Source organism: Centropristis striata, chromosome 22, assembly GCF_030273125.1.
Source record: "Centropristis striata isolate RG_2023a ecotype Rhode Island chromosome 22, C.striata_1.0, whole genome shotgun sequence".
In the NCBI taxonomy this organism is placed as follows: domain Eukaryota; kingdom Metazoa; phylum Chordata; class Actinopteri; order Perciformes; family Serranidae; genus Centropristis; species Centropristis striata.
Genome location: NC_081538.1, coordinates 5,211,822 through 5,282,990, shown reverse-complemented (window position 1 = coordinate 5,282,990; position 71,169 = coordinate 5,211,822). Strand labels below are relative to the sequence as shown.

The 71,169-nt window shown below is 40.0% G+C and overlaps 7 protein-coding genes, 1 long non-coding RNA gene and 1 pseudogene across 13 annotated transcripts in view; all 9 read right to left on the bottom strand.

The window, feature by feature from the left end:
* Positions 1 to 2,354: 2,354 nt before the first annotated feature.
* On the bottom strand, positions 2,355 to 6,421 carry LOC131960296 (E3 ubiquitin-protein ligase TRIM39-like). 2 transcript variants are annotated; one of them, XM_059325466.1, is made up of 3 exons: positions 6,333 to 6,401; positions 5,829 to 5,889; positions 2,355 to 5,534 (listed from the first exon to the last, which is right to left on the bottom strand). In XM_059325466.1, exon 3 carries the CDS (start codon positions 5,530 to 5,532, stop codon positions 3,742 to 3,744), a length of 1,791 nt encoding a protein of 596 aa, XP_059181449.1. In that variant the 5' UTR covers positions 5,533 to 5,534; positions 5,829 to 5,889; positions 6,333 to 6,401; the 3' UTR covers positions 2,355 to 3,741. The 2 variants fall into 2 exon arrangements, with proteins under 2 accessions (XP_059181449.1, XP_059181450.1); XM_059325467.1 differs by lacking the exon at positions 5,829 to 5,889 and having other exon boundaries at positions 6,333 to 6,421.
* An 8,546-nt stretch (positions 6,422 to 14,967) lies between these two features.
* On the bottom strand, positions 14,968 to 17,719 carry LOC131960663 (uncharacterized). Its single transcript, XR_009389725.1, has 3 exons — positions 17,585 to 17,719; positions 17,077 to 17,137; positions 14,968 to 15,879 (listed from the first exon to the last, which is right to left on the bottom strand). It is a non-coding gene; the product is annotated as an uncharacterized LOC131960663 (long non-coding RNA).
* A 501-nt stretch (positions 17,720 to 18,220) lies between these two features.
* Positions 18,221 to 21,685, bottom strand: LOC131960662 (E3 ubiquitin/ISG15 ligase TRIM25-like). The gene is made up of 2 exons (XM_059325924.1): positions 21,677 to 21,685; positions 18,221 to 21,073 (listed from the first exon to the last, which is right to left on the bottom strand). The coding sequence occupies exon 2, from the start codon at positions 21,069 to 21,071 to the stop codon at positions 19,098 to 19,100; it is 1,974 nt and encodes a 657-aa protein (XP_059181907.1). The 5' UTR covers positions 21,072 to 21,073; positions 21,677 to 21,685; the 3' UTR covers positions 18,221 to 19,097.
* Positions 21,686 to 22,951: 1,266 nt separating this feature from the next.
* On the bottom strand, positions 22,952 to 26,472 carry LOC131960803 (E3 ubiquitin-protein ligase TRIM21-like). The gene is made up of 2 exons (XM_059326073.1): positions 26,405 to 26,472; positions 22,952 to 25,459 (listed from the first exon to the last, which is right to left on the bottom strand). Exon 2 carries the CDS (start codon positions 25,455 to 25,457, stop codon positions 23,694 to 23,696), a length of 1,764 nt encoding a protein of 587 aa, XP_059182056.1. The 5' UTR covers positions 25,458 to 25,459; positions 26,405 to 26,472; the 3' UTR covers positions 22,952 to 23,693.
* A 1,114-nt stretch (positions 26,473 to 27,586) lies between these two features.
* On the bottom strand, positions 27,587 to 29,450 carry LOC131960926 (E3 ubiquitin-protein ligase TRIM39-like). The gene has a single exon (XM_059326188.1). It carries the CDS (start codon positions 29,447 to 29,449, stop codon positions 27,659 to 27,661), a length of 1,791 nt encoding a protein of 596 aa, XP_059182171.1. The 5' UTR covers position 29,450; the 3' UTR covers positions 27,587 to 27,658.
* A 1,461-nt stretch (positions 29,451 to 30,911) lies between these two features.
* LOC131960793 (E3 ubiquitin-protein ligase TRIM39-like) lies at positions 30,912 to 34,472 on the bottom strand. Its single transcript, XM_059326065.1, has one exon. The coding sequence runs from the start codon at positions 34,469 to 34,471 to the stop codon at positions 32,672 to 32,674; it is 1,800 nt and encodes a 599-aa protein (XP_059182048.1). The 5' UTR covers position 34,472; the 3' UTR covers positions 30,912 to 32,671.
* A 2,915-nt stretch (positions 34,473 to 37,387) lies between these two features.
* LOC131961000 (E3 ubiquitin/ISG15 ligase TRIM25-like) lies at positions 37,388 to 39,169 on the bottom strand (annotated as a pseudogene).
* A 6,037-nt stretch (positions 39,170 to 45,206) lies between these two features.
* Positions 45,207 to 47,063, bottom strand: LOC131961085 (E3 ubiquitin-protein ligase TRIM39-like). Its single transcript, XM_059326358.1, has one exon. The coding sequence runs from the start codon at positions 47,061 to 47,063 to the stop codon at positions 45,207 to 45,209; it is 1,857 nt and encodes a 618-aa protein (XP_059182341.1).
* Positions 47,064 to 52,002: 4,939 nt separating this feature from the next.
* The window catches only part of LOC131961108 (ninjurin-2-like), a 36,539-nt gene continuing 17,372 nt past the window's right edge, over positions 52,003 to 71,169 (bottom strand). The window contains exons 2-5 of one of the 5 annotated variants that reach the window (XM_059326380.1): positions 55,689 to 55,825; positions 55,510 to 55,589; positions 55,073 to 55,236; positions 53,195 to 53,333 (exon numbers count right to left, since the gene is read on the bottom strand). In XM_059326380.1, coding sequence (XP_059182363.1) covers positions 55,082 to 55,236; positions 55,510 to 55,589; positions 55,689 to 55,825 — 372 coding nt within the window. In that variant the 3' untranslated portion in view covers positions 53,195 to 53,333; positions 55,073 to 55,081. Of the gene's footprint in view, positions 52,536 to 52,674; positions 53,334 to 54,589; positions 54,789 to 55,072; positions 55,237 to 55,509; positions 55,590 to 55,688; positions 55,826 to 71,169 lie in introns of those variants that run through there. The other 4 variants (XM_059326376.1, XM_059326381.1, XM_059326379.1 and 1 more) reach the window with 4 other exon arrangements.

The window sequence follows — 71,169 nt, the reverse complement described above, 5'->3', positions numbered from 1 at the left end:
TACATCTTATATTACACTGATTTTTATTGTCCTTTTGTAATATGTGATGCAACTACCATTACTTCATGGTCGAAGTTACACATTAGTTTCCCCTGATTAATGTGGAACTTGATGTGGTTGTGCGGGCTACCGGAGTGATTTTGAGCATGTTGAAAGGATCATCTACAGGTGTCAAGAAACCAAAGAAAGGGTAGAGCTTCGGTCTGCTACTAAAAAAGCCATCAGTCAGGAAATGGAATAAAGATGGTGTAGTTTCCATGAAGTTTAATCCTCTGTAGGAGCGGATCAGAGTCCTGGTACCCACGTCATAGAAGGAGACCTCTCCCTTCTCATAATCAACAAACACACCGACTGTTTGGGGTCTTTGGATCAGGTATTGTTGAAAAGAGACATTATTTAAATATGCCTCTCCCTCGTGATTGATGTACATATGAACTGCCCAGACGCCTTCATCAGGGCAGATGAAGTTTATCTTCCTGTTAACGGACCCTTTGGCCACTCCCAAGACCCAGCCTGTACTCCTACCGACCCGAACCTCGTAGTAGAACCTGCCAGAGGAAAACCCCTCTTTCCCAAGGACAAAGGGTAGCTTTTGAAATCCTTTTCCAAATAAATAATAAAGAAATGAACAACCATATGGATTAAAGTGCAGCTGTTTCCCATCCTCAGACACCTCAAGTCTGTAATGGGCTGTGGAGGGGTCCAGAGTCACATTAACCGCATCATTCTGCTGGATCCTCATCAGCCTGTCTCGAGGTGGAGGCAGAGTTTCTTGAACATACTGGCCTGTCATCATCAGTTCTTCATCTGTATCAGACTGTTCTGCGTGTCTACATGAGAGAAAAAGATCTGATGATTAGGGTTTTCAATTAAAAAATCCACAGATGTGCAAATCAATTGGATAATTTACATTTCCGACAACTGCTTCCCTTGTATATATGCATGTTGGAGCATGAAGGCAACTCATCTTTACAGTCTCACACATTTTCACTGACTCTGACTCACAATACATGGATAACTCCTTGTAGAAAATCACCAACTGAAATGGGTGTGGTTTAACCCATTGAAGCCTGGAAAGCGGATACGTCGTTTTGTAGTATTTGTATAAGCTCTCAAATACCTTTTTGAATTTCATTTCTATCTGCTACAGAGGCTGAAAAATCTATTATTTAGTAGAAGAATTGACACTTTTTTTTCCAGAATTTTTCCAGAATTTCCAGAAAATTAGAGGCTTATTTTTCAGGCCTCAATGGGTTAATAGTCTTAACAGGCATGTCATGGCACAGAGCTTCAGTGTGGTGATCTATGGCAGCAGCCAATATGATGCAATCAGCATGGATTCTTCTTCTTACTCAGCATAAATATATCTCAGGTTATATTTACACTAGCACTACGATTGTGAATTGGTCTTCAAAACTGTTGACAGCTGACTTTTATAGCTCAAAGCATGCAACAAAATATGCAGATCAGAGTATAAAGGAAACTCATCTTTACGGTCTCACACATTTTCACTAACTGATAACACTGGGATCACCAACTGAAATGGGTTCAAAGTTCAGACTGCATAAACAAATATCAGGTTATATTGACACTAGCACTCATGTGATCACGAAAACGAAAGCTTTGTGAATTGCACGTATGTTGGCAATGCACCAGTGTCAGAGTGTCAGATCACTTTGAAGAAAAAAACATTTGATTTCAACAGCAGATTTATGCATTTAAAATAGAAATTACCCATAAAACTAATCATTAAATGTATAATTAGACGACTTAATTAAACACAGGAGATACTACAGATCCTGCCAGTATCAAACACGGCACAAAGAGTTCAGCATCAGGATGTTTCGTAGACTATAGTAAACCTATTGTAACTGTAATATTTTTCACCTGGACACAAGCTGTTAAATTCTTTCAAGGTATATTTAAGATTTAAATATCAGAGCACTTCAACTTTACCTGCAGAGAAGTCTTATCTGTGTCGTGTGCGGAAGCTGATTGTAGCTCCTGAATTGACTGACTACTCCAGTATGAGTGTGTGCTCCTCCCACTAAAGGACTTGCTGGTTAAACCCGTCTGACACAGGTATTGTAATAAAGAAAAATAGGCTGTAACAGAAGCTGGTTCATTTGATTTGCTGTCATGTAAACTTCTAAAATGCCTCTGCTCATCTGATCAGTGAAAACTTTTGCTGATAGATTTTTTTTGCATTTTATTATTGCACAGAAAGACTAAGAGGGCCCACTTTTTTAATTATAATAGAACACGTGACCTATGAGCAACCTACCTGACATAGCAACAGAACTCAATGAATTTAATCTGAGGAAACAGAAGGAACAAACACCTGAGAAGCTAAGAAACTGACCTTTATTAAGCAGTATAATATATAACAGTTACATATTACACACATATCAAACACCTAGTTTTGAAGATAATTTATCAGATTTGTTCAGAGGTGGGAGGTAAAATCCATACAGCATAGAATCGCGATATTTTGCGTGGCAGTATTATATCAGATATATCAGTATTTTGGCCGTTTTTTTCCCCACAGGCCGTAGTGGGCTCACTTTTAGGAATGTACTGGAGATACTGGTATCATATGAAAATAGAAGATCTAAGCAATCTAAAGGGACTATGTGCATCAGGATATCATGTCGAAATAACGCTGCAAAGCTAGGCTTTTTTTATGTTTCATGGTGATTTTCAAAGCGGTCATATGACCTATGATGTCATGCTTTCTCAATGAAAACAGGCTCTTTGGGCTCCCACAAGTTGACTCTTATTGTGGAGAAATAAAAAGACTGAAGTGAGAAAAATAGACTGAGAATTTTCTCTTATTTGACAAAACAAATCTTGATTGAATTAAAAAAAAAATTGACACAAAATGCAGTTAAACAGTTAAATCACAATATAAAAAAGAGAGTAATATAGGCTCTGTAGTCACATAAAGGAATACAAACATAAACATATTCATATCATTTGCTCACAGGTGTAAACTGACATTCAAAGAAGTCACAATATCATTGATACTTAGCACTAAGCAGGTGGTTAGTGATGTCCGCTGTAAATATAGCACATTTATGCAGACTATGTAAACCCAGTTGATTTATAGTTTTGTCTATAAAATGACAGAAAAGCTTAAAACTACCCAACAGAACTTCATTAAGCCAAAATTAAGTTGTCTCTAGGTGGTTTGTTGGTCTAACCAACAGAACAAAGCCGAAAGTTTTACTCTAAAACAGGCAAATATTCACATCAGAAAAACTATAAAGAGAGAATATTTGGCAACTTTCCATTTTAAAAAGTGAGTTAAATGATAATTCTTAGATGGATTACGGATCAAAAGCATTCTTGAAAGTACTAAATATTAAATTGGGTTCCCTGTAATGCAGCTGTGCACTTCATATTGTTCCCAACAACAGTGATGTTTCTGAGAATAAGAATCTGGTTCAACAATGGAGCCATCTCATATTGCAATGTGTATATAAATATGATATATGACTGATCCCTTCCACCTTTTTCTACAATTTAAAATAAACTCATCACTGTCTGTCAGGTAAATAATTTTAACTGCTTTGTTTAGTTTAAATTTTGCCGTATTTTTGCAATATGATTGGAAAAACAAACACTTACGCATTCAATCTAAGAATATACAGCATATATTACAGTTTCATTGTCCTTCTGTAATGTGTGGTGTGACTTTTGTTACCTCATGGTAGAAGTTACACACTAGTTTCCACTGATTTATGTGAAACTTGTCCCGGCTACAGGAGTGATTTCCAGCATATTGTCAGGATCATCTACAGCTGTCAAGAAACCAAAGAAAGGGTAAAGCTTTGGTCTGCTTTCAACATATGCGCCAGGAGCAAAGAGATATGATTGTGTAATTTCTTTGAAGGTACATCCTGTGTAGGAGTGGATCAGAGTCCTGGCACCCACGTCATAGAAGGAGACCTCTCCCTTCTCATAATCGACAAACACACCGACTGTCTGGGGCTTTTGCCTCACGTACCGGTGACCAGAGATGTCAGTAAAACATGCCTCTCCCTCATGGTTGATGTACATATCAACTGCCCAGACTCCCACCTCAGGGCAGATGGAGTTTATCTTTTTGTTAATGGACTCTTTGGCCACTCCCAAGACCCAGCCTTTACTGTCACTGACCCGAACCTCGTAGTAGAACCTGCCAAAGGAAAACCCCTCTTTCCCGAGGACAAAGGGTTGATTTCGAAATCTTATCCAAAAGAAAAAACTTAGAGATGGTACACCTTCAAAAAATCTCAGCTGTTTCCCATCCTCAGACACTGCAAGTGTGGAATGGGCTGTGTAGCCGTCCAGCGTCACATCCACCGATTCGTTCTGCTGGATCATCATCAGCTTGTCTAGAGGTGGAGTCCACTCTTCTTCTGTATCAGACTGTTCATCAGCCTCAAAGCCATCAGATAACCTGACCTTATTAACAAGCATCATTAGCTCATAACCGAGTATCTTTTCCATTTTATCCACAGCTTTTTTCACTATCCTCACATAACTCGGCTGATTGATATCAGAGAGGTCTACTGGCTCGCTGGACTGACTCAGAGCTTTACCTATGACACTGTGTTCAGGGAAAGGGAGAACTGGACAGCTCTGCAGGAAGTGGAAGTGGTCCTCTGTTTGCAAAAGTTTCTCCATTTCTAATCTTTTTTCCCTCAGCTCAGCCACTTCTTGCTCCAGAGGTGTTGCACGGTCTTCAGCCTCCTTCTCTGCTGCTTTCTGCTTCTCCTGGATCACCTGGATCAGCTCAGCCTGGCTGCTTTGAAGAGAGACCACCGGAGCAGTGAAAACCTCAGTGATGTATGCTATCTCATTCTCTGAATCTTTCCTGCTTTGTTTGACAAAATGTTTGATATCACTTAGATTCCCAGATTTAGCGTTTTCCATTATTTTTACCTGTGACATCACAGAGTCCAGCTGGGCTTTCCTCTTTCTGAACTCCTGCTCTAATGGGACAGCTTCATGTGTTACATGTTCTTCTTTCAAGCACATGACACAAATGTACATCTGGTCTTCGTGGCAGAAGAACTCAAACATCCTATCATGCTTCTTACACACTCTGTCCTCCAGGTTTGACACAGGCTCGATCAGCTGGTGCTTCTTCAGGGTTTTGACTCTCTGATGAGGCTCCAGGTGAAGCTGGCAGTACGAGGTTAAACACACCAGACACGTCTTCTGGGCCCTGAGCTTCGGCTCAAGGCAGATGTCACAGGTCACCTCCCCTGGTGTGGCAGGTGTCTCATCTTCCCCCCTCACCCTCATGTTGTTGAAATGCTCCACCATATCTCTGAACCCTGTGTTGACCTGAAGCTGTGGTCTACTGCGGAACTTCTTGTTACAGAGGGGACACTGTATCAGGTCACTGTTGGACCAGTACCTTGTGATACAAGTCTTGCAGTAGTTGTGTCCACATGGAGTAGAGACAGGCTCAGTGAACATGTTCAGACAGATGGAACACAGGAGCTGTTCTTCACACGGGAGGCTGCTGGCTGAGGCCATGTCTACATGAGAGAAGAGGAACTGAAGATCAGATAAATGTTGAGTGAGAGTAGAGGGAGATAGAAGATGATACATCAGAAAAGTCCACAGTCTTAACCTCTGGGCCACCAGATTGTACCCCTTAAACTTATTATGTTATCATATCAACTCCATTGTAATTCTCCTAAAATGAAAACATGTACCTAGATCCAAACTAAAAGGTGATTCCTGCACTAACGGAAGTGCACACAAGCTCCAGTAAAGGCAGTGTTATGTCCTGAAATTAGATTTAAATAAATAAATCTTTTCAGGCTCACCAATTCCCACTGATGAAATGGCTGTAGTCTGTTCGACAACGCAGAACTTCAGTGTGATGATCTGTGAAGCAGCCAATATGAGTTTGGATTATTTACTCTTAAAATTAATAATGAAAGGGGAAAAGGTTTAAAGTTCATAGACAAACCATACATGTGTTTCAGTGTAATCGGCAAAAAAAACGTAGGAAGTTGTATCCGCTGGCAGTGTATCAATGTCGGAGAGGAAATAAACATAGCAGTAACACTCGCGGAAATTTAAGTTCAACAACCAACTTTATGCATGGAAAATAGAAATTATCAGTAAAATAAGGACATTTTTATGAAGTCGACGTGATTAAAAACAGGAAATACTGCAGCTGATGCCAGCGTGAATCACTGCGCAGATAGTTTAATATTGGGTCCGATCGTGAATTTATCGTTGCTTATTGTTTTTCATCTGGACACAGGCTATTAGATTATTTACATGCGATTACATATGTCAGTATCAAAGCACATGATTATTACCTGCCGAGAAGTCTGTGTTGTTTGTGGAAAGTAGTTGGCGTGCAAGGAGAAAGTTCAGTTTGGGCGTTTACTTTAATTTCTTGGGAAATGGTCACTGATGTTGCTGGATGGTAACCCCAGTTCTATGAGTACGCGCTACGCCTCTTAAAGGGGCTTCACTAGTAACCTAGAGAGACAAGGCTCCACGCCACTAAAGGTTTGCTGTTGCTAAAAACAAAAAAAGCTGCAGTTTTAAGCAACAAAATCACTGATCAAGGTTTAGGGCAAGTTTTAGGCTATAAAAGAAAAAAAAATGCTTTTGCTTAACTTATGTTGTTAGCCTAAAACTGAATTTGAATGCATGACTTGATGACAAGATGCACCTTATATGTAAGTTTGCGTTTAATATAGGCTACTGAATTTCTGGATTGCTCATTTTTCCACATTGTAACTGCTGATGTCTCACGTCTATTTGTCTGTATTCACTTTTGTCCACTTAAGAGTTCAGTTTTTCAGTATATCAGATTTGAAAACTTAGTTATGGGCTCTCCACCCTGTTGTTAGTCCATTTCAAGGCACACCAATAAGCAAAAAATGTATATATATGCAAAAATTGAGTGTTATTTCTATATTTATTACATATATTTATTATTTATTTAGATATTTCTGTATTTATTTATTCATACATTTTCATTGATTATTTAGTTATTTCCACATTTACTTTTAAATTTCCACATTTATTAATATATTTATTCATTTCGACATTTCTTCCTTTTAAAAAAAAAAAAGTATTCTTTCATATATTTCAACTTTCAAACTCCATTTTTCATCCTCCCAACATGCCACTGTCCACTCCTTCTTGAACACTGGCACCATCTCCTGGTTTGAAATATGTATTGCATCATATATATATATATATACATAATTACAGTGAACTCGGACATGTACTTCTACATTTTAGTCATAAAAAGGAGACAGAGCACTTAAACTTTACCTGACCAGATGTCTGTGTTGTCTGTTGAAATTAACGGCTAGTAAAAAATCTCCTTTTGGGCATGGATTCTCATTTCTTGAGAATGACACATGATCCCTTCCCCCCTCTTCCTGGGAAAAAGTTACTAAAGCTGATGTCAACACTTTCTTGCTTTTCCCTCAGATTTTTGCTGAAAACTATGACAACAAACAGCCAAATAAGCCAGTGTTACGGCTGCTGCCGTCATTTCATTTGCACTGCAGGTGCATGTTTGTTTTTTCTTCTATGCAGAGTGAGTGCTCCTGTCCTGATCCAAAGATCGTGTGGCTCCCGCGTCTCATTGGCTCTGCATCCCTGGCGTGGCAGCGAGTGATTGGCATTAGCGGAGGCGGGGACTACAAAAGCCGGTGACTCCAGAGGACGGGTGGAACTGCTGTCACTTACGCGCTACTTCGTTTGAGAGTGTAACATTATTCGGTGAAAGATTGGTGTTAATATTGTTAGAGTGTGTTTGTTGGCCTGCGTGCTAGAGTGTTTGTGAGAGTGCTTGTGCTCTGGGTAACCAGAGCAAGAGTGCCTGTGTTTAAGGAAGCAGTAGGGGTGAGCTGCCTTTTTCTTTAATACTGTTTTCTCCTGTTTTTGACTTAGGTTAGGGAGTTAGGATCAGTACTTGTATTTTTGTTTCTTTTCTTTTCAGTAGGGATTAGAAAGTTTCGGACCCTTGAGTTTAGATCGGTGTTTTGTTTGTTATTTTAGGCCTGGGCTCACCCTGAAGCCACGCTTCATCACCTGTAGATACCGCACCAATTCACTGTATATAATTGCACTTTTTGGTTGTTGTTAAATAAAACTGTCTTATTTTCTAAACTTATACCTTGTTTGGGTGTGGGTTATTTATGTTAGGTTCTGCTCCCTAGACGGAGCGTAACATAAATTGGGGGCTCGTCCGGGATATTCTTTGTTCCCATTTTGTCCACTGCTTGGCTGGCAGTTTTTGGTGTCCGCTAACATTAAAATGCTTTTTGACATGGACGAGTTTGCGCAATATCCTACTTTGGAGAAACTGGATCGGTGCACAAAGGCCGACTTGTTACTGGTGGCAGGATTATTTGATGTATTTGTCCCGCTAAATGCTCGTAAAGCGGAGATAAAGCAGTGTCTGTCAAAAAAACTGATGGAGAAGGGGGTGCTTACTACCGCCAAGCCTAACACGGGCAGTGCAGTGGAAAGCTCAGACGAGGAAGTGGGAGCGGAGGCTGCCACATCCACGCAGGCTTCCAGAGGCCAGGGGAAGGTAGGGACGGAGGTCCCTGCTCTCACTTCAGCCTCCGGCGCTGACCCGCTGGCGCTGCTACAGGCGGGGGTAGATCCTGAGGATCTTAAACTGGCTCTCCGCCTTAGAGAGGTAGAGCTCGAAACAAAAACCCGTGAGGTGGAGCTAATGCACTTGCGCATAAGAGCCATGGAGCTAGATCAGCCGAGGCACCCGGCTGCTTCCACCCCCGTGAGTATGCGGCTTCCCTCCACCTCTCCAGAGCAGTTTGACGTGAGTAGACACATTGCCTTAGTCCCACCTTTCAGAGAGAGTGAGGTGGATTCGTACTTTAAAGCGTTTGAACGCATTGCAGCAACATTAAAATGGCCAAAGGAAGTGTGGAGTCTGTTGTTACAATGTAAGCTGACGGGAAAAGCCCAAGAAGTATGTGCAAGCTTATCCATTGATGAAAGTTTGGATTATTACATAGTAAAGGCCACGGTATTACGTGCTTATGAATTGGTTCCGGAGGCATATCGCCAAAAGTTCCGTTCGTGTGAGAAATCTGCTAACCAAACATATGTAGAGTTTGCGAGAGAGAAATCTGTGTTATTTGATAAGTGGTGCGCCGCAAGCGAGGTGAAAACGTTCACTGAACTCCGCGAGCTGATGTTGTTGGAGGAGTTTAAAACTACCCTACCCGAGAAAATCGTGTTGTACTTGAATGAGCAGAAAGTGGAGTCTCTGTCTAAAGCTGCCGTGCTGGCAGATGAGTTTGTGTTGACTCACCGGGTTGCTTTCTCCTCTGCGCGTCGTGAAAATATTCCAGCTGGTCCTGTGGTGAGAAGTCCGAAAGTCCACTCCCTGCGTCCTCCCGCAGCTTCCACTGACAGTCGGGAATGTTTTTACTGCCATGAGAGAGGGCACCGTATCGCCGCCTGCCCAGCGCTGCAGCGCAAAGAGCACAGCCAGAGCTCCCGAAAGCCGAAAAGTGTGGGTTTTGTCCAGTCTGCTCCTGTGCCGTCTCCTGCCGATCCCCGTGAAAAAGTAACCGAGGAAGTTGATGAGGGTTACAAACCTTTCATTTTACGAGGCTCAGTCTCTCTGACAGGAGAAGATGTGGATCAGGTACCGATCACGATTCTGCGTGATACGGGAGCCAATCAGTCTCTGATGTTGCAAAATGTGTTGCCTTTCTCCGTCAATTCATTCTGTGGTTCTGATGCCCTTGTGTGGGGGGTGAAAATGTGTACGTTGCGAGCTCCGCTGCACACTGTATTTCTGCGTTCTTCACTTGTGTCGGGTCCTGTGAAAATTGGCATACGTGCGCGTTTGCCAGTGTCGGGTGTGACTCTTATCCTCGGGAACGATCTAGCAGGAAAAAGAGTTTTCCCCACACCTGAGGTTGTTGAAAATCCTGAGCCTGAGTCAAGCCCGACTGTGTCCGCTGCTGTCTGTCCTGTGTTTCCGGCCTGTGTTGTGACGCGCGCCCAGTCGCGCAAATTTGAGGATGTGTTGAATCTGGCAGATTCATTTTTGACCGCACCGGAGGAGTCTGTGAAGGCAGAGTGTGGTGACGTTAAATCCGAATCCACCACTAAGGATAGTTTGTTGCCTACCACAGCGGAGATGAATGTTGTGGTCGACCGAAGTGCGTTCATTAAGGCCCAGCAGAGTGACCCGACTCTGGCTGTGTGTCGTGCCGCGGCACTTAAAACAGACGCTGACTCCGGTGTGTACAGTATTATGGATGGCATCCTGGTGCGCAAGTGGCATCCCTCTGCCGCTGGGGATTTAGGGTGGAATTCTCTCCAGCAGGTAGTGGTGCCTCAGAGTTTTCGCTCTCAAGTTTTCAGCGTAGCGCATGACAATGTGTCTGGTCATTTAGGAGTCAGGAAAACGTACCACCGCATCCTGCGATATTTCTTTTGGCCAGGGCTGAAGGCTGATGTGCGCCGTTTTTGCCGCTCCTGTCATGTGTGTCAAATCAGTGGAAAACCGAACCAGGTTATTCCTCCCGCTCCGCTGCATCCCATTCCGGTGCTCGGAGAACCTTTTGAGCATGTTATCCTAGACTGTGTGGGTCCCCTTCCTAAGACAAAGTCTGGCCACCAGTATTTGCTGACGCTGATGTGCACAGCCACCCGTTATCCTGAGGCTATCCCGCTGCGCACGTTGAAAGCGAAAGCAGTGGTTAAAGCCCTCGTTAATTTCTTTTCCACTTTTGGTTTGCCCAAGTGCATCCAGACCGATCAGGGTTCAAATTTCATGTCCAAACTGTTCACCCAGGTACTGGCGACACTGTCCATCTCTCATAGAAAGGCCAGCGCGTACCATCCTCAGTCTCAGGGCGCGCTGGAGCGCTTTCATCAGACCTTAAAATCCATGCTAAAGAAATACTGCCTGGAAAGTGGAAAGGATTGGGACGAGGGTCTGCCTTTCCTGATGTTAGCAGTGAGAGAAAGCGTGCAGGAATCCACTGGTTTCAGCCCGGCTGAGCTAGTGTTTGGACACACCGTGCGCGGTCCTCTTCGGCTGCTCCGGGAGCAGTTTCTGTCCGAGACCGTGAGTCCAGTTACCAATGTACTCGATTATGTGAGCAGTTTCAGAGAGAGGCTGCATAACGCTCGTGAGATGGCCCGCAGCACGCTGGCTGCATCTCAGAAAAAAATGAAAACTATGTTCGATAAAAAGTCTGTTAAGAGAGAGTTTCAGGTGGGTGATCACGTGCTCGTGCTCCTCCCACTGCCCAGTTCCTCTCTTCAGGCGAAATTTTGTGGTCCGTATGTGATACAGAAAAAACTGAGTCAGACTGATTACGTTGTTGGTACCCCTGAACGCAGACGTAAAAACAGAGTATGTCATGTGAACATGTTGAAGCCATATTTCACCCGCAGTGATGGCAATATTCATCCAGCTGTCAGACCTGCTACTGTAGCTGCTGTCACCGCGGTCACTCCTGTGATGTACTCCCCGGAGAATGATGGTTTGAGTGTCGGTAATTCTCCCTGCCCATGACTGAAAAACTCGCAAATTCTTGCAGATCTGCCAGGCCATCTGCAGCATCTGAATGTTGCAGAGAAAAATGATATCACTCAGCTGATTAATACCCATCTCACTCTGTTTAATGACACCCCATCCCGCACCACTGTCCTCGCCCATGACATTGATGTGGGTGATCACCTGCCCATTAAGCAACATGCCTACCGTGTGAACCCGACCAAGCGCACCCTATGTAAAACAGAAGTTGATTACATGCTTGAAAATGGATTGGCTGTTCGAAGCTCCAGCCCCTGGAGTTCTCCTTGCTTGCTGGTGCCCAAGCAAGACCAGACCCCACGTTTCTGCACTGACTTCAGAAAGGTGAATAATGTCACAAAGCCTGATTCCTACCCGCTACCCAGAATGGAGGATTGCGTGGACCGGGTAGGATCAGCTACATTTGTCACAAAACTTGATTTGTTGAAAGGTTATTGGCAGGTCCCATTAACTCCTCGTGCCTCTGAAATTTCTGCTTTTGTCACCCCTGATAGTTTCCTGCAGTATACTGTCATGCCTTTTGGTCTCCGAAATGCACCCGCCACTTTCCAGCGGTTGATGCACCTGGTTTTAGCCGAGGTCGAAAATTGTGAAGTCTACCTCGATGACGTCGTTGCCTACACAGATACTTGGTCCCAGCATCTGAAAACTCTGAAAAAAATATTCGAGAGGTTAAAGGAGGCCAACCTCACCCTGAATCTGGCCAAGTGTGAGTTTGGTAGAGCCACTGTCACATACCTTGGTAAACAAGTAGGCCAGGGTCAGGTGCGTCCAGTCCAAGCAAAAGTCCAGGCCATAGTCGACTATCCTGTGCCCCGTACCCGACGTGAGCTCCGCCGTTTTCTGGGGATGGCGGGGTATTACCGCGGTTTCTGCCGCAATTTTGCTGATGTGGTTGCTCCCCTCACCAGCCTCACCAGTGAGAAGACTCTTTTCTCCTGGTCCCATGTCTGCCAGAAAGCCTTTGAATCATGCAAAGCGCTGCTCTGCAGTACACCGGTCCTAGCGGCTCCTGACTTTGCTCGTCCATTCAAAATGGAGGTGGATGCCAGCGCAAGTGGGGCAGGTGCGGTGTTACTGCAAGTGGACAGTCAGGGTATCGACCACCCAGTCAGTTACTTTTCAAAAAAGTTCATTGCCGCCCAGAAAAATTACAGCACCATTGAGCAGGAAACGTTAGCCCTTTTGTTAGCACTGCAACACTTCGAGGTGTACATTGGTTCTAGTCCATTACCTGTGATAATCTACACTGATCATAATCCTCTTGTTTTTTTGCATCAGATGCAGAACGCCAACCAGCGTCTCATGCGGTGGTCCTTGCTGGTGCAGGATTTCAACCTAGAGGTGCGACATAAAAAAGGCACTGACAACGTGATGGCAGACGCACTTTCCCGCGTGTCAGGCCCAGGTTGAGGACAAGCATTTATGAGATATGCTTGTTTTTAAGGGGGAGGGTGTTACGGCTGCTGCCGTCATTTCATTTGCACTGCAGGTGCATGTTTGTTTTTTCTTCTATGCAGAGTGAGTGCTCCTGTCCTGATCCAAAGATCGTGTGGCTCCCGCGTCTCATTGGCTCTGCATCCCTGGCGTGGCAGCGAGTGATTGGCATTAGCGGAGGCGGGGACTACAAAAGCCGGTGACTCCAGAGGACGGGTGGAACTGCTGTCACTTACGCGCTACTTCGTTTGAGAGTGTAACATTATTCGGTGAAAGATTGGTGTTAATATTGTTAGAGTGTGTTTGTTGGCCTGCGTGCTAGAGTGTTTGTGAGAGTGCTTGTGCTCTGGGTAACCAGAGCAAGAGTGCCTGTGTTTAAGGAAGCAGTAGGGGTGAGCTGCCTTTTTCTTTAATACTGTTTTCTCCTGTTTTTGACTTAGGTTAGGGAGTTAGGATCAGTACTTGTATTTTTGTTTCTTTTCTTTTCAGTAGGGATTAGAAAGTTTCGGACCCTTGAGTTTAGATCGGTGTTTTGTTTGTTATTTTAGGCCTGGGCTCACCCTGAAGCCACGCTTCATCACCTGTAGATACCGCACCAATTCACTGTATATAATTGCACTTTTTGGTTGTTGTTAAATAAAACTGTCTTATTTTCTAAACTTATACCTTGTTTGGGTGTGGGTTATTTATGTTAGGTTCTGCTCCCTAGACGGAGCGTAACACCAGTCCCAAGCTTTTCTTTTTATGTGCTACCATGAGGTAATGTGAATGTAAAAAAAAACATCTTAAACAATGATTTATTTATTTTTATAAAACTAAACTAGAGGCTAAGAGACTAATTCTGCAACTTTACAATCCAGTTAATTCTTAAGAGGATGCTTCTTTGAAGGCAGAAAATCCTTCACAATGGCTGCAAAAGCAAAAGATTTTGGTTTACTGAAACAGACACATACATGCTTTTTTCACAAATTTGGCAAAAAAAAAAAACCAGGCAAACTCTTACTACGATGTCTATCTACTACCGCTGTAACATTAAGTCAAACATTAACATTGGCTGCCGTCTTGTATATATTTTCCCTTCCCCAGCCGATCCATATGAACCATTAATATGAGCTCTTGTGATGCTTTAATCATTTTGATCAGTTTCCAGACATTTCCCAGATCTTGTCTTCTTCCTTCATATAGTCTGTCTCTGATTACCTCAATGTGGAAAATGTCATCTACTAAATATAAGAGGGTTTAAGGAATTGTGCATATTAGGGATATATTCAATAATCTTATTAATAGTATTGTATTATCTGATAGATACATCTACCTGCTTTTCTTTGCTCTAAAGTTAGCCAATATAGAGTCATAAGCACACCATTACAACTGATCTAAAACAATAGGCTTTTCTAGAGCTTGACCTCTGACCTTACTACGATGGGGCAAGTGAATAAAAACTTTCTCTATCTGGATTAAGAAGTACGAAACATTCAGAATAATGCAGTGATAATAATCAACACTCTCTTCTATTTTTAGAAACTTCTGTTTTATTTGTTGATCTGTTTGCTGAAGTGAGCACCTGTTAGATGGAGCTGATGTTACCTAACAGAAAGTGTGGGAAAGGAGGAATATACAGTATAGAAGAAGAGTTATCATATTACAGTTTACTATATAAGTACTTTACACAGTTTTCAAAAGCAAATGTGTTGCTCATTGTGGAATAAACTGAGAGGAAATGTATTTTATTATTTCAACTTCTAATAATGTGATATAATATGAAATCATATTAACATTCAAGACATTTACAGCAGTTATGTTAAAGGATATACATCAAATATCATAAGCATAAGCGTAAAAGTTCACTTTATGCATTCTTGTTTGTTATGAGCTGTGTAGAAGTGCAGTCTAAAGATGTAACACATGTGTGTGTGTGTGTGTGTGTGTGTGTGTGTGTGTGTGTGTGTGTGTGTGTGTGTGTGTGTGTGTGTGTGTGTGTGTGTGTGTGTGTGACACTGAATCATGGGAAATGTCCAGTGCGCTGCATGCCGAAGGTGCTGACAAAGAAGTTGAGGACTGTGTTGGTGGTTACGTTGCTACTACTGTTACCTGGTGGTAGAAGTTACACAATATCGTCCCCTGAATTATATGGCGCTTTAAATGTTGTGCAGGCTACCGGAGTGATTTCGAGCATGTTGGCAGGATCATCTACAGGTGTCAACAAACCAAAGAAAGGGTAGAGCTTTGGTCTGCTTCTGAAAAGTCCGCCAGTCAGGGAATGGAGTACAGATGGTGTATTTTCCATGAAGTTACATCCTGTGTAGGAGCGGATCAGAGTCCTGGTACCCACGTCATAGAAGGAGACCTCTCCCTTCTCATAATCGACAAACACACCGACTTTTTGGGGTCTTTGGATCAGGTATTGTTGAAAAGAGACATGATTTAAATATGCGTCTCCCTCGTGATTGATGTACATATGAACTGCCCAGACTCCTGCCTCAGGGCAGATGAAGTTTACCTTCTTGTTAACGGACTCTTTGGCCACTCCCAAGACCCAGCCTGTACTCCCACTGACTTGAACCTCGTAGTAGAACCTGCCTGAGGAAAAACCCTCATTTCCAAGGACAAAGGGCAGATTTTGAAATCCTTTTCCAAATAAATAATAATACAATGGAAAAGTAAAGCTACGAACGCTCAGTTGTTTCCCATCCTGATACACCTCAAGTCTGTCATTGGCTGAGTAGTAGTCCAGAGTCACATTAACCGCATCGTTCTGCTGGATCATCATCAGCTTGTCTTGAGGTGGAGGCAACATTTCTTGAACATACTGGCCTGTCATCATTGTCATCAGTTCTTTATCTGTATCAGTCTGTTCTGCGTGTCTATATGAGAGGAAAATAAGATGATTAGGATTTTCATTTTAAAAATCCACAGATGTGCAAATCAATTGGATAATTTCTCACATTTTGTTCCCTTGGCGATATGCTTTTCGGAGCATAAAGGCAACTCATTTTTACAGTCTCACACATTTTCATTGACTCATAATAATAGTTTTAACAGGCATGTCATGGCAACACAGAGCTTCAGTGTGGTGATCTATGGCAGCAGCCAATATGATGCAATCAGCATGGATTCTTCTTCTCCCACAGGTTGACTCATATTGTGGAGAAATAAAAAGACTGAAGCGAGATGAATAGACTGAGAATTATCTCTTATTTGACAAAAACAGTCTACCAGCCATACCAATAGGTCATAATGAACATTTATTAATATGATTTTGTCAGACTGTAGCAAGAAACCAAGTGCAAATTTGGAATCAAAAGCTATCCTAGTTATGGAAAACTCAAAACTGGTTTGGAAGTTGAAAAAATTTAGAGCTTAAGGCGCCAGGGTGTAGACTTTCATAAGCTATGATGCACATTTAAGTTGACTAAAATGTGAAAATATTTTTTATGCTTTATGTAAGCTATGCTTTTTTTCAACCAAAGAATGCAAATAGCTTGATACATTTCAATGTAAAGAAATAACCATTTTATTTCGTATAAAATAGCTGCACATAGCCGCAGAGAGCCAATGCAGATGGCCTGAGGAGCCACATGTGGCTCCGGAGCCTCAGGTTGCCTACCCCTGGGAGAAACTTGGCCTCCAAAAAAGCTTGCATTTAAAAAATAAAGAGTAACACGGGCCCTGTAGTCACATAAATGAATCAAAACATAAAAGTATCATCACCATTTGCTCACAGGTATACTGTGAGCAAGGATCTGAAGATTAGATAGATGTCGACACAGAGATGACAGGAAGTGAGAATAGAGAGCGTTTGAAGATGATATATAAGAAAAGTCCACAGTCTTAACCTCTGGGCCACCAGATTGCACCCTTTAAACGTATTATGAGATCATATCAACTCCATTGTAGTTCTCCTTCAATGCAAACATGTAGATTCTAACTAAAAAATCATTCCTGCAGTAACAGAAGTGCACACAAGCTCCAGCAAAGGCAGTGTTGTATCCTCAAATAACATGTTGACCTACAATGACATTAAGGTGTGAGAGTTAAATAAATAATCCCTTCGGGCTCACCAATTCCCACTGATGAAATGGCTGTAGTCTGGTCGACGACGCAGGACTTCAGTGTGATGATCTGTGAAGCAGCCAATATGTGTTTGGATTATTTCTCTTTAAATTAATGATGAAAGGTAAAAATAAAATAAAAATAAAAAAATAAAAGTGCATACATATACTATACATATTTCACTGTAATCGGCAAAACAAAAGCTTTGGGAGTTGTATCATACGCTGGCAATGTACTCAGAGAGGAAATAAACGCTGCAGGTAAATTTGCGTAAATTTTAGTTCAACAACAAACGTGTTACCTGTATGCATGAAAAATATAAATCATCAGTATTCAGACGCTTTCTCTATTACAAATTATCAATAAGGACATTTGTATGAAGTCGACGTGATTAAAAACAGGAAATACTGCAGCTCATGCAGCGTGAATCACAGCGCAGATTTTTCATCTGGACACAGGCTGTTAGATTATTTACATGCGATTACATATGTCAGTATCAAAGCACATGATTATTACCTGCCGAGAAGTCTGTGTTGTTTGTGGAAAGTGGTTGGCGTGTAGAGACAAAATGTAAAGTTTAGGCGTTAACTTTCATTTCTTAGGAAATAGTCACTGATGTTGCTGGATGGTAACCCCGGTTCTATGAGTACACGCTACGCCTCTTAAAGGGGCTTCACTAGTAACCTAGAGAGACAAGGCTACAGGCCAGTAAAGGTCTGCAGTTGCTAAAAAAAAAAGGAAAGAAAAAGCTGCCGTTTTGAGCTACAAAACCACTGATCAAGGTTTAGGGCACAAAAAAACTCCCCAGTAAGTTTTATAAAGGAAAAAAAAAATGCTTTAGCTTAACCTATTAACCGACTTATGATACATAACTTGGTGACAAGATGCACCTTAAAAGTAAGTTTGGGTTGGCAATCAGCAAGGAACTTGAGACCTCAATTGAAGTAAATGTAGTCAGAGGAAACAGAAACAAAAAACAAAGATCAGAGAAGCTCATTTTTAAGACAGCTTTATTAAGCAATATAACATATCAACACTGCACTGCTTTTGCAGCTCATTTATCAGATATGGTTTGGCAAAGCATGACTTAAACTAAAGTCTGCATTAAAGGGTTTCAAATGAAGTGAAAGTGAAAAAATCATGGATATATATAATTTGCTCACTGTCTCCTCCTACAACTCAAAGATGTCACTGATGAACACATTTTTTGTTACTCTATATCCAAAAATATGAACTGTAAATATGGTGAATCCCCAAAGACGACACAAGTCAAATGGATTAACTGATCTTCTGGTCTATAAAATAACACAATCACAATCACAATTTCATGAAACCAAAATCAACATATTTATGAAGCTGGTTTTGTCCAATCAACAGTTCAATAACAAAATATGTTGAGTTTAATATCATATAAACACAGAAAAACAGACAAATATTCACATACAGTCAAGGAATTCAATTTCTTGTTAATTTTAATGCCTGGTACAACTAAAGGTACATTTGTATGGACAAATATAATGATAACAACAAAAATAGCTTTATTTTATTTCGTGATTTTCATATTTATTTTTAAATTTCCACATGTATTAATTTATTTAATCATTTTGACATTTATTATTTTCTTTTTCTTTTTATTTATTCTTTCATTTATTTCAACTTGTGCCATTTTTCGTCCCATCTAACCTGCCACTGTCCACTCCTTGTTCAACACTGGCGCCATCTCCTGGTTAAAAATATGTATTGCATCATGTATTTAAATAAGTGTGAGACAGATCTAGTTTGAAATAAACCTCATCACTAACTGTCCGCTAACTTGTCTTAATGGCTTTACTCACTTCAGATCTGTAACCTTTTTTTTTGCACAGTGGCTGAAAGAACAAAAAGTAGTAATATTAATCAAATAATTTATATTTTACACTGACTTTATTATCAATCTGTGATACTATTACTACTATTACTACTGTCTCTAATTTTGGTAGGTCTCTGAAATCTGAAACAAGAAAACCTTTTGGTAGAAGTCACACATTGATTACCAATGATGCAAGCCTACAGGGTACTTGTAAGTGTTGCGGGGAACAGGAGTGATTACAAGCTTGCTGTCATAATCACCTTCAAAGATACCAAAAATTGGGTAGAGCTTTGGTCTTCTCCTTAAGGATGTGCCAGCCATAGAATAGAGCAAAGCTTTCAGTGCTGGTGTGGTTTCAGTGAAGGTACATCCTGCGTAGGAGTAGATCAGAATCCCAGCATCCACGTCAAAGAAAGAGACCTCTCCCTTCTCACAATCAACAAACACTCCGACTGTCATGTGCTTTTGCCTCACACACAGTGTAGCTTTGCTGAAGCTATTAGCTACATATTCAAGGTTGTGGAATTGGTTGTAGATTCCACAAAGTGTCCAGGCCCCATCCTCTGGGTTGGGAAAGTAAAACATATCCTTGTGCATAGACTCTTTAACCACTCCCAAGACCCAGCCTTTACTCCCACTGACCTGAACCTCATAGTAGAAGCTGTTGGCGGAAAATCCCTCTTTCCCGAGGACAAAAGGTTGTTGTTCAAATCTTTTCCCGAATGGAGCAGGCAGAGAAGGTGGGCCTTCACCAAATCTCAGTTGTTTCCCGTCCTCAGACACCACCAGCCTGGGGTGGGCTGTGTAGTGGTCCAGAGTCACATCCACTGCATCAATCTGCTGGTTCATCATCAGCTTGTACTGAGATGGAGTCCACACTTCTTTAACACTCCCATCAATCATCGGTTCTTCGGTTGCATCAGGCTTCTCAGCAGCCTCGCATCCATCAGACCTGACCTCATGAATAAGAGAACTGAGTGTCTTCTTCATCTGGGCCTCAGCTTTTTGCACCATCCCCACATAACGCTGCTGAGTGACAACAGAGAGGTCTGGTGCAAAAGAGGGGATGGTTTGGGACGAAGGGTTTAACAGTTCCTCAATGTGTGCAGAGAGCTGGAGAGACTGCCATCTCTGCAAGATGCTGAGGCTGAACTCTGATTGTGAAAGTTGCTCTATTTCAGATTTTGTCCTCTTCAACTCAGCGACTTCTTGCTCAATGTGTGGAGAGAATTGAAGAGATGGACAGCTCTGCAGGAAACGGAGGTGGTCCTCTGTTTGTAAAAGTTTCTCCATTTCTAATCTTTTCCCCCTCAGCTCATTGATTTCTTGTTCCAGCTGTGTCAAACGGTCTTCAGCCTCCTTCTCTGCTGCTTTCTGCTTCTCCTGGACCACCTGGATCAGCTCAGCCTGGCTGCTTTGTAGAGAGACCACCAGAGCAGTGAAAACCTCAGTGATGTATGCTATCTCATTCTCTGAATGGTACTTGCTGATTTCATCTAAGTATGCGATTTTCATAATATTCCTAAGTTTAGAGTTTTCCATTACTTTTACCTGTGACATCTCACAGTCCAGCTGGGCTTTCCTCTCTCTGAACTCCTGCTCTAATGGGACAGCTTCATGTGTTACATGGTCGTCTTTACAGCACATGAAACAAACACATTTCTGGTCTTGCCGACAGAAGAACTCAAACATCTTGTCGTGCTTCTTACACACTCTGTCCTCCAGGTTTGACACAGGCTCGATCAGCTGGTGCTTCTTCAGGTTTTTGACTCTCTGATGAGGCTCCAGGTGAAGCTGGCAGTACGAGGCCAAACACACCAGACACGTCTTCTGGGCCCTGAGCTTCGGCTCAAGGCAGATGTCACAGGTCACCTCCCCTGGTGTGGCAGGTGTCTCATCTTCCCCCCTCACCCTCATGTTGTTGAAATGCTCCACCATATCTCTGAACCCTGTGTTGACCTTTAGCTGTGTATTCTTGCGGAACCTCTTCTTACAGAGGGGACACTGTATCAGGTCGCTGCTGGACCAGTACCCTGTGATACAAGTCTTGCAGTAGTTGTGTCCACATGGAGTAGAGACAGGCTCAGTGAACACATCCAGACAGATGGAACACAGGAGCTGTTCTTCACATGGGAGGCTGCTGGCTGAGGCCATGTCTACATGAGAGAAGAGGAACTGGTTATTCAAATTGTCAGTTTCAATTCCCCAAAATGTGTTAGTCAAAAATGTAACTTAACATTTCCGTCCATAAGAAGTTGATTTTAAAGTGGTACTTATTATTTGGTGTTAAAAATTCATGTCTCTATCATTTGATGGCAACATGGCTGTGCAGAGGTGGAGAGGGTGGGTGTAATGATATACAGGTATTGACAATAAAAAATATATGATTTTAATATGATGTTAATAATACACATGTGATAATATAGTAAGTGTAAATAATCCAGTGCCTCTTAAATCTATTCAGTTTCTTTTTTTACCCTCTCTCCACCTTCCTTCATTTGTATTTTGAATGTAATCCATTTGCCAAAAAAGACGCTGTTGTTTGCAGTAATTTTCTGATCCATTTCCCCCCTTATAGGAAGCTAAAAATAGTTTCTAGCAATTTTAATATTTTAAGAGAAAATAGAAAAGAAAAGCTAACTAACAATGAGCTTAACTTGATAACTCCTTTTTAAATTCATGCATATATAATTACAGAGAACCAGGACATGTCTTGTACATTTCAGTCGTAAAAAGGAGACAAAGCACTTGAGATTTACCTGACCAGATGTCTGTGTTGTCTGTTGAAATTAACGGCCGGTGAAAAAAAAGTTTCATTTCTTGAGAATGACACAGGATTCCTCCCCTCCTCAACTCCTCCTCTTCCTGTAAAAAGTTGCTTTATTGTAACACTATTGTGAGTTCCCCATAGATTTCTGCTGAAATCTGAAACAACAAACAGCCAAATAAGCCAGCTCCAAGCTATTCTTTGTATGAGCTAGCATGAGGTAATGTGAATGGAAAAATACATCTTAAACAATGATATTTTAAGGGTCTCTGGGGGGAGTGGAATGGTCGTTGGGTTATATGAGAAAATGAAAATATGTCTCTTTGATTGTACTGTTTACTGCAGCTGTGAATCAATAAAATATATATATATATATATATATATATGTATATATATTAAAATTATGTTTTTGAAAAAATTAAACTAGAGGCCTAATTCTGCAACTTTACACTCCAGTTAATGTTTTAACTGAGAGGATGCCTCTTTGTAGGGAGACAATCCTTCACAATTTCTGCAAAAGTAAAAGATTTCCTTTACTGAAACAGAAACTTAAATGCCCTTTTCCCCCCACAAAAGTAGTCAAAAAACAGGCATACCCTTACTACAGCTATAACTGATTCTGGTTGCCATCTTGTATCATTTGGGCCAATTAATTTTATTTGGAGGGCTGCATATATTTTCCCTTCCCCAGCCGATCCATATGAACCATTAATATGAACTCCCTTGATGCTTTAATCTTTTTAATCAGCTTCCAGACATTTCCCAGATCTTGTCTCCTTCCTTAGTCTGTCTCTGATTACCTCAATGTGGAAAATGACATCTACTAATTATAAGAGGGTTTAAGCAATGTGTATATTAGGGATATATTTAATAACAGTATAATTATACTGATTTTTTCTTTATTTGCTGTAATAGTAGCCAACAGAGTCATAAGCACACCATTACAACTGATCTGAAACAATAGACTTTTCTAGAGCTTGACCTCTGACCTTACTGTGATGGGCCAAGCTAAAAGAAACTTTTTCTATTTGACTAAATAAAGTAAAACATATTTAGGATCATAACAATATTTTATTTGCTGATGTGAACAGCTGTTACATGAAGCAAGTGTTAGATGAGTGTTTTTTATGATGCTGACTGCTCATGTACACTTGATGCCACTGTAACCTCATGAGTACACACACACACACACACACACACACACACACACACACACACACACACACACACACACACACACACACACACACACACACACACACACACACACACACAGGGTTTATATGGTTCAATAAAAAGGCCCTCACTTGTACAAATGTCACAGCCTTGAGTCATTTTTAAAGGAAAACATGTAAAAATCTCAAAATGTTTGATTTGTGGTATATAAAATTCTAAGATTTTTTTGTATTTTAACATTGTACATAAAGACTAATAGGGTCATCTTTTCCAATCAGAACAGGACATAATTGCTTTGGAATAAGGCACCAGACACCACAACAGATTTCAATCATTGTAATCTAAGAAAAAAGGGGGAAAAAAACAATGATCTGAAAAGCCAATTCATTTTAATTTTTTTAATAATACATTATCAGTAGCATAGTGCACACATAACAAACCTCTGGTTTTGATATGATTTGGCCAAGCATGCCAGTTGTTTTGGCCTTCAAAAAAGGATTGCATTTCAACAAAAACATTGTATGAGGTTCAAATATATCATTGTTTAACAAAATGATTGATACTTCACTTAAAGCAGGTGTTCAGAAATATTAACTATAAATCTGATGCAATATTAACTATAAATCTGATGCATCCTTACAGACTGTGTTAGCCCATTTCTATTAATTGATTAATCGTTTAGTCTGTGAAATGACAGAAGACCTTGTCATGAAGCTCTTGTGATTTGTATTTCTGGTCTATTGAACTACTATTGACTTGACTTTAACTGCCGGGCTAAGTGATCTAAACTTTCTTTTCTAAACTTTTGCACGTTCATTTCCCCTGATTTTTGCTCAAGCTACAGGAGTGATTTCAAGCATGTTGTTGTAATCATTTTCAAAGATCCCAAAGAAAGGGTAGAGCTTTGGTCTGCTTCTTAAAGATGTGCCAGCCATCGAAGAGGGTGGTGGGCTCTCCATGAAGGAACATCTCGTGTAGGAGAAGATCAGAGTCCTGGCATCCACGTCATAGAAGGAGACTTCTGCCTTCTCATAATCGACAAACACACCGACTGTCTGGGGCTTTTTCTTCAGGTACAGCGGAGATGGGCCATCAACGTTACCAAAATATTGGTCTTGGAGTTCGGATTTTGAATTATAAATGTTGAAAAATGTCCAGCCTCCCTCTTTAGGTGTGGGAAAGTATAAGATCTCCCTGTTAATGGACTCTTTGACCACTCCCAGGAGCCAGCCTTTACTCCCACTGACCCGAACCTCGTAGTAGAACCTGCCGGAGGAAAAACCCTCTGTTCCAAGGATGAGGGGCTGACGATCAAAACTTCTCCCGATTAAAGAAATAAGAAATGGCGAGCCTTCAAAAAATCCCAATTGTTTCCCATCAGCAGACACCATGAGTTTGGAATTGGCCGTGTAGGGGTCCAGAGTCACATCCACCGCATCGTTCTGCTGGATCATCATCAGCTTGTCTCGAGGTGGAGTCCACTCTTCTTTAACAGACTCTGGTGGTTTAGCGGCCTCGCAGCCATCAGACCTGACCTCATGAATTAGCATCTGCATCTCATTACTGAGTGTCTTTTCCATTTGAGCCACAGCTTTTTTCACCATCCCCACATAAAGGTCAGGTGTGAATGGAGGAGTGGAGTGAGACAGAAGGTCAAACAGGTCCTTATTGTGTGAGGAAGACGGCCAGCTCTGCAGGAGGAGGAGGTGGTCCTCTGTTCGTAAAAGATGCTCCATTTCAGATCTTCTCCTCCTCGACTCAGCGACTTCTTGTTCCAGCTGTGTCACACGGTCTCCAGCCAGCTTCTTTGCTGCTTTCTGCTTCTCCTGGATCACCTGGATCAGCTCACCCTGGTTTCTCAGCAGAGAGACCACCAGAGCACTGAAAACCTCAGCGATGTCTGCTATCTCTTTCTCTGAATCTTTCTTGCTCCGGTTAACAAAATGTTTGATTTCCTTAATATTCCCTAATTTTGTGTTTTCCATCATTTTTACCTGTGACATCACATAGTCCAGCTGGGCTTTCCTCTCTCTGAACTCCTGCTCCAATGGGACAGCTTCATGTGTTACATGGTCGTCTTTACAGCACATGAAACAAACACATTTCTGGTCTTGGCGACAGAAGAGCTCAAACATCTTGTCGTGCTTCTTACACACTCTGTCCTCCAGGTTTGACACAGGCTCGATCAGCTGGTGCTTCTTCAGGGTTTTGACTCTCTGATGAGGCTCCAGGTGAAGCTGGCAGTACGAGGCCAAACACACCAGACATGTCTTCTGGGCCCTGAGCTTCGGCTGAAGGCAGATGTCACAGGTCACCTCCCCTGGTGTGGCAGGTGTCTCATCTTCCCCCCTCACCCTCATGTTGTTGAAATGCTCCACCATATCTCTGAACCCTGTGTTGACCTGAAGCTGTGGTCTACTGCGGAACTTCTTGTTACAGAGGGGGCACTGTATCAGGTTGCTGCTGGACCAGTACCCTGTGATACAAGTCTTGCAGTAGTTGTGTCCACATGGAGTAGAGACAGGCTCAGTGAACATGTCCAGACAGATGGAACACAGGAGCTGTTCTTCACATGGGAGGCTGCTGGCTGAGGCCATGTCTACATGAGAGAAGAGGAACTGAAGATTAGGATTTTCAATTTCAAAAGTAGGTGACTTACATTATGACGATCGTTTTCCTGCCTAGTACGGTGATTTTTAATTGTACTTGTCTTTTGGTATCCTTAAGGCAGGTCTGAAGGCAACACATGCAGTGTACTTGCATTACATAGTTTGCTTGCAGAGAAATTTCAGGAAATGAGGATAAAGAGAGCTAGAGGGCGATATGCCACAACAGTCCATGGCCTTATCCTCTCTGCCACCAGAGCCGCCCTCTTAAACTAATAGTAAGTTCTCTTATCAAGCACATTGATTTCTCTTTGCAATGCAAACCTTAAGCAGTCACATTAAAACTTGTGGTCACAGAGGTGTACTAGCAACAAACAAGCTCCAGTAAAGGCAGTGCATCATTAGGCCCAGTGCTGTGTCCTCAAATGACATTTTGACCGACAAAAACATCATGGTCTGAGAGTTAAAGAGTTAAACTTTCAGGCCATTTATGCTGAGTGAAGCAGTAATACAGGGCGAACTTCCTGTGGAAAATTACCAACTAGTCTGTTGCTCTTTTACACTTCATGACGAACCTTTATACAATGACAAAAGGCAACAAATATACTTCAATTAATAGTCATCATAACGCTCCCAGTCTGATCGTCCAAACAAAGTAAAACCCTGGAAATGTGCCAGTATCAGAGAGGAAATAATCCTTGCAGAGACATTTGGGGGGAAAAAAACATCTGAGGTCAACAGCAAACATCTTAATTATATGTTAATAGAAAATAGTCAACCTGATTAAATAGAGAAAGTTCTGGAGATTGTGTCACTCTCTAGCACAGCCCAGATAGTTAAGCATTGGACACTGTGGTAGCTGATAGTGACTTTACCATTATTATAATATTTTAGGCTGTTTGATTATTTTAAGATATAGCTAAGATCTTGAACATTACCTATCGAGAGGTCTGTGTCGTCTGTGGAAACGGAGCGACGTGTAGTTCACTTTTAGCTTTCAGTTTCAATTCTGCAGAAAAAGTGGTTATTGGATGTAACTGTAGTTCTATGAGTATGTGCTACGCCCTCTAACGCACTTCCCCCTTTGTTAACCCCGTCAAGGCTCATAATAGAAGTGCTATACTACATTTTACCATAAGTAGTGTGTGTTACATTTAATAAAATTAGAATTGTAGAAAAAAATAGGATGAAACAGAAGCCGCCTTATTTGATTGGCCCTCATGTAAACTTCTAAAAGGCTTCTACTCACCTGATCAGTGAAAACTTTTGCTGATAAGTTTTTTGAATTTTAATCATTGCACAGAAAGACTAAGAGGGCCCCCTTTTTTTAATTATAACAGAACACATGATTTATGAGCAAGGCACCTGACACAGCAACAGAACCCAATCAATTTAATCTGATGAAACAGAAGAAACAAAAACTTGAGAAAGATTTTTTTTTAAAAGAAACTGACTTTTATTAATAGGTATAATATATATCAGTTACATACTACACACATATCAAACACCTATTTGAGGATAAATGATCAGATATGTTCTGGATAAACTGTCTTGGCCTTCAAAAAAGCTTGCATTTAAAAAGAAAAGAGTAATACAGGCTCTGTAGTCACATAAAGAAATCAAAACATAAAAGCATTAATATCATTTGCTCACAGGTGTATTCTGAAATTCAAAGAAGTCACAATATTATTGATACTTAGCACTAAGCAGGTGGTTAGTAATGTCTACTGTTAATAAAGTGCATTCCTGTAGATTATGTAAACCCATGTGATTTATTGTTTTATTGTTTGGTAATCATTACAGATCAAAAACATTATTGAAAGTACTAAAGATTATATTGGGTTCACTCTGATGCCACTGTCCACTCCTTATTGTCTCTGAGAAACAGACACTGGTTAAACAATAGCGCCATATCATATTGCAATGTGTATATAAATATAGCATGCGACTGATCCCTTTCACGTTTTTCTAATATTTAAAATAAACTCATCACCAAGTGTCAGGTAAGTAATCTTACCTACTTTATTCATTTTAAATTTTGCAATTTTCACAATATAATTGGAAAAACAAACACCTTGGCATTAAATCGAAGAATATACAATTTATATCACACTTATTTTACTGTCCGTTTGTAATGTGTGATGCAACTACTATTACCTCATGGTAGAAGTTACACACTAGTTTCCACTGATTTATGTGAAACTTGTGCCGGCTACAGGAGTGATTTCCAGCATGTTGTCAGGATCATATACAGCTGTCAAGAAACCAAAGAAAGGGTGAAGCTTTGGTCTACTTTGAAAATACAGGCCAGGACCATAGAATAATGATTCTGTCATTTCTATGAAGGTACATCCTGTGTAGGAGTGGATCAGAGTTCTGGCACCCACGTCATAGAAGGAGACCTCTCCCTTCTCATAATCGACAAACACACCAACTGTCTGGGGCTTTTGCCTCACGTACCGGTGACCAGAGATATCAGTAAAACATGCCTCTCCCTCATGGTTGATGTACATATCAACTGCCCAGACTCCCACCTCAGGGCAGATGGAGTTTATCTTTTTGTTAACGGACTCTTTGGCCACTCCCAAGACCCAGCCTTTACTGTCACTGACCCGAACCTCGTAGTAGAACCTGCCAAAGGAAAACCCCTGTCTCCCGAGGACAAAGGGTTGATTTCGAAATCTTTTCCAAAAGAAAAAACTTAGAGATGGTACACCTTCAAAAAATCTCAGCTGTTTCCCATCCTCAGACACTGCAAGTGTGGAATGGGCTGTGTAGCTGTCCAGCGTCACATTCACCGATTCGTTCTGCTGGATCATCATCAGCTTGTCTAGAGGTTGAGTCCACTCTTCTTCTGTTTTAGACTGTTCATCAGCTTCACAGTTATCAGATGACCTGACCTTATTAACAAGCATCATTAGCTCATAACTGAGTATCTTTTCCGTTTGATCCACAGCTTTTTTCACTATCCTCACATAACTCTGCTGACTGATATCAGAGAGGTCTATTGGCTTGCTGGACTGACTCAGAGCTTTACCTATGACACTGTGTTCAGGGAAAGGGAGAACTGGACAGCTCTGCAGGAAGCGGAAGTGGTCCTCTGTTTGTAAAAGTTTCTCCATTTCTAATCTTTTCTCCCTCAGCTCAGCCACTTCTTGCTCCAGAGGTGTTGCACGGTCTTCAGCCTCCTTCTCTGCTGCTTTCTGCTTCTCCTGGATCACCTGGATCAGCTCAGCCTGGCTGCTTTGCAGAGAGACCACCGGAGCAGTGAAAACCTCAGTGATGTCTGCCATCTCTTTATCTGATTGTTTCCTGCTCTGTTTGACAAAATGTTTGATTTCTTTGATATTCCCAGATTTAGTGTTTTCCATTATTTTTACCTGTGACATCACAGAGCCTAGTAGGGCTTTCTTCTCTCTGAACTCCTGCTCCAATGGGACAGCTTCATGTGTTACATGTTCTTCTTTCAAGCACATGACACAAATGTACATCTGGTCTTCGTGGCAGAAGAACTCAAACATCCTATCATGCTTCTTACACACTCTGTCCTCCAGGTTTGACACAGGCTCGATCAGCTGGTGCTTCTTCAGGGTTTTGACTCTCTGATGAGGCTCCAGGTGAAGCTGGCAGTACGAGGCCAAACACACCAGACACGTCTTCTGGGCCCTGAGCTTCAGCTCAAGGCAGATGTCACAGGTCACCTCCCCTGGTTTGGCAGGTGTCTCATCTTCCCCCCTCACCCTCATGTTGTTGAAATGCTCCACCATATCTCTGAACCCTGTGTTGACCTGAAGCTGTGTATTCTTGCGGAACTTCTTTTTACAAAGGGGACACTGTATCAGGTCTCTGTTGGACCAGTACCCTGTGATACAAGTCTTGCAGTAGTTGTGTCCACATGGAGTAGAGACAGGCTCAGTGAACATGTTCAGACAGATGGAACACAGGAGCTGTTCTTCACACGGGAGGCTGCTGGCTGAGGCCATGTCTACATGAGAGGAAAGGATCTGATGATTAGGATTTTCAAATTCATGATCCAAATATGTGCAAATCCAGTGAACAATTTACATTTCTGGTTGGGTTTTAAAAAATTCTTGTTAATTGGTCTTCAAAATTGTTAACAGCTCATTTTTATAGCTCATAGCATGCAACGAAATATGCAGATCAGAGCAGAAAGGAAACTCATCTTTACGGTCTCACACATTTTCATTAACTGATAACACTGGGATCACCAACTGAAATGGGTTCAAAGTTCAAACTGCATAAATATATCTCAGGTTATATTGACACTAGCACTTGTGATGTGATCACGAAGACAAAAGCTTTGTGAATTGCACGTACGTTGGCAATGCGCCAGTGTCAGAGAGAAAAGAGGAAAACAACATTTGATCTCAATAGCAAACATATGCATGTAAAATAGAAATTAGCAATGCAATCATTCATTATATGTGTAATTTGACGACCTGATTAAACAAAGGAGATACTGCAGATCCTGCCAGTATCAAACACGGCACAAAGAGTTCAGCATCAGGATCTTTGGTAGACTATAGTAAACCTATTGTAACTGTAATATTTTTCAACTGGACACAAGCTGTTAATTTATTTGAAGGTATATTTAAGATTTAAATATCAGAACATTCAAACTTTACCTGCCGAGAAGTCTTATCTGTGTCGTGTGCGGAAGCTGATTGTAGTTCCTGAATTGACTGACTACTCCAGTATGAGTGTGTGCTCCTCCCACTAAAGGACTTTGCTGGTTTAATCCATCTGACACAGGTATAACAGCACAACTCCTGCTTTTCTCTCACAGAAGTTAATGCACTTCCCTCTTAGTTAACCCCATCAAGGTTCATAATAGAAGAGCTATACAACATTTTACCTTGTGTAGTGTTTGTTAGATTTAATAAAATTAACATTGTAGAAAAAAATGATGTAACAAAAGCTGGTTTATTTGATTTACTGTAATGTAAACTTCTAAAAGGCTCCTTCTCGTGTGATCAGTAAATCTTTTGCTGATAGATTTCTTTAGCATTTTATCATTGCACAGAAAGACTAAGAGGGCCCCTTTTTATAATCATAACAGAACCCGTGACCTATGAGCAAGGCACCTGACACAGCAACATAACTCACTCAATTTAATCTATCCATTAAAATTGATCTAAAAACAGTAGAGTATATGTGTAGATTTTGTCTGATACATACTATCTCGCTACTTTTTCTTTACTTGCTCTAACATTAGCCAACATGGAGTCATCAGCACATCCGCAGTCCTTGAAAATCATCAGGTAGATTATTTCTAGAGCTTGACCTCTGACCTTACTATAATGGGGCAAGCCAAGTTTTACTATCTGCATTATTATAGTATCAAACATCCAGAAAAATGCAGTGATAATAATCAATACTCATATTTATTTCAAACTTCTGATTTTATTTGTTGATCTGTTTGGTGAGCACATGTTAGATGAAGCTGATGTTACCTTACAACAGTGTGGGAAAGGAGGAATATACAGTATAGAAGAAAAGTTATCATATTACAATTCACCATATAAGTACTTCACACAGTTTCCAAAAGCAAATGTGTTGCTCATTATGGAATAAACTGACTAAAATGTAATTTATTATTACAACTTCTAATTATGTTATGGTATCATAATTACATATAAGACATTTACATCAGTTCTGTTAAATGACATACATCAAATACCAAAGAAAAAAAGAATAAAGCATAAAAGTTCACTTTATGTATTCATGTTAGGAGCTGTGTAGTAGTGCAGTCTAAAGATGTAACACAAGGGTGTGTCAGTGAATCATGGGAAGTGTCCAGTGTGTTGCATGCTAAAGGTGCTGAAGAAGAAGTTTCAGACTGCGTTGGTTATGTTGCTACTACTGTTAACTCGTGGTAGAAGTTACACATTAGCTTCCCCTGATTTATATCACACTTTAAGTGGTGCGAGCTATCGGACTGATTCCAAGGATGTTGTCAAGATCATCTACAGGTGTCAAGAAACCAAAGAAAGGGTAAAGCTTTGCTCTGCTACAAACAGTTTCACCAGTCAGGAAATGGAGAAAAGATGGTGTAGTTTCCATGAAGTTACATCCTGTGTAGGAGCGGATCAGAGTCTTGGCACCCACGTCATGGAAGGAGACCTCTCCCTTCTCACAATCGACAAACACACCAACTGTTTGGGGTCTTTGGATCAGGTTTTGTTGAAAAGAGACATTATTTAAATATGCCTCTCCCTTGCTGATGTACATATGAACTGCCCAGACTTCTTCATCAGGGCAGATGAAGTTTATCTCCCTGTTAACGGACTCTTTGGCCACTCCCAAGACCCAGGCTTTACTCCCACCAACCCAAACCTCGTAGTAGAACCTGCCTGAGGAAAACCCCTCTTTCCCGAGGATTTGCATTTAAAAATGAAAGGAGTACTATGGGCTTTATGTGACCATAAAGGAATCAAAACATAAAAGTATTAACATAATTTGCTCACAGGTGTATACTAACGTCACTGATGAACAGTATTATTGATACTTAGCACTAAGCAGGTGGTTAGTAATGTCGACTGTAAATATATTGCATTCCTGCAGACTATGTAATCCCAGTTTATTTGTTTTATTTTTTTGGTCTATAAAATGACAGAAAACCTTAACAAATACCTATCAGATTTTATAAAGGCAAAATTTACATATTTAAGTTGTATGTTGGTCCAACCAACTAAACAAAGCCTGAAGATTTAACTCTCAAAACAGGCAAATATCCACATTTGAGAAGCAATTTTCCATTGAAAGTGGGTTAAATGATTATTCTATTGCCAAAGGAATTATAAAGGTTAATTTTCTGTAGATTGGCTAAATGATGAGTCTTAAACCTATAGATCAAAAGCATTCTTGATAGTATTCAAGATTAAATTGGGTTCACTATGATGCCACTGTTCACTCCTTGTTGTTCCCTCCAACAGTAAATTCTCTGAGAAAAAGAGTCTGGTTAAACAGTAGTGACATCTAATATTGCAACGTGTATATATTTACAGTACATGACTGATCATTCTATCTTTCTCTGCAATTTAAAATAAAACCTCATCACCAAGTGTTTGTTCATTTAAAATTTCGCCTTTTTCACAATTTGATTGGAAATACCAACAGTAGAGAAGTACATATCACCTCATGGTAGATGTTACTTATTAGTTTGGCCTGATTTATGTGGCACTTTAGGTGGTGTGGGCTACAGGAGTGATTTCGAGCATGTTGTCAGGATTATTTTCATTTTTAGAGATACCAAAGAAAGGGTAGAGCTTTGGTCTGCTACTAGCAGATGCACCAGCCATAGAATAGAGAAGAGATTTCAGAATTGGTGGGCTCTCCATGAAGTTTAATCCTCTGTAGGAGCAGATCAGAGTCCTGGCATCCACGTCATAGAAGGAGACCTCTCCCTTCTCATAATCGACAAACACACCGACTGTCTTTGGGTTTTGCCTCAGGTACATGTGACCAGGGTTATCACAGAAATATTCTTCTTCCTCGTGGGTGATGACCATACCAACTGTCCAGACTCCATTCTCAGGGCAGATGAAGTTTATCTTCCTGTTAACGGACTCTTTGGCCACTCCCAAGACCCAGCCTTTACTCCCACTCACCCTAACCTCGTAGTAGAACCTGCCAGAGGAAAACCCCTCTTTCCCGAGGACAAAGGGTCGAATTTGAAATCTGTTTCCAAAGAAAACAGTAAGAGATGGTAGTAGACCTTCACGAAATCTCAGCTGTTTCCCATCGTCAGACACTGCAAGTCTGGAAAGGGCTGTGTAGTGGTCCAGAGTCACATCCACTGCATCGTTCTGCTGGATCATCATCAGTTTGTCTCGAGGTGGAGTCCACTCTTCATCTGTATCAGACTGTTCATCAGCCTCAAAGCCATCAGATAACCTGACCTTATTAACAAGCATCTTCATCTCATTACTGAGTATCTTTTCCATCTGAGACACTGACTTTTTCACCATCCTCACATAACTTGGCTGACTGACATCAGAGAGGTCTATTTGCTCGCTGGAGTTGAGTACAGCTCTACCCATGAGACTTTCTATTGGGAAAGAGAGAACTGGACAGCTCTGCAGGAAGTGGAAGTGGTCCTCTGTTTGTAAAAGTTTCTCCATTTCTAATCTTTTCTCCCTCAGCTCAGCCACTTCTTGTTCCACAGGTGTCATACAGTCTTCAGCCTCCTTCTCTGCTTCTTTCTGCTTCTCCTGGATCACCTGGATCAGCTCAGCCTGGCTGCTTTGTAGAGAGACCACCAGAGCAGTGAAAACCTCAGTGATGTCTGCTATCTCTTTCTCTGACTGTTTCCTGCTCTGTTTGACAAAATGTTTGATTCGCCTGATATCCTCAGAATGAGTGTTTTCCATGTTTTTTAACTTTGATGCCAAATCGTCCAAGCCGACTTTCCTGTCTCTGAACTCCTGCTCTAACGGCACAGCTTTATGTGTTACATGTTCTTCTTTCAAGCACATGACACAAATGTACATCCGGTCTTTGTAGCAGAAGAACTCAAACATCCTATCATGCTTCTTACACATCCTGTCCTCCAGGTTTGACACAGGCTCGATCAGCTGGTGCTTCTTCAGGGTTTTGACTCTCTGATGAGGCTCCAGGTGAAGCTGGCAGTACGAGGCCAAACACACCAGACACGTCTTCTGGGCCCTGAGCTTCGGCTCAAGGCAGATGTCACAGGTCACCTCCCCTGGTTTGGCAGGTGTCTCATCTTCCCCCCTCACCCTCATGTTGTTGAAATGCTCCACCATATCTCTGAACCCTGTGTTGACCTGAAGCTGTGGTCTCTTGCGGAACTTCTTTTTACAAAGGGGACACTGTATCAGGTCTCTGTTGGACCAGTACCCTGTGATACAAGTCTTGCAGTAGTTGTGTCCACATGGAGTAGAGACAGGCTCAGTGAACATGTTCAGACAGATGGAACACAGGAGCTGTTCTTCACACGGGAGGCTGCAGGCTGAGGCCATGTCTACATGAGAGGAAAGGATCTGATGATTAGGATTTTCAAATTCATGATCCAAATATGTGCAAATCCAGTGAACAATTTACATTTCTGGTTGGGTTTTTAAAAAATCTTGTTAATTGGTCTTCAAAACTGTTAACAGCTGACTTTTATAGCTCATAGCATGCAACAAAATATGCAGATCAGAGCAGAAAGGAAACTCATCTTTACGGTCTCACACATTTTCACTAACTGATAACACTGGGATCACCAACTGAAATGGGTTCAAAGTTCAGACTGCATAAATATATCTCAGGTTATATTGACACTAGCACTTGTGATGTGATCACGAAGACAAAAGCTTTGTGAATTGCACGTACGTTGGCAATGCGCCAGTGTCAGAGAGGAAAGAGGAAAACAACATTTGATCTCAATAGCAAACATATGCATGTAAAATAGAAATAAGCAATGCAATCATTCATTACATGTGTAATTTGACGACCTGATTGAACAAAGGAGATACTGCAGATCCTGCCAGTATCAAACACGGCACAAAGAGTTCAGCATCAGGATCTTTGGTAGACTATAGTAAACCTATTGTAACTGTAATATTGTTCACCTGGACACAAGCTGTTAACTTATTTCAAGGTATATTTAAGATTTAAATATCAGAACATTCGAACTTTACCTGCCGAGAAGTCTTATCTGTGTCGTCAGTGGAGGCTGACTGTAGTTCCTGAATTGACTGACTCCTCCAGTGTGAGTGTGTGCTCCTCCCACTAAAGGACTTTGCTGGTTAAACCCATCTGACACAGGTATTACACAAGCAGTAACCTCTGGGTCTGAGGCAAACCAGGAGGTGCCTTAAACCGCATTCTACCAAAAAAGTCCAGCAGGGGGTGCTGACGACAGTTGCATAAGTATTTTGGTCCTATCTATCTCAATACAAAATGAGAAAACTTCTCACTTTATTTATTTCCTCAGAATTTTTTTTTAGGACAACACTATGGTCTCAATCGCTAATAAAAAATATTTGTCAGGACAATATGATGCAAATAATGGTGCCATTTAGAAGAAAATAGAAGATAAAGAATCATATGATTTCATCCGTGGTTACGTTTGATTGACAGGTGGCTAACAAGGCGAGCCGTCATCAGGAAAGAAGCAAAACTTTGCGTATCCACTGCACTGTGTCTGTGTCAATAAAACATTTTTTTTTAATGGATGTTTACCAGTTTCGTCTCATAACTTTGACCCTTTTACACTGTATGTTCACTAAATTATTTATTTAAACGTTATGTTAATTTAAAAATGTCTTGTTCAGCGTTTGGTTGGACTAACAGACACTCCAAGGAATCAGCTCTTCATTTTTTCAGGTAAGTAACGTACATTTTGCTAACCAAAACTAACATCCCAGTTAATGCTACAGTTAATGCTAACATGAATTAGCAGCGACTTCGCTCAGTAAGGCTACCAGTGTAGATGGCATGTAGTACAGTGTCCTCGGATCCATCTCTCGCTCCTCCACACTCCAAATATGGTCTGCTCCCAGTTAGAGAAATGCATTGAGGAAACCTTTAAAATTAAATTATCTGACTCCAACAGTAAATCCTCTTACCAATTCTCTGTGCAGAGCGTTTGATGGGGAATGATGAGCAGGAGACGTCCAAGTTCTCAGTTTAACATCATTTTATTACAATATGTCAAGAAATGTGCAGTTACAGAGTCTCTGGGTTCAAACTACAAGTCCCTGATACACAGAAGACTGGTTCAGTTCGTGAAGTCTGGACCAGTCTAATTTCCCTTGAACACTTTCTTATATTCTGACAGATTTTGATTTTAAAAAATGAAGGTAGATTTCTTCCAGGAAGTGCCAATAATCAATATAGGGACACGTCATGTCAGCAAGCAGTAATCTTCTCTGCCCAGTACACCATGTCCGTGTCCTGACCTGTTATTAAAACTTTTAAAACAAACCTCCTTGCATTCTAATGGCTCTTTTTTCATCATATACACTGATCTTATCATTATATATTTTCAAGCATTATTGTAAAGGAGAATAAAGTTTCTTGTATGTTTTATTCAAGGCATCTTATCTTTAAAGTCTTCTTGTAAATTTTTTAACACACTTTCTCTTATTTTGTAAGCTGCATGTGTTAAGCGACAGGAAGTAATAGTAGCTTTTTGTGATTAACACAACTTTAATTGTTAGCTAATGTTAGCTTGCGGCTAACAAATGGCATAATGCAACAGTGTGTTTGGACCATTTGGACCTCTGACAGCCCGGACAGGTTGATAGTATTTAGTTTGGCTCACGCACACGCAGAGGCACACGGAGAGATGATGTGGGGACAGGACTGAGACAGACAGGTAGGCAAAGCAGCTCGGTATATTCAGTGCGTGTGTGTAAGTGTGTGAATGTGTGCGCATGTCTTGGAGGATGGAGAGGTGGGTCAGGGTTTTGACTGACTAATGACAGACACTCTGCTGAAGAACGGCAACACAACACAAAATAACTTTATATTATGAATAGTGTAGATATACTTTCAGTAGCTTGAAATGTGACGTTAGCGCAGCACATGATATTATAGCGGGCCGCCACAGTCTAGGTAATTAATGGGAAACCCCTACGCCACTACGTCAAGAAGTATATGTTGCCAATATCATGATATGCTTTTTTTAATTCATTAAAAAATATATACATATATATAATCGTGAATGATACGATATGGCACATCTATAGTGCAGTCTCAACTTGTAACACAAGTGTGTGTGTGTGTGTGTGTGTGTGTGTGTGACACTGAGTCATGGGAAATGTCCAGTGCGCTGCATGCTAAAGGTGCTGACAAAGAAGTTGAGGACTATGTTTGTGGTTTTGTTGCTACTAATGTTACATTATGGCAGAAGTTACACATTAGTTTCCCCTGATTTATATGGTACTTTAAGTGGTGCGGGCTATTGGAGTGATTTCGAGGATTTTGTCAGAACCATCTACAGGTGTCAAGAAACCTAAGAAAGGGTAAAGCTTTGGTCTGCGACGAACATATCCGCCAGTCAGGAAATGGAGAAAAGATGGTTTAGTTTCTATGAAGGTACATGTGTAGGAGTGGATCAGAGTCCTGGTACCCACGTCATAGAAGGAGACCTCTCCCTTCTCATAATCGACAAACACACCAACTGTCTGGAGCTTTTGCCTCATGTACCGGTGACCAGAGATATCAGTAAAATATGCCTCTCCCTCATGGTTGATGTACATTCCAAATGACCAGACTGTCTCAGGGCCTGTCGTGAAAACATCCATGTAATCGGGATATTTTGCCACTCCTAGTTTCCAGCCTTTACTCTCACTCACCCGAACCTCGTAGTAGAACCTGCCAGAGGAAAACCCCTCATTCCCAACGGCATAGAGTTGATTTTGAAATCCTCTTCCAAATGAACCAGTAACAGATGGTAGACCTTCACAAAATCTCAGCTGTTTCCCATCCTCAGACACTGTAAGTCTGGAATGGGCTGTGTAAATGTCCAGAGTCACATCCACCGCATCGTTCTGCTGGATCATCATCAGCTTGTCTAGAGGTTGAGTCCACTCTTCTTCTGTATCAGACTGTTCATCAGCTTCACAGTTATCAGATGACCTGACCTTATTAACAAGCATCTTCATCTCATTGCTGAGGGTCTTTTCCATCTGAGCCACAGCTTTTTTCACTATCCTCACATAACTCTGCTGACTGATATCAGAGAGGTCTACTGGCTTGCTGGACTGACTCAGAGCTTTACCTATGACACTGTGTTCAGGGAAAGGGAGAACTGGACAGCTCTGCAGGAAGCGGAAGTGGTCCTCTGTTTGTAAAAGTTTCTCCATTTCTAATCTTTTCTCCCTCAGCTCAGCCACTTCTTGTTCCAGCTGTGTCACACGGTCTTCAGCCTCCTTCTCTGCTGCTTTCTGCTTCTCCTGGATCACCTGGATCAGCTCAGCCTGGCTGCTTTGCAGAGAGACCACCAGAGCAGTGAAAATCTCAGTGATGTCTGCTATCTCTTTCTCTGATCCTTTCCTGCTTTGTTTGACAAAATGTTTGATTTCTTTTATATTCCCAGATTTAGAGTTATCCATTATTTGTATCTCTAATGTCAAATTGTCCAGCTGGGCTTTCCTCTCTCTGAACTCCTGCTCTAATGGGACAGCTTCATGTGTTACATGGTCGTCTTTACAGCACATGAAACAAACACATTTCTGGTCTTGGCGACAGAAGAGCTCAAACATCTTGTCGTGCTTCTTACACACTCTGTCCTCCAGGTTTGACACAGGCTCGATCAGCTGGTGCTTCTTCAGGGTTTTGACTCTCTGATGAGGCTCCAGGTGAAGCTGGCAGTACGAGGCCAAACACACCAGACACGTCTTCTGGGCCCTGAGCTTCGGCTCAAGGCAGATGTCACAGGTCACCTCCCCTGGTGTGGCAGGTGTCTCATCTTCCCCCCTCACCCTCATGTTGTTGAAATGCTCCACCATATCTCTGAACCCTGTGTTGACCTGAAGCTGTGGTCTCTTGCGAAACCTCTTGTTACAGAGAGGACACTGTATCAGGTCTCTGTTGGACCAGTACCCTGTGATACAAGTCTTGCAGTAGTTGTGTCCACATGGAGTAGAGACAGGCTCAGTGAACACATCCAGACAGATGGAACATCGGAGCTATTCTTCACACGGGAGGCTGCTGGCTGAGGCCATGTCTACATGAGAGAAGAGGAACTGAAGATTAGGATTTTCAATTTCACAATCTAAAAATGTGCAAATCAAGTGGATAATTTACATTCCTGGTTGGTTTTCAAGTAGTACTTGTTTATTTGTGTTCAAAATTGTTAACACCTGACATTCATAGCTAATAGCATGCAACAAAATATGACGTTTTATAACTAATTAACACCTGACTTTTGTAGCTTAAAGCATGCAATTAAATATGCAGGTCAGAGCATGAAGGCAACTGATCCTTACTGTCTCTCAAATGTTCACTACATTCATAATACAGGGCTAACTTCCTGTGGAAAATCACCAACTGAAATGGGTTCAGTAGACTACAGACACGTCATGGCGACACAGAGCTTCAGTGTGGTGATCTATGGCAGCAGCCAATATGATGCAATCAATATGGATTATTCTTCTGATAATAAAAAAATTCAAAGAGCATAAATATATGTCAGGTTATAGATACACTAGCACTCTGAGTGTGAGCACAAAGACAAAGGCTTTGTGAATTGCATGTACGTTGGCAATGTGCCAGTGTCAGAGAGAAATTAAACACCTTGAGGAAAACAACATTTGATCTCAACAGCAAACATTCTATATGCATGTAAAATAGAAATTAGCCATTAAATCAATCATTAAATGTGTAATTAGTGGACATGATTAAAGCAGCATAGATAGTTTAGCATCAGGATCTTTGGTAGCCTATAGTAAATAGATTGTAATTGTAATATTTTTGGTTGGACACAAGCTGTTACATTCTTCAAGTTATATTTAAAATCATAATATCAGAGCCCTTCAACTTTACCTGCCGAGAAGTCTTTGTTGTCTGTGGAAACTGACCGACTTGTCAGAGGGACGTTCACTCTTTGCATATACTCTCATTTGTAGGGAAATCATAGTTGCTGGATGGACCGGTAGCTCCAGTTCTATGAGTGTGTGCTGTGCCGACTAAAGGGCTTTGCTATTGGTTAACCCATCTTACACAGGTATTTACACTCACTGCCCAATCACAAAGTGGCAAATATAAAGTACACCTACTCCTTTACTCTGAAATAATTTACAGCATTCTTTTATATAATGAATACCTCTCCCTGTTTTTTTCTTAATTTGCTGCAAAGTTAGACAACACACAGTACACCATCAAAACGTATCTAAAAAGAGTAAAGTAGATGTGTAGATGTTGTCTGATAGATACTTTCTAGCTACATTTTCTTAACTTGCTCCAATGTTAGCCAACATGGGGTCATCAGCACATCATGGAAAGTCAATGAAAATAATCAGATTTAATAAGATATTTCTAAAGCTTGACCTCTGACGTTACTATGGTGGGGAAAGCGAATACAAACTTTCTCTATCTGGATTTATAAAGTAAGAAACATTCAGAATAATTCAGTCAATAATAATAGTCAACACCATCAAAACTGATCTAAAAACAATAAAGTGGATGTGCAGGTTGGTCTAGAGCCATAAATAGTATTGTATTATCTGATAGATACTATCTAGCTACTTTTTCTTTACTTCCTCTAACGTTAACCAACATGGAGTCATCAGCACATTATGGAAAGTCATTGAAAATAATCAGATTTAGTTTGACCTCTGACCTTACTATGATGGGGCAAGTAAATACAAACTTTCTCTATCTGGATTAATAAAGTAAGAAACATTCAAAATAATGCAGTAATAATAATCAATACTCTCTTCTTTTTTACTTCTGTTTTATTTGTTGATCTGTTTGCTGAAGTGAGCACCTGTTAGATGGAGCTGATGTTACCTAACAGAAAGTGTGGGAAAGGAGGAATATACAGTATAGAAGAAGAGCTATCATATTACAGTTAACCAGATAAGTACTTTACACAGTTTTCAAAAGCGAATGTGTTGCTCATTATGGAATAAACTGAGAGAAAATGTCATTTATTATTACAACTTCTAATAATATTATGAAATCATATTAACATTCAAGAATTTACAGCAGTTATGTTAAATGACAGACATCAAATATCGAAGAAAAGAATGAATGAAGCATAAAAGTCCACTTTATGTATTCATGTTTGTTATGAGCTGTGTAGTAGTGCAGTCTAAAGATGTAACACAAGTGTGTGTGTCAGTGAATCATGGGAAGTGTCCAGTGGGCTGCAAGTTGAGGACTGTGTTGGTGATTATGTATCTACTACTGTTACCTGGTGGTGGAGGTTACACATTAGTTTCCCCTGATTTATATGGCACTTTAAATGGTGCGGGCTACCGGACTGATTCTGAGCATGTTGTCAGGATCATCTACAGGTTTCAACAAACCAAAGAGAGGGTAGAGCTTTGGTCTGCTTCTAAAAAGTCCGCCAGTCAGGGAATGGAGTACAGATGGTGTATTTTCCATGAAGTTACATCCTGTGTAGGAGCGGATCAGAGTCCTGGTACCCACGTCATAGAAGGAGACCTCTCCCTTCTCATAATCAACAAACACACCGACTTTTTGGGGTCTTTGGATCAGGTATTGTTGAAAAGAGACACTATTCAAATATGCGTCTCCCTCGTGATTGATGTACATATGAACTGCCCAGACTTCTTCATCGGGGCAGATGAAGTTTATCTTCTTGTTAACGGGCTCTTTGGCCACTCCCAAGACCCAGCCTTTACTCTCACTGACTTGAACCTCGTAGTAGAACCTGCCAGAGGAAAACCCCTCTTTCCCAAGGACAAAGGGCAGATTTTGAAATCCTTTTCCAAATAAATAATAATACAATGGAAAACTAAAGCTACGAACGCTCAGCTGTTTCCCATCCTGAGACACCACAAGTCTGTTATTGGCTGAGTAGTAGTCCAGAGTCACATTAACCGCATCGTTCTGCTGGATCATCAGCTTGTCTTGAGGTGGAGGCAACATATTTTGAACATACTGGCCTGTCATCATCAGTTCTTCATCTGTATCAGTCTGTTCTGTGTGTCTACATGAGAGAAAAAGATCTGATGATTAGGATTTTCAATTTAAAAATCCACAAATGTGAAAATCAATTGGATAATTTACATTTCTGACCACTGGTTCCCTTGTCTATATGCTTGTCAGGGGCATAAAGGCCACTCATCTCTATGGTCTCACCAATTTTCACTGATAATACAGGGAGAACTCCCTGTGGAAAATCACCAACTGAAATGGGTGTGGTTTAATAGACTTAACAGCATGTCATGGTGACGTGTGGGGCTCTATGCAGGTAGCAAATATGATGTTATCAACATGAATAATTCCTTTTACAATGACGAATGACAAAAAATACAAAGAGGATAAATATATCTCACTTCTGGTGCGATTGCTAAGACAAAGCTTTGGGAATTGCGCGTACGTCAGTGTTTCAGAGGGGAAATAAACTACACCTTGAGGACAACATTTGAGCTCAACAGCAAACATTATATGCATGTAAAATAGAAATTAGCAATACATTCAATCATTAAATATGTAATTATTTGACCTGATTAAATACAGGAAATACTGCAGATCACGCCAGTGTCAAACATAGCCGAGATAGTTAAGAATCAGGATGTTTGGTAGCCTGTAGCAAACCTATCGTAATAAGTTATATAAAGTTATATTTAAGATCCAAATATCAGAGCACTTGAACTTTACCTGCCGAGAAGTCTTTGTTGTCTGTGGAACCTGATTGAAGTGTTGGAGGGTCTGACGGGTGCAGCCTCAAGAGATTAATAGTTGCAAACTCGCCTGTACCATCACTTTCCAGTATCAGAATAGTTTAAAACCAATTTCTAGAAGTAAACACTTCCAAAAACTTTGCTGCTGCTGGTCAGAGTTGAAGGAAATAACATTCTATTCTTGACAGAATAAAGACAAAAGAGTCAATTCTCCGGAGATGAATTTCTGAGTGACATACTTCAGTTTAAATACTTTTAACACATTGTAGAACCACAATTTCCCCTCCCATTTCTGGGGAAAAAACCTCCCCCAGTTTTAGTCTAAATTTGACGCACATTACATATAAGGCCTTATGGGCGGGACTTCCTGAAAACTCCAGAAACTCCAGCTAGAACTGGTCTTCTGATGGCTGAACAATCTCTCAATCCCTCCCATACCTGTGCATTATTGTTCTGAGTCAGCAGTTTTCTGGTTTGGACCTCCCATTAGTATTTACCCTTTAATTGCCTTCAGTTTTATGTTTTTCTATACACAATCTTTATTTGTGATGATTAAGTAAAATGTATACTTGTGATGATTATTACGGATTAATACTGCTTATTTTTTTATATCTATAATCTTAATGTAATGCACGTTTTACTTGTTTTAATCAGAATGTTCACTTTGCATATACTTTCATTTGTTGGGAAATCATAGTTGCTGGATGGACCGGTAGCTCCAGTTCTATGAGTGTGTGCTGCGCCGACTAAAGGGCTTTGCTATTGGTTAACACATCTGACACAGGTATTTACACTCACTGCCCAATCAGGAAGTGGCAAAAAGTGGCCTCCCTAGATACTATGTAGCTACTTTTTCTTTACTTGCTCTAACGTTAGCCAACATAGAGTCATCAGCACATGGAGAGTCATTGAAAATAATCAGATTTAGCTTGACCTCTGACCTTACTATGGGCCAAGTGAATACAAACAGAAACAGATGTCAGTTTGTTCTAGTTAGTGCAAATAAATGTGAAGAAACAGTCTTGCAATTGAAATTTTTTCAACTTGAGCAATAAATAAATATATCAATAAATATATATATATAGATATACGTGACCATACACGTGACCTATAAGCAAGGCACCTGACACAGCAACAGAACTCAATCAATTAAATCTGAGGAAACAGAAGGAACAAACACCTGAGAAGCAGTTTTTTAAGGAACTGACCTTTATTAAGCAGTATAATATATATCAGTTACATAGTACACACATATCAAACATCTAGTTTTGATAATTGAACAGATATGTTCTGGATAAACTGTCTTGGCCTTCAAAAAAGCTTGCATTTAAAAATGAAAGGAGTAATACCAGCTCTGTAGTCACATAAAGGAATCAAGACACAAAAGCATTAATATCATTTGCTCATAGGTGTATACTAAAATTCAAAGAAGTCACAATATTATTGATACTTAGCAATAAGCGGACGGTTAGTAATGTCTACTGTAAATATAGTGCAGTCTTGCAGACTATGTAAACCCAGTTGATTTATTGTTTTATTGTTTGGTCGATAAAATTACATAAAACCCTAAGACTACCCATCAGAAAAAGTGCGTATTTAAGTTCTTTGTTGGTCCAACCAACAGAGCAAACTAGTTTTGTTTGGCAGCATAAAAAGTGAAAAAGAAGGAAATCAGTGGTGCTGTCAGCAAAGTAGCGGACCATTAAACTCCCGGCGAGGTTTGAGTAATTACATCGTGACATATAAAGCCTAATAATCTATATAATATCCGAATATTGCTATTATTATGATGGAGATATATTATTCACCTCTTTACATTTACTAATAATGATGTCCTAGTCAGAGCAGCGTGTGGCAGCGCTGATTAAAAATGTTTCTATTCGGGCACTACCGGTGGTAAAAGAGACACTGACGCTCCGGTGTCGGAGCTGGATAACAGTAAACAGCAGAAGACAACAACATTTAATATCCTCGGCTGGTATTCGGTTTAAAGAATTTCACGATCGCAGGGTGTATTTATTTTTGGATTATGTTTTAATGATAAATTATGTAGCCTAAACATGTTTTGCTTTGTCACCATTAAAAATCAAAACACCACAGAGTTTGATCAGCTCCAGGCATCGACACAATAGTCTAAGATCAATTCTCCGACTCGACTCAGATGTGTGGACTTCACGCTGACTCAAGTTTGCGTACACGAGCTGAGAGCAGACGTGAGATCTGATCGTACCCCCCGCTCACGTCCAAATTGATAAATGCCGAGGCTTGCGTAGAAATGATCTTACGCCCACTTTGCGCTCACTTTCTGATGTACGCTCGTTTGATAAATGATGGCCATTGTGCTTTTGTAATGTGTGATGCAACTCCTATTACCTCATGGTAGAAGTTACACTTTAGTTTCCTCTGATTTATGAGGAACTTGAGGTGTGGGGGCTACAGGAGTGATTTCCAGCATGTTGTCAGGATCATCTCCAGGTGTCAAGAAACCAAAGAAAGGGTAGAGCTTTGGTCTGCTGCTAACAGATGCTCCAGCCATAGAATAGAGAAGAGACTTTAGAGCTGATGGGCTCTCCATGAAGGTACATCCTGTGTAGGAGTGGATCAGAGCCCTGGCACCCACGTCATAGAAGGAGACCTCTCCCTTCTCATAATCGACAAACACACCGATTGTCTGGGGTCTTTTCCTCGGGTACCGGCGACAGGAGATATCAAGATATGCCTCTCCCTCATGGTTGATGGACATACCAACAGCCCAGACTCCCGCCTCAGGGCAGGCTAAGAATATCTCCCTGTTAATAGACTCTTTGGCCACTCCCAGGAGAAAGCTTTTACTCCCACTGACCCCAACCTCGTAGTAGAACCTGCCAGAGGAAAACCCCTCTTTCCCGAAGACAAAGGGTTTATTTTGAAACCTTCTTCCAAATGAACCAGTAAGAGATGGTAGACCTTCACGAAATCTCAGCTGTTTCCCATCCTCAGACACCGCAAGCCAGGGGTGGCCTGTGTAGGTGTCCAGAGTCACATCCACCGCATCGTTCTGCTGGATCATCATCAGCTTGTCTCGAGGTGGAGTCCACTCTTCTGTAACAAACTCGCCTGTCATCAGTTCTTCATCTGTATCAGATTGTTCATCAGCCTCACAGCCATCAGATAACCTGACCTGATTAACAAGCATCTGCATCTCATTACTGAGTGTCTTTTCCATCTGAGCCACAGCTTTTTTCACCTTCCTCACATAACTTGGCTGACTGATATCAGAGAGGTCTATTGGATCGCTAGACTGGCTCAGAACTTTACCTATGACACTGTGTTCAGGGAAAGGGAGAACTGGACAGCTCTGCAGGAAGTGGAGGTGGTCCTCTGTTTGTAAAAGTTCCTTCATTTCTAATCTTTTCTCCCTCAGCTCAGCCACTTCTTGCTTCAGAAGTGTTGCACGGTCTTCAGCCTCCTTCTCTGCTGCTTTCTGCTTCTCCTGGATCACCTGGATCAGCTCAGCCTGGCTGCTTTGCAGAGAGACCACCGGAGCAGTGAAAACCTCAGTGATGTCTGCTATCTCTTTCTCTGACCCTTTCCTGCTCTGTCTGACAAAATGTTTGATTTCTTTAATATTCCCAGATTTAGTGTTTTCCATTACTTTTACCTGTGACATCACAGAGTCCAGCTGGGCTTTCCTCTCTCTGAACTCCTGCTCCAATGGGACAGCTTCATGTGTTACATGGTCGTCTTTACAGCACATGAAACAAACACATTTCTGGTCTTGGCGACAGAAGAACTCAAACATCTTGTCGTGCTTCTTACACATTCTGTCCTCTGGGTTTGACACAGGCTCGATCAGCTGGTGCTTCTTCAGGTTTTTGACTCTCTGATGAGGCTCCAGGTGAAGCTGGCAGTACGAGGTTAAACACACCAGACACGTCTTCTGGGCCCTGAGCTTCGGCTCAAGGCAGATGTCACAGGTCACCTCCCCTGGTTTGGCAGGTGTCTCATCTTCCCCCCTCACCCTCATGTTGTTGTAATGTTCCACCATATCTCTGAACCCTGTGTTGACCTGAAGCTGTGGTCTCTTGTGGAAGTCCTTCTTACAGAGGGGGCACTGTATCAGGTCTTTGTTGGACCAGTACCCTGTGATACAAGTCTTGCAGTAGTTGTGTCCACATGGAGTAGAGACAGGCTCAGTGAACGTGTTCAGACAGATGGAACATCGGAGCTGTACTTCACACGAGAGGCTGCTGGCTGAGGCCATGTCTACATGAGAGAAGAGGAATTGAAGATTAGGATTTTCAATTTCACAATCTAAAAATGTGCAAATCAAGTGGATAATTTACATTCCTGGTTGGTTTTCAAGTAGTACTTGTTTATTTGTGTTCAAAATTGTTAACACCTGACTTTCATAGCTAATAGCATGCAACAAAATATGACGTTTTATAACTAAGTTCAGGAACAGGGACCACGCCTTAAACATACCCAATTTCTGCCACCAGTATACTTAAGCACACCTCATTCGTTCCCTTTCTCTTGGTCTCCGTTTGCCATATCCCTCCCACCCAAAACAACTCCTTTTCTTCCTTCTGTAGTTCCTTCTCCTTGTCAACTTACCAGTCATCATCATACTAACTCCTCTCTCTGTCATTCGTTTCCAGGAACCTGGGGCTATTCCCGGGCCAAGGCTCGCCAGAGGCGGCTCCATTCCCCCATCCGGACGGGACTCCCCAGTTCCCCAAGCACCCAACCCCCAGAGCACCGGTCTCCGATCTGCAACCACCCCCTTCATCCCTCTCTTCCCTAACCCCTCATCCCCACGACCCCTCTCCCCATCCCCTCAACCCTTCCCCTCCATCCTAATCCTCTACATCTCGCATTCCATCCAATCCCTCTACCCTCAGTCAGAGAGAGCCCATCTCCATTTCACAATAAACAATTCCAAATTCATACATCTGTTGGCGTGGTCCCTGTTGGTGAAATGCAGGTTAAAGCATAAAGGCAACTCATCTCTACAGTCTCACAAATTTTCACTGATAATAATACAGGGAGAGCTCCCTGTGGAAAATCACCAACTGAAATGGTTGTGGCTCAATAGACTTAACAGGCACATCATGGTGACACAGAGCTTCAGTGTATTGATCTTACAATGAAAAAGTTCAAACAGCTTAAATATATCTCAGGTTTTATTTACACTAGCACTCTCAGTGTGATTGGGAAGACAAAAGCTTTGTGAATACATTGACAATGTGCCAGTTTCAGAGAGAAAATAAACATCACCTTAAGGAAAACATCATTTGATCGCAACAGCAAACATATGCATGTAAAATTGATCTGAGGAATATAATTAGGCATTAAATGTGTAATTAGACATGATTTAAACCGCTCGAATAGTTTAGCATCAGGATCTTTAGTAGCCTATAATGATTATATTGTAATCGTAATATTTTGCCTGGACCTATGGCCTGGACACAAGCTGACACATTCTTTCAGGTTATATTTAAAATCAAAATATCAGAGCACTTCAACGTTACCTGCAGGGAAGTCTTTGTTGTCTGTGGAAACTGACTGAGTGAGGGACATTCACTCTTTGCATATACTTTTATTTGTTACGAAATCATAGTGGATGGACTGGTAGCTCAAGTTGTGTGAGTGTGCGCTGTGCCGACTAAAGGGCTCTCACTGCCCGATCAGGAAGTGGCAAATGTACAGCACATCTACCCCTTTACTCTGAAATAATTTACAGCATTGTTTTATCCAATGAATAACTCCCACACCATCAAAACTGATCTAAAATCATTAAGAAGTTGTGCAGGTTGGTCTCGAGCTGTTAATAGTATTGTATTATCTGATAGATACTATCTCGCTCCTTTTTCTTTACTTGCTCTAACGTAAGCTGACATGGAGTCATCAGCACATCCATAGAGCTTGACCTCTGACCTTACTTTAATGGGGCAAGTGAATACAAACTTTGTCTATCTGGATTAATACATTAGAAAACATTCAGTATAATGCAATAATAATAATCAATACTCTCTTCTTTTTTAGAAACTTCTGTTTTATTTGTTGATCTGTTTGCTGAAGTGAGCACCTGTTAGATGGAGCTGATGTTACCTAACAGAAACTGTGGGAAAGGAGGAATATACAGTATAGAAGAAGAGTTATCATATTACAATTGACCATTAAAGTACTTTACACAGTTTTCAAAAGCAAATGTGTTGCTCATTGTGGAATTAACTGAGAGAAAACGTAGTTTATTATTACAATTTCTGATAATGTTATGTAATCATATTAACATTCAAGACATTTAAATAAAGTAATTTTAATTTTGATTTGATGTTGATTTACAGCAGTTCTTTTAAATGAAAGACATCAAATATCAACGAAAAGAAAGAAAGAAGCATAAAAGTCCACTTTATATATTCATGTTATGAGCTGTATAGCAGTGCAGTCTAAAGATGTAACACAAGTGTGTGTCAGTGAATCATGGGAAGTGTCCAGTGCGCTGCATGCCGAAGGTGCTGACGAAGAAGTCGAAGACTGTGTTGGTGGTTATGTTGCTACTACTATAACCTGGTGGTAGAAGTTACACATTAGTTTCCCCTGATTTATATCACACTTTAAGTGGTGCGGGCTATCTGAGTGATTCCAAGCCTGTTGTCAGGATCATCTACAGGTGTCAAGAAACCAAAGAAAGGGTAAAGCTTTGCTCTGCTACGAACATATCCGCCAGTCAGGAAATGGAGAAAAGATGGTGTATTTTCCATGAAGTTACATCCTGTGTAGGAGCGGATCAGAGTCCTGGTACCCACGTCATAGAAGGAGACCTCTCCCTTCTCATAATCGACAAACACACCGACTGTTTGGGGTCTTTGGATCAGGTATTGTTGAAAAGAGATATTATTCAAATATGCGTCTCCCTCGTGATTGATGTACATATGAACTGCCCAGACTCCTGCCTCAGGGCAGATGAAGTTTATGTCCCTGTTAACGGACTCTTTGGCCACTCCCAAGACCCAGCCTGTACTACCACCGACCCAAACCTCATAGTAGAACCTGCTTGAGGAGAAACCCTCATTCCCGAGGATAAAGGGTAGCTTTTGAAATCTGTTTCCAAAGAAAACACTAAGAGATGGTAGACCTTTACGAAACCTCAGCTGTCTCCCATCCTCAGACACTGCAAGTCTGGAGTTGGCAGAGTAGTAGTCCAGAGTCACATAAACTGCATCGTTCCGCTGGATCATCATCAGCTTGTCTTGAGGTGGAGGAACAAACTTTCCCGCCATCGGTTCTTTTTCTGTATCAGACTCTTCTGCGTGTCTACATGAGACGAAAAGATCTGACGATTAGGATTTTCAATTTAAAAATCCACAGTTGTGCAAATCAATTGGATAATTTACATTTCTGACCACTGGTTCCCTGTCTATATGCTTGTCGGAGCATAAAGTATGGAGGTAAATCTGTGTCATCGGATTTTGAAATTAAAAAGCCATTGAATTTCTAGCACTGAATATTTATGTATTGAAAATATGTATCTGAATGTTTTTAAATGTTAATAAATTCAACAGGCAAAATTCAGCTGCAAAAAATTCAGTGTTAACATTGGGGCCCCAATAAAGAGCAGTTGATTCTAGATTCAAGATCGGGAGCATGCGTCAAGCAAGAAGAGCGAGCACAAGCCATGAAAGGCAAGGTGAAAATTTTTTTTTCTGGCACTGTTGGCCAAAATTTAAGTTTATCTCATACAAATGTGATAGTAACTCCTACATATGATTGGGTGTCTGACCATGATCATGGTGTCTGCAGGCAACCTATCCTACCTAATGTGTATATGATGTCCTGAATGCAAGAAATGCCATATGTAAAATAAATGTAACAACAAATAGCAAGTTATTGTTTGGACATTATAGCTGATGCGCCTGGACATGGCTGTTACACAGTCGGCCCGTGTGTTTTAACTGTAGCAGACTGGTGTTATTTTCAGGGGATTTAAGGAGATAAACACAAGATCTACAGTACCGGTCAAAAGTTTAGACACGCTTTTTGCAGCTGAATTTTGCCTGTTTAATGTTGGATTTCTAAACATGTCAACACAAAATTTTTTAACGTTGAATGGAATTCAGATACATAATTTCAATGCATAAATATTCAGTGCTAGAAATTCAATGGCTTTTTCATTCAAAATCAGATGACACAGATTTACCTCCACATTTTCACGATAATACAGGAAGAAGTCCCTGTGGAAAATCGACTTAACAGTACACCATGGCGATGTATGGTGATCTATGGTAGCAGCAAGTATGATGGCAATAAACATGGATTATTCCTCTTCCAATGACGATAGTGAAAAAGATGAAAGAGCATAAATATATCTCATCTTATAGATACATTAGCACTCCTGGTGTGTTTGCTAAGACAAAAGCATTGGGAATTGCAGGTACGTTGGCTATGCGCCAGAGTCAGAGGGGAAATAAAGACAGATAGGAAAACACCAATTGATCTCAACAGCAAACAAACTATATGCATGTAAAATAGAAATTAACAATAAAATTACTCATTTAATGTGCCTGGACACAAGCTGATACATTCTTTCAAGTGATATTTAAAATCAAAATATCAGAGCACTTAAATGTTACCTGCCGAGAAGTCTTTGTTGTCTGTGGAAACTGACCGACGTGTCAGAGGGACGTTCACTCTTTACATATAGTTTCATTTGTTGGGAAATCATAGTTGCTAGATGGACCGGTAGCTCCAGTTCTATGAGTGTGTGCTGCGCCCGCTCAAGAGCTTTGCTATTGGTTAACCCATATCACACAGGTATTTACACTGCCCAATCACGAAGTGGCAAATGTACAGCACATCTACTCCTTTACTCTGAAAGAATTTAAAGCATTGTTTTATCTAATGAATAACTCCTACAGCATCAAAACTGATCTAAACTCAATGAAGAAGATTGTGTAGACGCTATCTGATGGATATTATCTCGCTCCTTTTTCTTTACTTGCTCTAACGTTAGCCAACATGGAGTCATCAGCACGTCCGCAGTCCTTGACAATAATCAGGTATATTTTTTCTAGAGCTTGACCTCTGACCTTACTTTAATGGGACAAGCAAATACAAACTTTCTCTATCTGAATTAAGAAAGTAGAAAACATTCACGATCATGCAATAATAATAAGCAATACTCTCTTCTTTTTTTAGAAACTTCTGTTTTATTTGTTGATCTGTTTGCTGAAGTGAGCACCTGTTAGATGAAGCTGATGTTACCTAACAGAAAGTGTGGAAAAGGAGGAATATACAGTATAGAAGAAGAGCTATTATATTGCAATTAACCAGAAAAGTAATTTGCACAGTTTTCAAAAGCAAATGTTAGAAAATGTAATGTATTATTACAACTTCTAATAATGATATGGTATCATATTAACATTTAAGACACTTACAGTAGTTCTGTTAAATTACAGACATCAAATATCAAAGAAAAGAAAGAATGAAGCGTAAAAGTTCACTTTATAAAGTTATTTTTGTTATGAGCTGTGTAGCAGTAAAATTTCAAGATGAAACACAAGTGTGTATCAGTGAATGCGCATCATGAGCCATGGGAAGTGTCCAGTGCGCGTCATGCCGAAGGTGCTGACGAAGAAGTTGAGGACTGTGGTGATGAAGACTATGATGGTGGTTACGTTGTTCAGGTAATCCAGACGTCTCTGCAGGGCGGAGTTATTCAGGTCCCGACGGCCTGTCACACACACGTACACACACATACACATACTATTTTTTATATTATTATCATCATGTGCACCTTGTTACTTTCTCCACCTCTGACCGTTAACACACACCAATCATCAGCAAAAAAACACAATAATCAAAGCACAGGCTTCTGTTAAATCAATACATTTATTCAGCTTTCTGGAGGAGAATGTGTACGTACATATTAGATATTTGTACTGTTACTGTTTTTAATATTACCCTGTTTTTTTTGTTTTTGTCTGGCATTGAACCTCGAAATCAGAAGTTTTTAAAATCAAGGATATATAACATTTTTCTCAAATAACCAAACAAGTGTAAAACAGTTGGAAATACACATAATGAAACACATTACACATTTTGAACAAGCACAGAAAATGAAAAAGAAAAACAAATGAAGCACATTTATATAAATATTCAGTTGGTTAAAGTGAAAATATTTTAGTTGGATTACAATGTGTTTAAAAAGCCTGGATAATCAAAAAGAAGTGTTTGAACATATGCAGCATGTTTACGTCTGTGTGCAGATGAAAATGGTCTGCAAGTGTGTTGCTGTGTAGAAATGTGTCTGATATGTGAGTTCATGTATGTTTTTTTTTTGTGTGCATGCGTTTTTCTTTCTTTCAGAAGTGGAGTCGAGCCAGCAGCCAGCGGAAGAAGCCGGTCCTCTTGCATCCGAAGAAGCTGACGAAGAAGTTAACCACTGTGGTGGCGAAGATGAAGCCCGTAGCCACGTTGTTCAGGTAGTCGAGTCGTTGCTGATTGGACACCACGTTCAGGTCCCTGCGGGCTGCAACATGCACGCACACACACACACACACACACACACACACACACACACATGAACAGACACACAAACACAAAATTTCAAACACTTCAAACACACACATGCACACAAATGATGCATGCACACTCACATTTACATACACTCAAAATGTTCCCATACAAACAAACATACAGTGCACTAATGAACCCATACAAACAGCAGCTTAACTCAGTCACACACCCTCCAGCCTCTGTTTACTTTATGTGACATTTTGACCGTTACCTAGCAAATATAATCTACTGTCATAATGTCCCGTAGCAAAGAACCCCCAGCTGTTCTGAAAATCTGCACATGGTGTCTGTTTTTATTCAGTTTCCCTGAGGGGACATTTTGAAGCTTGTTTTGTTAAACTGCTCACTTCTAGCCTCACCAGAAATTTAAAAATAATATAAAATGAAAATAGCAATTTTGAGCCTGTGGAGCTGAAGGTGGGACAAGCTTAATTTAAAGTCAATGCAAAGATGAGAACAGACGTCAGTTTGTTTAGTTCGTGCAAAATTAAGGTGAGGAAACATTCTTGCAATTTGAAAATGTTTCAACTTGAGCTAAAAGACAAACAAAAAATGTTGGATAGTGGACATTTTTCTTATTAACTTAAATGCAATGGAAGTTTTCACTATGCTGAAGAACAGCAGGAAGAGGGATATGACACATCATACATTATTACATTATTATATGGATTATATATTAATATCACTTTTTATTTTACTAGTTCAATTACATGGGATTCACTGCTCTCTAATGCTGGATTCTGCTTATATGAATGGTCATGTGATTAATATTCATTGAAGATCAAACACAACATGCATGCTTTTTACACAGAGCAGAGAGGAGAGGACAAGAGAGGTTCTAAGTGTTGTAGAAATGCAAATATTTCCAAATACAATATATAGCATGTGGAGACCCAATTTTTGTGAATATTTGGAAAAATGTTGTATATATAAATTAAATGTTATTAAAAAATGTTTTTAAAAATCAACTTGCGTTTTTTCTTTTGTTTTTTTATGATATATGTCATTATAACTGTGCTATTCAGAAAAAAAGACATTTTTGAATTGTTCCCACTTATAGCCATGATCGTGTTGATTCTATAGAAGTGCAGGACTTATAGTATATTGCAGTGAAATGCAATAAATGCCCTGAAACAGCTTGGGGTTCAGAGGGTTAAACATGCACATTTATGCTTATTTTTCTGTGTGTGTGTGTGTGTGTGTACGTACAGTGTGTGAATGTGCCTGCAGAGGGTGTCTCATAGAATGAAACGCTGCAGCAGCCACTGCAGGAAGCAGCTGCGTTGTGTGCCGAAGGCGGATTTGATGATGTTGATGATGAAGGTGAGGAAGATGATGCCGGTTGTCAGATTGTTCAGGAAGTTTAACAGCCGCTGATAAGAGGCGAGGAGGGTGAACTCACAACGAGCTGCACACACACACACACACACACACACACACATGCACATTCATTACACACGCAGACAACAAAGCACACAGACAGAAACACACAGACAAAGACACACACACACACACATCTAGTTGGTCCCATTCATACTGAATAACATCAGAGAACAGAAATACTGTAGTTGATTAGTACTTTAAGTAGAACACAAGTTACACTTCTCTGTTTGTGTGTGTACAGAATCTGGTCATGTGTCAGAAACTTTCCCTGGTTTTCAAAAAACTCTACATATTATAATTAATCCATACGTCAGGAAATCAGAAATGCATCCTGGCAAAGAGGCCGGTTCGCTCCATCCCGAAGACAGAGATGAATATGTTGGAGACGAAGATGAAGAAGATGATGATGGTCGTGCCGTTGTTCAGGCTGTCCAGACGCTTCTGGTTGGCCTCTTCGTTGATGTCCCGCCGAGCTGCAACAAGCACACACACATACACACACACACCAAAAAAATAACAAAAGAAAAATAACAAACTACACAAAAATCTGCATAAATATTTTTACTTTCATGTTGCACAAAAATAGAGAAGAAGACAAGAAGAAGTGAATGGACTTGCACTGTGTGTATTTTCATAACAAATCAATGTGTCAGCGTATTAGTATGTTAATATGACTGGTTAAAAACATGGAGGGTGGATTTATGAAGAAGGCGGTCTTTTGCTATACTGTAATGTGACTGGCTCACCAATGATGATGATGAGGACTCCAGCCACGATTTGGAGAATTAGGGAGAAGGAGATGAGCGTCAGGACAGCATAGTAGTACCTGAGGAGGAGAGAGATGAGGCAAAATTAACGTGATAATTCAAGAGTTTAGACCCAGTTTAATCTCCTTGTCTCTGTCACAAACACAGACACACTGTACCTGTATCCAGCTCCCTGCTCGATGACAGTCTTCATGTGTGTGATGTTAGCCAGGAACAGAGCGATGTCCAACATGCCCTCAGCTGCTGTCTTCTTCGTAGCATACAGGTTCATATTCAGATTAGAAGGTGAACCTCCCTGAAAGATACACAATTTATTTTACAGATTTCAAGCGATCCTTCCTGTCGCATGCTCAACCTCTATGTGCTAACTCAATTTTACAAACATCCTGTCTGTATAATGATTTGTGTATCAGCCCAAAAAGTTTTTTTATAGTCCATTCTACATCGAGATATTGAGATAGGCTTTCTAGATAATTAAGTCAAAATCTGGAGATAATCAACCTGTTCTCAGTCCCAATTCATCACACATGGATGCTAGGTCAGAGGCCCTAGTGTCAAACTATGACACCCCACATACCCCTGTAGTACCAGTTTTGCATGTGCAGGGCTGCTGTATAGGAGGTAAGGTGATTAAATATAAAGAGCAATAAAGTCCACACAGGGAGGAGGTTGGGACTGATCGATAAGTTAATCAAACATGCACACACTATGTATTAAGCCTGGGTCCTCATCTCAGGGTGTGGTCAATTTGCCTTGGTAACATGTTTAATTTACTTATTTCAACTCCAACCATGATCATAAGCTTAACCAAGTAGTTTTGCTGCCTAAACATAACCGTTAAATTTCAACACGGCAGAGATTATTGGGTCATGGTGTCTATATCAGATTCTGATGGGAGGACATGATAACCTTCTGTGATTCATTAGGGGTGAAAACATTTTAAATTAAATTATTGCAACCACTGCCAACCCTGGTCCACTGCTCTCTCTCTATAAAGCACATGTAGCCTAAAAGACATGGATAGTAATCCAATCCAATCCACTTTATTTATATAGCACAATTTTAGCAAACACAAGGTTTCCAAAGTGCTGCACAGACAATAAATAGATAACACAATACAAAGAATACAATACAATACAATAGAACAGTAAGATGCAATAAGATAAAATAAATTAAAAATGGGATAAAAAATAAATAAAATAAAATGTAAAATGTACTGCCCGCACAAAATAAAATATGCATGTATACAAATAAAAACAAAAAATCATAAAATCAACATAAAATCAACACTCTACGTGTATATGAGTATATGAGATAGCCACTGCAACACTATGAAATCCTATAGGAGCCGAACACCTGCTGCAGCAAAATTATCCTTTTCCTAAAATTCATTTATAAGACCGAAGAGTGCAGAGTGCTGTGGGACGAGAACAACAGAAGTGAGTGAATACAAAACCAAGTGTGACAGAAAAACAGGGAAGAATTTCCAAGTTACACTGCCAAAGTCTGACCAGGAGAGGGCAGCAAAGACCAAGAATACTATCACAGGACTGTGCCAGAATGCAGCATTGTGTCTGATAACATGAAATGTGTTCACTGTTTTGTTTATTTTGTTATACTTGCAACCAAACCCAAGCCAACAAGACACAGATTTTACCTGACAATAGTTTTTGTGATCTATCAAAAGATAGCAATGCTTGATGATTAAATACTGCATTCATCATTTTAATTGTTTTGTTTTTTATCACACTATATTTAGTCTCAGGAGGAGCAAATCCACTGTATTCCAGCGGGGAAGTGTTTCTCTTATTTTGGCAGCTCGGAAACAAAAACTTAATTTATCATGTGAGCTATAATTGCAGCTCATTTTCCAGTGGTTGGAAGTAGTGGCTTTCAGAATGATAAAGAGTTGCACTTAAGGGATTTCAGAAATCTACTGTGTTTATATGTGCACGCATGTGTTTGTGTGTTAAAGTAAATTTCCCTATTTCCCCAAGACAATCATTGGTAAAGAAACAGGAAATAACAAGTAAAAAATAACATGCAGAATTATTAGTCTTTACTTTTGCCAAACAAAGAGGTTGTGGGTTGTGTGTGTGTGTGTGTGTGTGTGTGTGTGTCGGGAGAAGAAAACTATTAATGTCATTACATGAAGCCTTAATTCATGACTCATAGCACATGTCAGGGACTAACATTTTCTAGATCTAATTATTGCTCTGCATTCAGCATGGACTGCATTGCACATATTGGATTACTTAACACTGAGCTATAGATTAAAGCATTCTGGCCACAAATGGATCATTTTACCCGAGGCTGTGTCAGTGTAGTTAGAAACAGTGCAGGCTGTTTTTCCTGCAGGCTCTACAGAAACAGACATGTGTTGAGGGAAGACATAGATCACATAGGTAAAGCCAATCATGTGGACACGAGGGACACATTGTACTTTATGACTTCACTCTGCTGTAATGTGCTTTTCTGCTCCAAAACAAACAGACCGTTGACGCTGTACATGTACAGTAATTGTTCAGCTCTGCAGCTCCTCTGTGTCTGTTGCCTCTGTGTTATGGCATTTTGGCCTATAATGTTTGGGCGACACTTTTTACGAACTTGTTATGTGAAGCACACTGAGCATTTTATAGTCAACATTGTGTTCACTTGCTGTGTGTGTGCACAAGGAAGTATTCCCATTCTTGTGGGCAGGGCGCACATGCTTGCAGCAACACCGTGGTGCATGTAAACACAGTGTGGGCAGAGACCATGTGCACTGGTTTCTTCCTTCTACTCAAACAATGCTTGCTCTTGAAAACTTGTATGTCGCTCACCCAAATGGGAACTTCTGAGTCTGAAACCTGCATTGTTTATAATCACCAACAAGGGGCGTCGACACTGTCTGCAAAAAGAACTCTGATTGTATGAAAGTCTATGAGAAGAAGAAGAAGTTAATCAGCTCAGTAAAAATTTCCTAATGTTTTTTAAGGTTTGCAGTAGCTGGTTTCAGGTCTTCTTTAACACAACATGTTGTTAATTTTGTAAATTATGGTCCCACTTAGAGTAAAATAGACAATAAAACAGAGTATGGCTATCTTGTGAACGACAAGTTGGTACGACGGTCGACTGTGTCTTTGGTCTTTGAACTTTGACACTTTCACAGTGTGTTTTCAGTTCATGTAAGTTAAATGTAACTTGTTTGGCACCTAGAAATGTTTTGTTTAGTGTTCTGTGACATTAAAAGACACTCTACAGTTTAACCAATCTAGCTAGCTAGCTTGCGCTAACCAAAGACCTCATAAAAGAAGTGGATGTAGTCACTGTTACCTCACCCATTGTTTTGTGGACTAATGACTAACTGTTTCTGCTTTTTAAACTTTACCGTCTTGATTTTTTGTAACTATCACATGCGCATAAAAGATTGGGAGCTGGAAGCATGCTACGCTCTCAGCTAACGCTAGCGCTTGTTAGCTAGCTTAGTTAGCAAGGTGGCGTTAGCTTAATGCCAAACTCAAGGCTTCAGAACAATAGTCCACAAACCAGTGTGTGACGTTACACTGGCGTCAGTTACTTTTTTTAAACAGTCTATAAGCAACCACCATTACAGCACCACAAAACTACCAAACAGCTCAGCCAGTGTGTTTACACCCACTTCCCTCTTGCCCATGAGTCTTGGCACCCTTCCTTCTGCGTGGGTACAGAAATTTGGCAGGTGCACTTTGGTAATAAATATTTTCCACTGACAGTGTTCCTATGAGGTCTACGTCTTATCATAACTGTGCCTTGATTTCTGGAACACGATGTTGACTTCAGATGTAGGTTTTGGACGCGTTGAGTGCCACAAAACCAAAACAAAACAAAATGACTCTCTGTGTAAGAGGAAAAGTATGTTTTTTTGGTATTTTCAGGTAATCTCAATGTGCACTTCATCCAAATGTTTACTTATCCCAGGGTTTAATTTGAAGTCTAGTCAAATATATTTCTATTGATGACAATTTACCTGAGCTGAAGCTGTGATCCCCTTCAAACTTGTACATATGTGATATATTTTTGCGCTGGAACTGGAGCTGATTTCATTTCCCATACAGTACAGCCTATGTTACAGTACAGTTTGATCCAGACTGGGTTAATCTCCAAGAAAGTATGAAGCAATTCTGAGAACTGTAGTACTGTCAAAACACTATGAACACGTGTATCGTGGCCTTTTGAATGTTTTTCTGAGTGTGTGTGAGAGACGAGGGAGGGAACTGTGTAGGAAAATGAAAGAAAGACAGAAAGGGAGGAAGTGATATAAAAAAGACTGGGGGGAGAGTGAGAGAAAAAGTATGTATATATACTGGCCGGTTTCCATCTCTTCTCCTTAGGGGACTCATGTGGTCACACTTTATCAACATCAGCCTTGGGAACATTGCCAAAACACACAACACGCGCACACACACACACACACACACACACACACACACCCCACACGGACCACAATCAAAACATTGGAATGCCCTACATACAGTTTTAGGGGCCATGTGTGTTCACTTAGAGTAATGTCTAAATGTACTGACTGTGCATTTATCGCGCTTAATCTGATGTTATCTTGATTTATTAAAATCTGTTCATAAAGGCAGGGATAGATACTTTGCAGCTGCAGTCTGAATAAGTGGGAGATCAGCAGGGTGTCACACATTTATCCCCAGAAGCCAGTTGGCCTCAGGGCTACTCCATTATGAATGTCCAGGGTCAACGACCTGGCTCAGCTTTTGCTTTTGAGGAATGAGAAAATGTTTCTTTATCGTCTTCTAAACTAGTGAGAAATCATCAAAAACCACATTTTTTTTCTTCTAATCATTTAAAAGTTGCCTTCATTATTCATTCTTCATTAAACAGATGCAGTAGCTGTAGCATATTAGTGTCTCTGTATTCTGGGTTTACTGGATGTGATCCAGTCATATGGTCTCCTGCAGATTTTCCTCTGAGGACTGATACTTAGCAGCAGCTTATAAAACTGCTATTAAACTTTATTTTTATTGCTTATTGGTTAAATACTAAGAATACTGTACCCACACAAGGTCAATGCACATACAATAAAAGATTAATTGAACAAGAAAATGCTCCCCACCACCTGTAGGCAATTTATGAATGACTTCAAGTATCATGTGATTGGATTAGAGCCCACTGTTTTTGAATTTACCTCAGTCTCATGGTTGGATTCTGACCTTGTAATGACTCATACATCAAAGTATTGAATGGAGTCATTAAGGTTTTGATTTGATGATGTGAGAAGCAAATTTATCCAGTAGTAGTTGAGATATTTAATAAAAAACCCCAAAGTATCAACCGTATGATGGTGCTAAAGGCAAATCAAAGGATAATTAAAATAAGTAGGCTACATGGTCTTGGAACCATGAATGTCTGTACAGAATTTAGAGACATTTCATCTACTGACGTGGTCTCCAGTCCTGCTCCCAAGCTACAGCCCTGCATTTTTTAATTGTTTCCCTACTCCACCACACCTGATCGGAATGATCTGCTCGTAATTTAGCAGCTGAAGCTTGCAAAGGGCTTGATAACGAGCAGATCATTCCAATCAGGTTTGGTAGAGTATAGGAAACAATTATTAAAACATGCAGGGCAGTTTCTCTCCAGGAGAACACTGATAGTAGATGTCAAGATGTTTCATTGGAAATTCTGACCTGCTGGTGATGCTTGATGGAAAGTCAAGGATCACCAAGTTATTTAGATACATCGTGTCATTAATATCTTTACCAAATGTCATGGTGCTCCATTGAAAAGTTAAGACAGCTTGGGAAAAGAACAAAATGTCAACCTCATGGTAGGGTACCAAACATTTAGGGACCATGACAATGCACGCAATTGTAGTTTGATTTGTCAGTTAGGACCAAAGTGGCGGACAGACCACTAACTTGGCTAAAAGCATGGTTACAATGTTTAATATCGCAACATAATCTCATACAACTGTTTGCATGATATCTTGCGAAAGCCATTGTGAAACAGTATCATAATCACAAATATAAACATGTGGTTGATGTTGTGAAATTAAACCACTTGGTTAAGTTTAGACAACAAAACTACTTGGTTAAGTTCTGAAAAAAAGAAACCATCGTAGTTTGGGTTAAAATAACTGCATCCATATGTAACAAGGTGACATAGAAGGCTACGTAGAACATGGCATAGCTATGTACAGAAGTTATCGTACAAGTTTACTCACTTAAATTGGCTGATTTTTGGTTTCACAGAGTACATGAACTGGGTAAAGTCCTATATTTTTCCACCCCTACCACCACCCATTTGCAAACTTTCCCACTCGTGTACCACTTCAACTGTCTCCTTACGGTTTTCCCGTCATAATTACTACGGCCACTAGAGGTCCCTGCCAAATAGCAAACGTCAATATAGGTTGTAATGAACTGCGCCTCCTGGCTCACGATTACATGGGTTGTATACAAATAATAGTGCATTACTTTTCTTAGGTATCTTAAGTATCAACAGTGAATGTCTGAATATTGATAATGATATTAATAACTTATTAATTATATATAACTCCCTACACAGTATTGAGCCGAGTCAGTAAAATGTACTTATGTAAACAGAAGCTCAGTTTTTTTCCCACTGGTTTTTGTGGACGTATGGTATTTATAAAGTAAGCACTTCCTAGAAATCTGAAGTCCTTGTAAAATTTCCATTCCTGAAATCCACTGATCCACAACACTGGGCCTAGGGCCATATCACATCATGTACACACACCCACACCAGCCCTACATACTTAAAGCACATACTTGATGTATATATTTATGGGGCCCATGCTGGAATATGTTGTTAGAGTTATGCACATTTGTGGCACTAATATACAGAAAAACAACAGCAGTCTTGCACCAGACCACATGGGAGCCCCCCCTGGACCTCACAGGAAGTGCACCTCCCCTGGACTCCAATTGGTTGCTATAATAGCCAATAGGAAGGGAGCGACTCTGAGTGGAGCTCTGGTTTTCTTTTAATATCTTATTTTTGCTGTCAGTCTGGCTCAGTGCTTGCTGATTTGACTGGGGTTTTTTTTCCTCCTGCATTTTTCCAAGGCTCCCTCTGCCCAAAGGCATCATCTTTCTGTTTGGTTTTTATGTAACTGCCATTTAGGTTGAGGAAGCAGGAAGAAAGTGGAAAAGCAGATGAAGAGAAACAGATAGGGACAGAAAGGAGAGGAGTCAGCATGACAAAGAGATGAGCTATGTTTTCTCCTGCTGGCTCACTGGCAGCAGAACACTGTCTGACTTTTTACTTAGTTCTGTCAGTAACAAAGGTCCATTGTTTCTAATGCACAATGTCCATTTGCAAAGGACAAATCACAGTTCGTCGATGTCCCTGAGGAGACTTGATAGCCAACTCTCTTAAGTTATAATCATTAAGAATCAATTTATCTAACCCCATTTTTATGCTACCTTTAGTTTTTTCAGATATAGTCTTTTAATGTTCATACAGTCATTTAGTTTGGTAATGATGCAGTGCACCTTTCTAAGGGATTCAGAGGAACCATCTACTATATGAAAACAATTTGATGTGATTCACCTCATGAACTAGTGTGGGATCATTTGAGTCTTCATTATTTAACAACCACATTCCATCATAATAGAAAAAATGATCCTGTGTGGCAGAAAAATGCTGTATCACTGTTACTGAGTATAATTCTGTGACTTTGCATGATTTACAGTTATATCTATATTTTTTCATTGAGATTACAACAACTGAGGTGGGTGATGGCATTTACAGGCAACCACATGACATGGTGTGTTACTTTGAATAAAGTTGCATATTTTTCTGGGTTTAAACATTGTTGGAAATATTTGATCAGTGGTGGAAAAAGTATTTCTTTTACCTCAGTAAAGGTACTAATATCGCACTGTGAATTTACTCCACTACAAGTACAAAAGTATCAGCATCAAAATGTACTTGAAGTACCAAAAGTAAGTTTTTATGCAGAATGGCCCAGCTCAGATTGTTATATATATTCCAAATACATTATGTATTATTAATATTCATGCATTTATGTAAGCAACTTTTTCTTTTCTTTTTTCAAACTAGGGCTCATTTTAACTACTTAACATACTGTTATGAGGTTTAATTCAAAAAAAAGAAAAAAAAAGAAAAATCACTTTAAATTTATCATATTTTTCATAATAAATCTTGACCTGAAAAGTAACTAAAGCTGTCGGCTAAATGTAGTGGAGTAAAAAGTACAATATTTGCCTCAAAATGTAGTGAAGTAGAAGCATAAAGTTACATAAAATGGAAATAATAATAAAGCAACTCAAAATTGCACTGAAGTACAGTACTGAGTAAATGAACTTAGTTACATTCCACAACTGTATTTGGTACATGGAAATGTAAGACACTAACACTATTTTGCGAAATATATGACATGGATAGAGTCCTTTTAAGACATACTAATGTAGAAATATTTCATATTATATATATATATATATTTTTTTTTTTTGCTACAGTGCAAAAATAACAGTTACTCTTTTTCTGTTGCATTTCTTTTTCTGTGAGTAAGGTGTGTTGGTTGCCCCTAGTGTTCAATACACATACATTTTGAATGGGACTCTGGACCTTTATTATTAAAACACACCTGCTATTACCACCAGGCCATACATAATTTGTCAGTTTTGTGTTTTCTTCAAGGTAGAACTGAACATTTTCAGGGTCAACAGTGTTAAAAAAATGTTTCTTTAAATTTTTTATTAGAAGACCTTTAGACCTTAATGATGGGAATACTGAGTGATATAAAGCTAAAAAAAACAACAACACATCAGCCAGGATTCAACTGACCACAAACATCAGGTGTGGCTTGCTATTTTCTTGTTGTTTGTTTTAGTGAATGGGGTCAGTAAGGGAAAAGCTGCGCTTCAGGTTATTTGTTTGTCTGTGTATGTGTGTGCTGATGGTCGCTGGGGGTGGTGGACATGTCAGTGAATAGACTTATTATGTTTAGAGACAAATAAACAGGAGATATAACTCAACACATGCACACAAGGACACACAAACTGGGTTAGAGTGTAAACACTTATTAGGTGAACTTTGACATAAAAAAAAAACAAGGAGGAGGCTATTATCTACACACACACACACACACACACACACGCACATCTGCATTTCTGCATTTCTGTCCAACTCACACACATACCATAGGTTCACAACTGACCCTTGACCTCTGCCACATGGCCAACCATCTTTCTGCTGACTGGCCTCTAATTAACAACACTGCAATGCAAAAAAAATGTTTTTGTGTTAGTCTTTTATTAATTAATGCTGCAGCATCTAAAATATGATGGTTGTCTTTTTGTTTTGGTGGAAAATTGATGAATAAGCAAAACCCAAAGGGGTGTTACATTATTGTGATCCTGCCTCACTAACAAACCTGTTCCCTGCTGAGTCCTTTATGTCACAACAGAGTGAATCCACATGTCATTTTAACACACCTCTTCATCCTTTTTCCCCCTCTTCCTCTCCTATTTACGATCACATAAACCATCGCTTTCTTCCTGACTTCCACTTCCTGTGTTCTGCTTTGACAACCAGATAAAAAGGCTTAAAGAGAGACACAAATTGATAGGACAAAATTACATTCAAACCTCTTCCATACAGAGGACTGTAATTGGCAGGGGATAGAATAACAAGCGGGAAAGTGTTTGTATTACACAACACTGATTATACTTGTGTACTTTTAGCACTTGTTCTTGTTTCGATCAAAGGAAATAGGTTCAATCATATATATATACTTCTTTTTCTACGAAATAATCCCCCAATTCCCCCATTTGATCTTTTAAAAGCTGCAGAGGAAATGACATACCGCACATAGTACGCACATCAAAATCAAATGAATTAAAATAAAAGATGAAACAAAGTTATGTTCTCTTAGTTGACATCTGTTTATCTGCTGAACTTCTCCTCCTCTCCTGTCCTCTGTGTGATGATCAAAGTGTCATCCTTTAGTGATCCAACGGAGGGTGAGTTGTTACACAGCGGGACGGACGCTGCAGTAATTGCTTGGCAGGATGTACACAGGAATCAATTAGAGTGTGTGTGTGTGTGTGTGTGTGTGAGAGAGAGAGAGAGAGAGAGAGAGAGGCCAAATTTAAGTTTTAGGCCTTGACAGTGAAGACGTTTTTTTGAACAGTGAAGACATTTCATCTGGTCCTCATTCCTTTAAAGGTCTCTTTGGGAGACTGAAGACCTGTACTTGAATATTTCACCTTTCTGCTGCTTTGTAGTTCTACTCTACTTGCTACATTGCAGAGGGGGATACTTCACTTTTCACTTAGTTACTTAGTTGCTTGTTATTTCACATATTAACAGTTACAAACAAAACATGATCATTTTCTAAAGTATAATGCAATGTTTTGGATTTAACTCGCTAATAATAAATGAGGTACTTAATAAAGACATATTCTGCACTTTGACCAGCTACAACATCAAAATGTGACAACCACTCATGGATGTATGAAGAGATCTAACGGTGCATTGCTTGCGACTGTAAATAAAAGGACTTAGTAACTTAATATTCATTAAAATGAAAATCTTCAACGTTATTGTATGAATGTATAACTTCAAGTCAGCGGTGGAAAAAGTATTCAGATCCCTTTCTTAAGTAAAAGTACTAATACCACAATGTGAAATTACTACAATTAAAAGTTGTGTATTCAAACTTACTTAAGTAAAAGTACAAAAGTATCAAAATGAAAAAGTATCAAATGAAAAGTACTGTACAGATTGTTCTATATATATTATTAACAACGTAATATAACTTATGAGATTTAATTTTTTTTAAATTAATAATCACTTGAAATTAGTTGTTTATGTTAAATCTTGATCTGAAAAATAACTAAAGCTGTCGGCTAAAAAAGTAAAAAAAAAAAAAAAAAGACGTAAAAAGACATATAACATATTATTATATTATATCTTATATTATATTATGCATAAGTATTACAATATTTACCTATAAAATGTAGTGAAGTAGAAGTATACAGATTTTTTTATTAACTTTTTTTATTTAAAAAAGGATTTTGTGTGTGTGTGTGTGTGTGTGTGTGTGTGTGTGTGTGTCTGTCTGTCTGTGTGTGTGTCTGTGTGTGAGACACAGAAGCACCATGACACTGGCGACCCACTCAGCCTCAGTGACCTTTGACCTTTGATCTCTCACCCAGAGTGGGGAGACACTGTGCCACACACAGACCCACCCAGAGAGCCTTAAAATCACCAACCAGCACAGAAAATAACCATAGACTGTATGAATGGAAAATTACATAATTTCTATAATTTAAACTATGGTTTAACACAACCACGAGTGTATATTCTTGTGTTTCTGTACGTGATTGTGTGTATGGCTACATTTGGGCTTCTATCTGCCCTAGGGAGCAGGAGAGAGGAAGAGTGGCAGCGATCTAATATCAGTTGACTCTCTGCATTCCTGACCATAACCACATGGTGTAGCAGAGTTTCCCATATCAATGCCTCAGCCAGCCAGCCGGCCCCTCCGGCCCTGCAGGGGCATCCTACGGAGACCTGACAAAGGGACGCATATCCAACCCGCAGATTTTACAAATATGATATCATAAAGCTTTTTTTGCTGTATTGGGTTTGACTTCTGAAATCATGATTTCTCAAACTGGGTCTTTTTTTATCAGGCTTTTGTCATTCACTTTCATAGATTTTCCCATGGCAAAAAAAATGCTCTGAAATTCATATAATCGTGATCCAGGGGGCGCTGCCATGTTGCCAGGTGGCGACCTCTAGTTGCCGTAGTTTTTATGACGATTATGGCAGGAATTGAGGCTACGTAATCGTTATTTTCTGATCAGATCTGTGAACAGTGGGGTGATAGATGTCTCAAATAAACCCAGCAGACGTTATTATTTTAAGTGAACTTGTAAACAAACTTCCTTATGGGAATACGTCACAGTTTAAGTCCCCTTTGCATCACGTATGTAACCTACACAGTCTTGTCCTGTAGTTACACATATGGAAGTAGTTATTTTAATCCATAACAGTTTTTTTTTCAAAATTAAGTAGTTTCCAAAGCAGTTTTGGTGCCTAACAAAGTAGTTTCATTGTACAATGGTAACAATGTGTTTAACCCTTTATCAGGCAAAGAACTGTATTTGGTAACTTCAGGTAATATTTCGAGAAAAAAGTTGCAAATTTACTAGATTAAAGTGGAAAATCTACAAGAAAAAAAGTCGCAGATTTAAGAGATTTAAAGTGGCAAATCTGTGCCAAAAAAGTCGCAGATTTACGAGAAAAAAGTGGGAAAAAAGAAACTTTTTTCTCCCAGATTCACCACTTTAAAACAGCCAAGGGAGTTGTTAAAAATGTATTCATGCATTAATATATTGCATTCATGTGTATTTTATTTAACAACTATCTTAATGCCTATTGTATTTTCCATGTATTGTTATGCCTCTGAAAATGCTTTGAATTACCTTGTGTATGAATGGTGCTATACATAAACATTTATCTTGCCATTGGACCATTTCACAAAGTTAATTAGAATGGCCAGTTATTGAAGTATATGATACAAACTATTGTGCACAACATTTCGTAAGATATTGTACATACTGTTGTATAAAGGTACGTGTTTTTTGTAGTTTTTGTCTTGAAATACATCAATATCAATAAAAAGAAGCCCTTTTGAGATACTCTAGCAAAACTTTTCACTGATCATGTTTCTTGTCCTGTCAGACCTTGATATTATTATAATAAAGAATAAATATGATGGTCAAAATTCTAACAATTAGATCAAAATAAGACCAAAATGAATAATAAATAAACCAGAGTTATCCTTTTATCAAAAAAAAGGAAACTGTATTAAAATATACTGGTCTAACTAACTGACACTGTGTTGAGAAAACAGCAGTATAAATCATGAGGTGGACTTTGACAACAGCTACAGGTGAAGGTTGTGTGTGTAGTGTGTGTGTGTGTGTGTGTGTGTGTGTGTGTGAGAAGAATTGCTCATAAACACCTGGTTCTCCTCTGACATGAGCCATGCTGGAAGAGTCAGTTGCATAAGAGGTTGACGTATGTTGCTTTCTGTTATAGCATCCTCTGGCATGGTATAAACTCTGAAGAAATGCGTGGCAGATGTGTGTGTCTCCAAAGTGTGTGTGTTTGCCAGGTGGGTATGGGTGTGTATCACATGCCAGTAGCACCATCGCCATGTTCTTGAACACACTGCATGCTGTCATGGTTACATTACAAATACACACACACACAAACAGATATGTTCTTATGTGGAGTGGATGATTTTTCTGAAGTGGCGACTACAGTTAGTGTTGACAAGCAGGAATGACAAGTATGTACAGCAGAGTTGTGTCAAAAGCTTCCTTTGCAAATGTAAATCTCTTGAATGTGCAGATCAGTCAGACTCGTGTCAAGCAGACCTCTTATGGGGCTAATTATAATGACAGACAATTTACACTAATAGCTTCAACACACAGTATAACCTTGTACTGCAGCTTTTCTACATGCTTGAATTTCACGGAAGATGTGCAAATGTAATATTTTTCCAACAAATAATACAATATATGCTGCAGGTTAGTGCACTTTACACACAACAATGAATTTGAACTAAAACTTGTTGAGCAAACATCTGCTTTAAAGCTTACTATAGTTAAGTATTCTATTTGATTATGTTCTGCAAGCACACACTAGTCATGTTTCCATCAACAAATGTTTATGCACGTTTTGAAGATTTGCATGAGAAAAGCTTGATGGAAGCACCAAAATTCATTAAAACTTCTCTTCACTTCTAAAATTAGTCAATGAGTTAAACGGGAGATGGAAACGTTACAAGTTGTGATGTAGTGAACATTTAACTCACATGACTGATCAGCTGTTTCCGCTCTGATATGAAAGAACAATTATAAGTTACAACGTTGAATCCAAGTCCTGAAGACTTTTCTCCATTTTCTCTCATGGTTGGTTGTCCAATTAGCAACTTCTTTTTTGTTGTTGTTTTTCTCTTTTGTGCAATCTCTTCTTCTTCTACTGTTTATTGACGGATGAACCATACAGCAATACATTACACTGCCATCTTCTGACCAAAGTATGCCTATGCAGCTTTGTTTATTCGCTCTAAACCAGTTGCTGGAAACATCCCTAATTCTTATTTTCTTTACTGCAACATTGTTTTTTCCCAGCTCGTGCCACTTTCTATGTTTTGACATTTGTGATTCCAACTTGTCTGCATTGCACTTTACTTTGCTTTGTTGTTTTATTGTAATTTTTGTTGTAACTTTGTTAAGAAAAGTGCTATACAAATAAAGTTTATTATTATTATTTTTAAAAAATAGCTTCAAAATTTGTTTAGACTTTAATGGAAACAGGGCTACTGACAGTATAATGCATCTTTTCTTTAAACATGTCTGCAACTGATTTGATATTCATGTACATAATAATAATTAAAAATATATATATTTTTTACCAGGAAGAAAGAAAGGGAGAAACCAAATGTGTTATCTTTTGTTAAACTTCGAATTTTTAACAAATGTTTTGTCATTAATTCTAAGTTCAGAATGTCATTCTCCTGTCCTGAGATGATGATGATATTTATGTTCTATTTTAAGTCCCGATAATTTCCCCAAATAGAAACTGTAAACCTGTTTTTTCCCCTTGAACAAGACAACACACACACACACACACACACACACACACACACACACACACACAAACACATACACACACACATCCACAAAGACCAAATCATACGCCTTACAATCACTAGAGGAAATTGACATGCATTTCATACAATAGCATGTGAAAAGACCTGGGCCCCATCTGGGTTGATTTGTGAAGTTGTAAAAATATACTACTCATTGTTGAGTGTTTGCTTGAACTTTTTCTATCAGTGAGGCATGTTTAGAGAGGGAACGGACTGATGTCAAAGCGTCTTTGTGAGGACGAAGATGGGAGCAATAGCTGGAATTCCTTGTGTTTCTTTGTGGTGTTTAACCTGTCATAAAAAGGTGCATGTAGGTTTGTACTCTGTGAACTCAGCGGCACAAATACTTGAAATAACATGTTGCTGAAATTACGTCAGTCATGTTGCAGTCATAAGTCAGACCTAATAATAATGTGCCGCTGTTGTCATCAAGCTGTTAAATTGCATTTTTGCTCGTCACTTTTTTTCCGGAGATCAGAGGTCAACAGTGAGCTGCTGGAGGACCCTCGGGGGGGCAGATGTTTGTTCCTGTGGGAGCTGATTGCAGACCTTCCCTTTGAAGGAATGTTGTCTCCAACCACCGTGCTGCTGCAGCAAGGGTGTCATTTCAAAGTGATGTACTGCATGAAATAGGGTTAGACTGTGGGAATGTTTTTTTTCTGCAAAAAATGTCAGAAATATCCTTAAAACAGCCTTCAGCCATTCATAAATTGAAGTTTACCAAGAAGTCTTCACAGTTATGCTGCAGTGCTGCATTCTACAAGATGACAAAGGAGAGATATTGGGCTGTTTGTATTTTCATTCCAAAGTAAAATTACATTATTTTATTTCTTTTGCAAAAAGGCTTATTTCATCATTTAAAATGTACCAGTTCTTATTTACATGATATATATGTATATGTACACACAGACAAACAAAACACAAGGACA

Bases quoted from the DNA above. Each gene is read 5' to 3' on its own strand.
- LOC131960296 (XM_059325467.1), bottom strand. From the start codon at position 5,532: ATGGCCTCAGCCAGCAGCCTCCCGTGTGAAGAACAGCTCCTGTGTTCC.
- LOC131960662 (XM_059325924.1), bottom strand. From the start codon at position 21,071: ATGGCCTCAGCCAGCAGCCTCCCATGTGAAGAACAGCTCCTGTGTTCC.
- LOC131960803 (XM_059326073.1), bottom strand. From the start codon at position 25,457: ATGGCCTCAGCCAGCAGCCTCCCATGTGAAGAACAGCTCCTGTGTTCC.
- LOC131960926 (XM_059326188.1), bottom strand. From the start codon at position 29,449: ATGGCCTCAGCCAGCAGCCTCCCGTGTGAAGAACAGCTCCTGTGTTCC.
- LOC131960793 (XM_059326065.1), bottom strand. From the start codon at position 34,471: ATGGCCTCAGCCTGCAGCCTCCCGTGTGAAGAACAGCTCCTGTGTTCC.
- LOC131961085 (XM_059326358.1), bottom strand. From the start codon at position 47,063: ATGGCCTCAGCCAGCAGCCTCTCGTGTGAAGTACAGCTCCGATGTTCC.